Source organism: Atractosteus spatula, chromosome 17, assembly GCF_055471065.1.
Source record: "Atractosteus spatula isolate fAtrSpa1 chromosome 17, fAtrSpa1.hap1, whole genome shotgun sequence".
Taxonomy (NCBI): Eukaryota; Metazoa; Chordata; class Actinopteri; order Semionotiformes; family Lepisosteidae; genus Atractosteus; species Atractosteus spatula.
In genome coordinates, this window is record NC_142722.1 from 1,360,350 (window position 1) to 1,432,438 (window position 72,089).

The window sequence follows — 72,089 nt, forward strand, 5'->3', positions numbered from 1 at the left end:
GTCAAAACGTGTTTTCAGCAGAAATAAACACGTTTTGGCAACTTTGGTCACCCCCATGTAACTTATAGGGCAGGAACAGCACACTTTTCAAAACGTGTTTTTCAGCCTGAAATAAACGCGTTTTCTCAGCCCTTGGAATCGCAGTGTAACTGCCTGCCTCAGAAGAGCCCACTGAGTCATCCCTTAACCCCAGTGTGCAGAAATTGTCAAAACGTGTTTTCAGCAGAAATAAACACGTTTTGGCAACTTTGGTCACCCCCATGTAACTTATAGGGTATGAACAGCACAGTTTTCAAAACGTGTTTTTCAGCCTGAAATAAACGCGTTTTCTCAACCCTTGGAATCGCAGTGTAACTGCCTGCCTCAGAATAGCCCACTGAGTCAGCCCTTAACCCCAGTGTGCAGAAATTGTCAAAACGTGTTTTTCAGCAGAAATAAACACGTTTTCAAAACTTTGGTCACCCCCATGTACCTTATAGGGCAGGAACAGCACAGTTTTCAAAACGTTTTTTTCAGCACGAAATAAACGCGTTTTCTCAGCCCTTGGAATCGCAGTGTAACTACCTGGCTAAGAAGAGCCCACTGAGTCAGCCCTTAACCCCAGTGTGCAGAAATTGTCAAAACGTATTTTTCAGCAGAAATAAACACGTTTTGGCAACTTTGGTCACCCCCATGTAAATTATAGCGCAGGAACAGCACACTTTTCAAAACGTGTTTTTCAGCCCGAAATAAACGCGTTTTCTCAGCCCTTGGAATCCCAGTGTAACTGCCTGGCTCAGAAGAGGCCACTGAGTCAGCCCTTAACCCCAGTGTGCAGAAATTGTCAAAACGTGTTTTTCAGCAGAAATAAACACGTTTTGGCAACTTTGGTCACCCCCATGTAAATTATAGCGCAGGAACAGCACACTTTTCAAAACGTGTTTCTCAGCCCGAAATAAACGCGTTTTCTCAGCCCTTGGAATCGCAGTGTAACTGCCTGGCTCAGAAGAGCCCACTGAGTCAGCCCTTAACCGCAGTGTGCAGAAATTGTCAAAACGTCTTTTCAGCAGAAATAAACACGTTTTGGCAACTTTGGTCACCCCCATGTAACTTATAGGGTATGAACAGCACAGTTTTCAAAACGTGTTTTTCAGCCTGAAATAAACGCGTTTTCTCAACCCTTGGAATCGCAGTGTAACTGCCTGCCTCAGAAGAGCCCACTGAGTCAGCCCTTAACCCCAGTGTGCAGAAATTGTCAAAACGTGTTTTTCAGCAGAAATAAACACGTTTTGATAACTTTGGTCACCCCCACGTAACTTATAGGGCAGGAACAGCACAGTTTTCAAAACGTTTTTTTCAGCACGAAATAAACGCGTTTTCTCAGCCCTTGGAATCGCAGTGTAACTGCCTGGTTAAGAAGAGCCCACTGAGTCAGCCCTTAACCCCAGTGTGCAGAAATTGTCAAAACGTGTTTTTCAGCAGAAATAAACACGTTTTGGCAACTTTGGTCACCCCCATGTAAATTATAGCGCAGGAACAGCACAGTTTTCAAAACGTGTTTTTCAGCCCGAAATAAACACGTTTTCTCAGCCCTTGGAATCCCAGTGTAACTGCCTGGCTCAGAAGAGCCCACTGAGTCAGCCCTTAACCCCAGTGTGCAGAAATTGTCAAAACGTGTTTTTCAGCAGAAATAAACACGTTTTGGCAACTTTGGTCACCCCCATGTAAATTATAGGGCAGGAACAGCACAGTTTTCAAAACGTGTTTTACATCCCGAAATAAACGCGTTTTCTCACCCCTTGGAATCGCAGTGTAACTGCCTGGCTCAGAAGAGCCCACTGAGTCAGCCCTTAACCCTAGTGTGCAGAAATTGTCAAAACGTGTTTTCAGCAGAAATAAACACGTTTTGGCAACTTTGGTCACCCCCATGTAACTTATAGGGTATGAACAGCACAGTTTTCAAAACGTGTTTTTCAGCCTGAAATAAACGCGTTTTCTCAACCCTTGGAATCGCAGTGTAACTGCCTGCCTCAGAATAGCCCACTGAGTCAGCCCTTAACCCCAGTGTGCAGAAATTGTCAAAACGTGTTTTTCAGCAGAAATAAACACGTTTTCAAAACTTTGGTCACCCCCATGTACCTTATAGGGCAGGAACAGCACAGTTTTCAAAACGTTTTTTTCAGCACGAAATAAACGCGTTTTCTCAGCCCTTGGAATCGCAGTGTAACTGCCTGGCTCAGAAGAGGCCACTGAGTCAGCCCTTAACCCCAGTGTGCAGAAATTGCCAAAACGTGTTTTTCAGCAGAAATAAACACGTTTTGGCAACTTTGGTCACCCCCATGTAACTTATAGGGCAGGAACAGCACACTTTTCAAAACGTCTTTTTCAGCCCGAAATAAAGTCGTTTTCTCAGCCCTTGGAATCGCAGTGTAACTGCCTGGCTCAGAAGAGCCCACTGAGTCAGCCCTTAACCCCAGTGTGCAGAAATTGTCAAAACGTGTTTTTCAGCAGAAATAAACACGTTTTCAAAACTTTGGTCACCCCCATGTACCTTATAGGGCAGGAACAGCACAGTTTTCAAAACGTTTTTTTCAGCACGAAATAAACGCGTTTTCTCAGCCCTTGGAATCGCAGTGTAACTACCTGGCTAAGAAGAGCCCACTGAGTCAGCCCTTAACCCCAGTGTGCAGAAATTGTCAAAACGTATTTTTCAGCAGAAATAAACACGTTTTGGCAACTTTGGTCACCCCCATGTAAATTATAGCGCAGGAACAGCACACTTTTCAAAACGTGTTTTTCAGCCCGAAATAAACGCGTTTTCTCAGCCCTTGGAATCCCAGTGTAACTGCCTGGCTCAGAAGAGGCCACTGAGTCAGCCCTTAACCCCAGTGTGCAGAAATTGTCAAAACGTGTTTTTCAGCAGAAATAAACACGTTTTGGCAACTTTGGTCACCCCCATGTAAATTATAGCGCAGGAACAGCACACTTTTCAAAACGTGTTTCTCAGCCCGAAATAAACGCGTTTTCTCAGCCCTTGGAATCGCAGTGTAACTGCCTGGCTCAGAAGAGCCCACTGAGTCAGCCCTTAACCGCAGTGTGCAGAAATTGTCAAAACGTCTTTTCAGCAGAAATAAACACGTTTTGGCAACTTTGGTCACCCCCATGTAACTTATAGGGTATGAACAGCACAGTTTTCAAAACGTGTTTTTCAGCCTGAAATAAACGCGTTTTCTCAACCCTTGGAATCGCAGTGTAACTGCCTGCCTCAGAAGAGCCCACTGAGTCAGCCCTTAACCCCAGTGTGCAGAAATTGTCAAAACGTGTTTTTCAGCAGAAATAAACACGTTTTGATAACTTTGGTCACCCCCACGTAACTTATAGGGCAGGAACAGCACAGTTTTCAAAACGTTTTTTTCAGCACGAAATAAACGCGTTTTCTCAGCCCTTGGAATCGCAGTGTAACTGCCTGGTTAAGAAGAGCCCACTGAGTCAGCCCTTAACCCCAGTGTGCAGAAATTGTCAAAACGTGTTTTTCAGCAGAAATAAACACGTTTTGGCAACTTTGGTCACCCCCATGTAAATTATAGGGCAGGAACAGCACAGTTTTCAAAACGTGTTTTACATCCCGAAATAAACGCGTTTTCTCACCCCTTGGAATCGCAGTGTAACTGCCTGGCTCAGAAGAGCCCACTGAGTCAGCCCTTAACCCTAGTGTGCAGAAATTGTCAAAACGTGTTTTCAGCAGAAATAAACACGTTTTGGCAACTTTGGTCACCCCCATGTAACTTATAGGGTATGAACAGCACAGTTTTCAAAACGTGTTTTTCAGCCTGAAATAAACGCGTTTTCTCAACCCTTGGAATCGCAGTGTAACTGCCTGCCTCAGAATAGCCCACTGAGTCAGCCCTTAACCCCAGTGTGCAGAAATTGTCAAAACGTGTTTTTCAGCAGAAATAAACACGTTTTCAAAACTTTGGTCACCCCCATGTACCTTATAGGGCAGGAACAGCACAGTTTTCAAAACGTTTTTTTCAGCACGAAATAAACGCGTTTTCTCAGCCCTTGGAATCGCAGTGTAACTGCCTGGCTCAGAAGAGGCCACTGAGTCAGCCCTTAACCCCAGTGTGCAGAAATTGCCAAAACGTGTTTTTCAGCAGAAATAAACACGTTTTGGCAACTTTGGTCACCCCCATGTAACTTATAGGGCAGGAACAGCACACTTTTCAAAACGTCTTTTTCAGCCCGAAATAAAGTCGTTTTCTCAGCCCTTGGAATCGCAGTGTAACTGCCTGGCTCAGAAGAGCCCACTGAGTCAGCCCTTAACCCCAGTGTGCAGAAATTGTCAAAACGTGTTTTTCAGCAGAAATAAACACGTTTTGGCAACTTTGGTCACCCCCATGTAAATTATAGGGCAGGAACAGCACAGTTTTCAAAACGTGTTTTACATCCCGAAATAAACGCGTTTTCTCACCCCTTGGAATCGCAGTGTAACTGCCTGGCTCAGAAGAGCCCACTGAGTCAGCCCTTAACCCTAGTGTGCAGAAATTGTCAAAACCTGTTTTTCAGTAGAAATAAATACGTTTTGGCAGCTTTGGTCACCCCCATGTAAATTATAGGGCAGGAACAGCACAGTTTTCAAAACGTTTTTATCAGCCCGAAATGAACGCGTTTTCTCAGCCCTTGGAATCGCAGTGTAACTGCCTGGCTCAGAAGAGCCCACTGAGTCAGCCCTTAACCCTAGTGTGCAGAAATTGTCAAAACCTGTTTTTCAGTAGAAATAAACACGGTTTGGCAACTTTGGTCACCCCCATGTAACTGATAGGGCAGGAACAGCACACTTTTCAAAACGTGTTTTTCAGCCTGAAATAAACGCTTTTTCTCATCCCTTGGAATCGCAGTGTAACTGCCTGCCTCAGAAGAGCCCACTGAGTCAGCCCTTAACCCCAGTGTGCAGAAATTGTCAAAACGTGTTTTTCAGCAGAAATAAACACGTTTTGGCATCTTTGGTCACCCCCATGTAACTTATAGGGCAGGAACAGCACACTTTTCAAAACGTGTTATTCAGCCCGAAATAAACGTGTTTTCTCATCCCTTGGAATCGCAGTGTAACTGCCTGGCTCAGAAGAGCCCACTGAGTCAGCCCTTAACCGCAGTGTGCAGAAATTGTCAAAACGTGTTTTTCAGCAGAAATAAACACGTTTTGGCAACTTTGGTCACCCCCATGTAACTTATAGGGCAGGAACAGCACACTTTTCAAAACGTGTTTTTCAGCCTGAAATAAACGCGTTTTCTCAACCCTTGGAATCGCAGTGTAACTGCCTGCCTCAGAAGAGCCCACTGAGTCAGCCCTTAACCCCAGTGTGCAGAAATTGTCAAAACGTGTTTTCAGCAGAAATAAACACGTTTTGGCAACTTTGGTCACCCCCATGTAACTTATACGGCAGGAACAGCACAGTTTTCAAAACGTGTTTTTCAGCCTGAAATAAACGCGTTTTCTCAGCCCTTGGAATCGCAGTGTAACTGCCTGCCTCAGAAGAGCCCACTGATTCAGCCCTTAACCCCAGTGTGCAGAAATTGTCAAAACGTGTTTTCAGCAGAAATAAACACGTTTTGGCAACTTTGGTCACCCCCATGTAACTTATAGGATATGAACAGCACAGTTTTCAAAACGTGTTTTTCAGCCTGAAATAAACGCGTTTTCTCAACCCTTGGAATCGCAGTGTAACTGCCTGCCTCAGAAGAGCCCACTGAGTCAGCCCTTAACCCCAGTGTGCAGAAATTGTCAAAACGTGTTTTTCAGCAGAAATAAACACGTTTTGATAACTTTGGTCACCCCCATGTAACTTATAGGGCAGGAACAGCACAGTTTTCAAAACGTTTTTTTCAGCACGAAATAAACGCGTTTTCTCAGCCTTTGGAATCGCAGTGTAACTGCCTGGCTAAGAAGAGCCCACTGAGTCAGCCCTTAACCCCAGTGTGCAGAAATTGTCAAAACGTGTTTTTCAGCAGAAATAAACACGTTTTGGCAACTTTGGTCACCCCCATGTAAATTATAGCGCAGGAACAGCACAGTTTTCAAAACGTGTTTTTCAGCCCGAAATAAACGCGTTTTCTCAGCCCTTGGAATCCCAGTGTAACTGCCTGGCTTAGAAGAGCCCACTGAGTCAGCCCTTAACCCTAGTGTGCAGAAATTGTCAAAACCTGTTTTTCAGCAGAAATAAACACGGTTTGGAAGCTTTAGTCACCCCCATGTAAATTATAGCGCAGGAACAGCACAGTTTTCAAAACGTGTTTTTCAGCCCGGAATAAACGTGTTTTCTCAGCTCTTGGAATCGCAGTGTAACTGCCTGGCTCAGAAGAGCCCACTGAGTCAGCCCTTAACCCTAGTGTGCAGAAATTGTCAAAACCTGTTTTTCAGTAGAAATAAACACGTTTTGGCAGCTTTGGTCACCCCCATGTAAATTATACGGCAGGAACAGCACAGTTTTCAAAACGTTTTTTTCAGCCCGAAATAAACGCGTTTTCTCAGCCCTTGGAATCGCAGTGTAACTGCCTGGCTCAGAAGAGCCCACTGAGTCAGCCCTTAACCCTAGTGTGCAGAAATTGTCAAAACCTGTTTTTCAGTAGAAATAAACACGGTTTGGCAACTTTGGTCACCCCCATGTAACTTATAGGATATGAACAGCACAGTTTTCAAAACGTGTTTTTCAGCCTGAAATAAACGCGTTTTCTCAACCCTTGGAATCGCAGTGTAACTGCCTGCCTCAGAAGAGCCCACTGAGTCAGCCCTTAACCCCAGTGTGCAGAAATTGTCAAAACGTGTTTTTCAGCAGAAATAAACACGTTTTGATAACTTTGGTCACCCCCATGTAACTTATAGGGCAGGAACAGCACAGTTTTCAAAACGTTTTTTTCAGCACGAAATAAACGCGTTTTCTCAGCCTTTGGAATCGCAGTGTAACTGCCTGGCTAAGAAGAGCCCACTGAGTCAGCCCTTAACCCCAGTGTGCAGAAATTGTCAAAACGTGTTTTTCAGCAGAAATAAACACGTTTTGGCAACTTTGGTCACCCCCATGTAAATTATAGCGCAGGAACAGCACAGTTTTCAAAACGTGTTTTTCAGCCCGGAATAAACGTGTTTTCTCAGCTCTTGGAATCGCAGTGTAACTGCCTGGCTCAGAAGAGCCCACTGAGTCAGCCCTTAACCCTAGTGTGCAGAAATTGTCAAAACCTGTTTTTCAGTAGAAATAAACACGTTTTGGCAGCTTTGGTCACCCCCATGTAAATTATACGGCAGGAACAGCACACTTTTCAAAACGTGTTTTTCAGCCTGAAATAAACGCGTTTTCTCAAGCCTTGGAATCGCAGTGTAACTGCCTGCCTCAGAAGAGCCCACTGAGTCAGCCCTTAACCCCAGTGTGCAGAAATTGTCAAAACGTGTTTTTCAGCAGAAATAAACACGTTTTGGCATCTTTGGTCACCCCCATGTAACTTATAGGGCAGGAACAGCACACTTTTCAAAACGTGTTTTTCAGCCCGAAATAAACGCGTTTTCTCATCCCTTGGAATCGCAGTGTAACTGCCTGGCTCAGAAGAGCCCACTGAGTCAGCCCTTAACCCCAGTGTGCAGAAATTGTCAAAACATGTTTTTCAGCAGAAATAAACACGTTTTGGCAACTTTGGTCACCCCCATGTAAATTATAGCGCAGGAACAGCACACTTTTCAAAACGTGTTTTTCAGCCTGAAATAAACGCGTTTTCTCAGCCCTTGGAATCGCAGTGTAACTGCCTGCCTCAGAAGAGTCCACTGAGTCAGCCCTTAACCCCAGTGTGCAGAAATTGTCAAAACGTGTTTTCAGCAGAAATAAACACGTTTTGGCATCTTTGGTCACCCCCATGTAACTTATAGGGTATGAACAGCACAGTTTTCAAAACGTGTTTTTCAGACTGAAATAAACGCGTTTTCTCAACCCTTGGAATCGCAGTGTAACTGCCTGCCTCAGAAGAGCCCACTGAGTCAGCCCTTAACCCCAGTGTGCAGAAATTGTCAAAACGTGTTTTTCAGCAGAAATAAACACGTTTTGATAACTTTGGTCACCCCCATGTAACTTATAGGGCAGGAACAGCACAGTTTTCAAAACGTTTTTTTCAGCCCGAAATAAACGCGTTTTCTCAGCCCTTGGAATCGCAGTGTAACTGCCTGGCTAAGAAGAGCCCACTGAGTCAGCCTTTAACCCCAGTGTGCAGAAATTGTCAAAACGTGTTTTTCAGCAGAAATAAACACGTTTTGGCAACTTTGGTCACCCCCATGTAAATTATAGCGCAGGAACAGCACAGTTTTCAAAACGTGTTTTTCAGCCCGAAATAAACGCGTTTTCTCAGCCCTTGGAATCCCAGTGTAACTGCCTGGCTCAGAAGAGGCCACTGAGTCAGCCTTTAACCCCAGTGTGCAGAAATTGCCAAAACGTGTTTTTCAGCAGAAATAAACACGTTTTGGCAACTTTGGTCACCCCCATGTAACTTATTGGGCAGGAACAGCACAGTTTTCAAAACGTGTTTTTCAGCCCAAAATGAACGCGTTTTCTCAGCCCTTGGAATCGCAGTGTAACTGCCTGGTTCAGAAGAGCCCACTGAGTCAGCCCTTAACCCCAGTGTGCAGAAATTGTCAAAACGTGTTTTTCAGCAGAAATAAACACGTTTTGGCAACTTTGGTCACCCCCATGTAACTTATAGGGCAGGAACAGCACACTTTTCAAAACGTCTTTTTCAGCCCGAAATAAAGAAGAAGCCCGAAGAAGACCCACCTATCCCAGTGTGTTACCTGTAGTGTTATCTTAAAAAATCATTTAAAAATAAATAAAGTGGCCACAGCCACAGCAAGGTTGTATAGGGTTAGGGGGGCGGTCTGGTGTGTAAAACACTTGGTTTCAGCAGTGTGGCTGTTGTGCCTGAAATGCTATTGAGTCATGAAGAAGACCCACCTATCCCAGTGTGTTACCTGTAGTGTTATCTTAAAAAATCATAAAAAAATAAAGGTTCCACAACCCAAAACAAAGCTGGGAAATGTCAGAGGACCTGCTTAGTGTGCAAAACACTTACATGCAGCATTGTGGGTGCTGTGGTTTATATGCTATTGGTTTGTGAACAGAATACCCCTATCCCACTGCTTTGTGCCACATTAAATAAAAGCACGAGAAAAAGAGATTCAAAACACAAATCTGTGTCAGTGTTCTGTGTAAAAAGTCAGTCTGAACATCATGGGAGCTGTTTTTAATAAGCTGCTGAGTAAAGAATATTTTAATCTTCCTGCTGTCAGTAGTATTGTCAATATAGTTGACCCTTACCTGAATGAAAACAGGACGTAAAGGAAGGGTTTCAGAAATCAAACAAAGCTTTATTCCCGTGCTTATGTCTGGGTAATTGGAAACTGCGCTGTTCTGCTTCCTATGGTCATATACGGGTTTTTCGCACAAAGCTGTATTGAACAGTATTTCTCGCGTTGTGAACGTGTGAACACAGCGGTCAACCGGTTTCCAGTTAGTGCGTAATTACGCATCGATGAAAAACCGGAGGTTTAAAAAAAGATAATTAGCTCACTGATAGTTTGATGTAGAGGCTGTGGAAATATCCACAAGTCGTGGTCTTTAAAATGCATTTGGTTTGAAGGCGTTCTGTGCTTCCATTGTGAAGATATGGACAAAAGAATATTCGTGCTTGGTCAAAAAAATGTCATAAAAACGACAAAGTAAAGGCTGAGAAAGCATTCACAATGTATTTTATACACAAAGGAAGTATTCTCGCAACTCTAAGAGGTTTCGTGTAAACGCTACAGGCGTGCCAAAATCGTTTTCGAACTTCAAGCTAACTTTACCCCGGTGTCTCTCTCGGGGACCTACTAGTAGTCCGGCTGACTAGTAGAAAGTCTCTGTGCACAGAGGGTGACCGCGGGTCTGAGCAAGTCACTCTTCAGGGGGAAGAAACTTTGTGTAGCGCTGTTGCTGAATAAAAACGTATTCAACTTGTCGACATGAGTCCAAACGTACAGATGCAGCCATTCAAAACAAGCGGGCGATACCGCATTATTTTGCGGTGCGCTTGACGCGGTGTACCGCAAGTTACGGTATTAAAACTGTAAATTCTCACATAGTTCCGCATAATACCACGTGGTACCGCAAGTAAAATAATAGTATCCGGAATTTCCGCAAGGTGGAGCTAATAAAGCTCAACCTCTCATGTTTGAGCTGTCGCCATCAAAGTCTTTACCTTGAACTTGAACTTTATGAACTTGAACTTGAACTTTATTGCCATATGTAACCAGTACTGGTACAATGGAATTCTTACTTACAGAAAGTCTCTCGATTGTAAAACAAATGTAAAAAACAAAACAAAGTGCAAACAGTGCATCAAGACAATATACAAACAAACAATAGACAATGTGCAAGTAAACATGTAGACAGTTTGAATGTAATCAATACAGACATGTAAACAATGACTGGAGATGTGCAATAGATAAGAAATCATAATGAGGTAGATGGTGATGGTGTAGGTGTGGTCCGAGGGGGATGGCTAAATGTGTTCGCCAGTCTCACTGCTTGTGGATAGAAGCTATTGAAGAATCTAGTGGTAAGTGTCTGTATGCTCTTATATCTCTTGCCTGAGGGCAGTGGGGTGAAGAGCTCATGCCCAGGGTGGTGACTGTCCTCTGTGATGGCCAGAATTCTACCACGGCAGCGGTCCTCATAGAGCTGTTTAATCTCGGTGAGACCGCAGCAGATGATCTTCTGGGCCATATTGACCATTCTCTGCAGTGCCTTTCTTTCTCGCGAAGAGTTGTTGCCATACCACACGGTGATCCCGTTGGTGAGGATGCTCTCGATGGTGCAGCGGTAGAAGTTCACCAACACATGTATTGGCATCCCTAATCGCTTGAGGCACCTCAAGAAATAAAGGCGCTGCTGAGCCTTCTTCATGATAGAGTCAGTGTTCACAGTCCAGGTTAGATCTTTAGAGATGTGAATTCCCAAGAACCTAAAGCTGGTGATTGTTTCCACTTCCGTTCCATCAATACTGAGTGGGCTGTGAGCGTATGGCCTGTGTCTCCGAAAGTCCACTATTAGCTCTTTCGTTTTCTTTATGTTCAAGTCCAGGTTATTGCTATGACATCACCTAAGCAGCTGTACGACTTCATCCCTGTAAGTGGACTGGTCATCATCACTGATCAGTCCTATTATAGTGGTGTCATCTGCAAACTTAATTATGCGGTTGTTGCTGTGTCTTGCTGTGCAGTCGTGAGTAAATAGGGAGTACAACCTTGGACTCAGACAGCAGCCTTGTGGGGTTCCAGTGCTCAGGGTGAGTGGTGTTGATGTTTTATTGCCTATTCGCACCACCCGTGGTCTCTCGATAAGAAAGTCCAGCAGCCAGTTGCAGACAGAGTTGCACAGACCTAATCCCCTGAGCTTTGTCACCAGTTGACTGGGTATGATGGAATTGAATGCTGAACTGTAGTCCACAAACAGCATTCTCACGTACGAGTTCTTAGTGTCCAGGTGTTCCAAGGCTGTATGCAGAGCCAGGGAGACAGCATCATCCACTGATCTGTTGTTCTGGTAGGCGAACTGCAAGGGGTCCAGGGACTCTGTGATGGAGGAGTTGATGTGTGACAACACCAGCTTCTCCAGGCATTTCATCACCACAGATGTTAATGCTACTGGGCGGTAATCATTCAGGCATGTCACTTTTGCCTTTTTGGGGGTTGGAACAATAGTGTTTTTTTTAAAGCAGGTGGGGACCATGGACTAAGATACCGAAGATATTACTAATGGTATTTATAATTAATGACCTTGGACAAGCTGTAAACTCAAAGTATTGCCCTGGTCCACATTCTTTTTTCATTGACCGTCTTTGTAAAAGTAACACCACAGCATTTAGTTGATCCAATCACGCATTTGTTTCCAATCACGCAAGGTACAGTAATTTTTGAGAATCTCCAATTCCCCATGCCTTTCACATGCTCATAAAATATATTGATTTAGGAACATTAACATATTCCTGTATGTAACGTGTACTGTATACACTATGTATATGTATATTTAATGTCTTTACTGTGCCTGTTTAAGTATTGAATATTTTACCACTGAAGGGAAATCTTAGTAGCTGAGCATAAAAAGAATAGGAGCATAACGCGTGTGAAGGCCATAAATGATATTAATTTTGGAACATAAACATACAGTATTACAGTATGTAAACTATATATGGCTGGTCTCGGTACTTTAAAGAAAAAATACACACCAGTATTCCATTTCTCCCTAAACATTTTAAGCATCGAAGTCTTTAACAAATACGCTCGATACCGGAGTCAACAAGCATACTTTTAGAATTTGATTAATAGGGAATACAATGTGGAATCGCGTATCTAAAGAAATTAATAACGATATAATTATATTCATGTACTACAACACAAGAATAGTATATGCTGTTTCACCACTCCTTGTGTGACTGTGCTGGTAGCCTGGTGGTCTAGGTGCTGGGTTAATAACCCACTGATTGGCTGTTCAAATCAAGCCAGTGCCATGACTTTATTTTTTAACAAACATTTTCATTTCTTTGAAAAAATAGAATAGTAATATTATGGACAATTAATTGACAATAAATATAGAAAAGCACATATTAAAATTGGGAAATTTGGTTTCAAAAGTCCTCATATCAACGATGCCTATACTTTTTTCCTCTACAGTATGCTAATCTATTGTAGTGCATTCGCCCCCCTCTTAGGCTGCGCAAACAATCTTTTAGATTTTTATAGAGAAATGGAGGCTGTACAGTATGCATTACAATATAAATATTTACTGTCAAACTTTAAATCAACAATTGATTTAAAGACGATCTGTCAAAGCGCAATGAAACCTATTACTCGATTCTTATGGACGCCCGGTCCCGCCAGGGATTTAAAAAAAACATGGAATTGCGTATCTAAAGAAATAACAGTATACAGTAACTATGTTCATGCACAAACAGTAGCATGTTAAGTTATTAATTTGGGTGTCTCCTCTTGCCAGAAAGCGCTAAATTGCATTTTGAGTGCAGTTTTGGACTTTTTTTAAATTACAACCCATAAATAAGCTGATACTGTTTAGACTTTTAATTATTTTAAATTATTACAGCAGCACAATGTGCTTTTTCATGAAACCTCCTCGAGTAACGAAATGTCTTGCGTTGTACAGCTTTTCAGCTAAATACTGTATATTTATCGCTTACGCCTGACATAAGAGTTGCCCGATAAAAACCGGTTGAACAGCTCTGTTGGAGGTTTTGTGAAAAAGGAGGTTTCTCTCTAGGAGGTTTCGTGAAAAAGCTACAGGCGTGCCAATCGGAATCGTTTTTATTTTTAATCGTTCTATGCAGATGGCTGGTGGCATGTTCCATAAGAGTATGGTAATTAAAAACCATTAATACTTTCGTTGGAGTTTAAATAAAGTTGATGTTTTCTCTAGGGGCTGCTCGCCTGCGTCTGAATAGCGACTACTAAGCTGTGAAAACATGTGTCTGTCTTTCCGTGAGGGGAAGGGAATCTGATCTGATCTGCAAGGCCCTTTGGCTACAAAACTAAAAAGAAGATACACTCTCGCCCTCTCTCTCTCGGGGGGCTGGTCATGTGTCTCTGTCTGGTCGGGGCGCGGGAGAGCCAGTTGGCAGGTGGTGACGGAGAAATAAATAAAGGCAGCTTTTGACTCCGCAAGTCTGAGTTTTTGTGTCCTTCATCATTACACTATCATTCTGTCCATCGAAAACCTGTTTATATTTGACCTTTCAGAACACCTACTGTATCTGTTTTCTTCCTAGCTCAATTTATGAGCACTCTGTGATTAAATTAATTCTCATTACATTATCATTCTTACTGTGCATAACAAGGAAGATAAATAAACATAAGGTTGTTTAATGACAAACTATTGTTTATCTCATGGCTAAATAGTCAAGTCTAGCCAAAAAGAGAAAACATCGACTTTATTTAAACTCCAGCGAATGTATTAATGGTTTTTAATTACCATACTTTTATGGTACATGACTTTGCTAAAATGTATTTAAAAATAAAAACGATTACAAATGCCAGTGGAGAGAGAGAGAGCGTATTCGCAGAAAAGGTTAAAACTACCACTTTTTATACACACGTTATTTCACGTTAGTTACTGTAATACTGTATGTTTATGTTCCAAAATTAATATCGTTTATGGCCTTCACACGCGTTATGCTCCTATTCTTTTTATGCTCAGCTACTAAGATTTCCCTTCAGTGGTAAAATTCCATATAAATATTCAATACTTAAACGGGCACAGTAAAGACATTTAAATCTTTCTACGACCGACCAACGCACCACGAGGGCCCTTGTCGGTCAACCAACCTCTGACATCAAGGACTGCAATCCAGATGTTCCCAAGAATCTCACAGACAGATAAGCGCCAGGAATGACCATTGATCATGATAGCCAGGCATGGTTGGGCACATCCCCATTTGGGAGCTGCTCCTTATCGGAGAGAAAACACCTTAAATCAGAACTGCATGAATAGCTTCTCTGGCTGCATCACAGAGATGAAAATGAGAGAGAATGGGCCTCATTAAGGAAAGCACAGCAACACTTCTTTCTGTCTTTATTAATAGGCATTGCCGCTACAGGAGTATACATATATATCACTTTGTTGAAGCTGGAGATACAGGACAACTGCCAACACTACACTGATTACACTTTTCCTGCTCCTTTGACATGATCACAAATTTCTGAAATCACCTGTAGGTCTTACTGGAGATCCGCAGTCAAAACACAAGCTCTAGTAAAATACGATAAGTGTTGCAGCAGGCACACATGTGTGTCAATGGGGACAGCGCACCATCTTAGAGACCTGTAAGCAGTACTATGCTCATTGCATGGACCTTTAAGCACTAAATATACTGGAGGTAAGGTTTAGAAGCAATTCTGTGGTGCAACATGCCCGACTTACAACCCGGTCTTTGATATGCTGAGCTCTGAAGGCCTTCAGTGCACACCATACCAACATCCCATTGCTTCAGAGCTTGCATTAATGTCACTCCTGCTGCAATGCTTTGCTACAAATCTGTATATGGTTTTTGAAAGAGAAAGTGCAGTGGGTCTACCCTTGTGATCCTGTGGGTTGCTGTACTTCACAACACTATCTCTGGCCCATCTGGAACTAAATCCTGATCCTGATTATTGCCTTGGGCATGTACCAATAAATCACAGGAGCATATATATACAGTATATATGTATGTTACTGTGTTGAAGCTGGAGACACAGAATCACTGCAAACACTTCACTGAATACACTCTTCCTGCTCCTTTGACATGATCCAGAATTTGACATTTCTTAAAAGACCTGTCAGCCTGACTGCAGGTCCGCAGCAAAAATGTAAACTCTAGAAAAATATGATAATTTTGGGCAGCAAGCACAGGTTTCTCTCAGTGGGGACAGTGCTCCGTCTCTGAGACCTGTAAGCAGTACTATGCTGCTAAAGACCTGTATATGTTGGTTTTTGAAGGAGATGCAGTGCAGTGGGTCTATGCTTGCTTAGATTCCACAAGACACATTTATCCGTCTTTAGAACTGCCTCTCTGTCCCCAAGTCAGAGAACAGCAGGTGTCTGTCTCAGGATATACCCAGTCCCTCACAGACAGAGGAGATGGAGGCTGTAACATCCTGAAGTAAAAGTAAAGATGGGGTTAAAATTAAGTCCTTTCTGCTTGAAGATTAGACTTCTAAGCAACAGGAGTTTATGGCAGGAAAGGGAGAACTGATAAGGATTCCAGATGTGAGCTAGGAGAGCTAGGGAACCCCCTGGGGACTTAGTCCTTGACCATTTGGCCAAAAAGCTGTAAACTGGCCAAACACGTGACCTCCCCCCTTTACCATAATAGCAGTGATGTCAGAAGCGGAAAGGAAAGAATATATAAACCTAAAGTTTGTACCAGCACTTTGAACAATATTTTGGTTTTGTTGTTTCTTGCGGGAAACAAGACTACGGCTTTATTGTTCCTTGTATGCAATAAACTCATCTGTTTAACTTCATCTCGGGATCCAGGACCTTATTCTTTCTGTTACAACAATTTTGGCGTAGTCGGCGGATGCTCCAGAAAGCGCAGAACTTCCCATTAGCAGGAGTGCACATTACTAAGAGGTAAGGACTCCTCTTTTTAAAAAAAGTCCAGACTCTCTTGTCTGACCGATGGGGAAGTCTCTGCTTCCTGCAAGAATCGCCCGAGATGATGGAGTAAACGTGAGTTCCTGAATTCCTCTGGCCTGGGGAAGACACCGGTGTATGTAATGGGTGGTTGGCTGTAAGTCCAGAATTTGGTCTGGCAGGCGGTGATCCGTGGTATTGTGTACAGGCATTCGAAACTAGTGTTGGGTGTATGCCTTAATTGCATGTGTGAAACTAGTGTTGCGTGTATGCCTTAATTGCACGTGGAGTTTTTGAACGGGTTTGGACCTTTACCGTGAGGCTCAGGACAGGTGTGGGCCTTAATTGTGCCCAGGGTTCTGAAGCTTGAGTGGTGCTTTGAATGCACGTATAATCCAGGATTGGGTCCTGAGAGTAACTACGCCTTGATCGTGCATGGATAGGCATGGCATGATTTTGTTTTGTTTTAAAGGGAACAGGAAAGACGTAGATGATACATGTATGTTTTTCATGTTTTCCTCCGTTTAAAGGGAGCAGCAGAGACGTAGATATAGATGTATGTTTCTGGTGTATTTCTTGTTTGTGAACATATACACATGCACGACACTTACATAAACACACCTCATAATAAAAGAGCAAAGCACTAAGTAGCAGGATTTAAAGGACGTTGAGATCCGAGAATAGCCATGATTGAGCTCAGTGCTAAAGTCCACCCTGGGGCAAAAACAGAGATGCTGGCATTCTGGGAATGGTGAATTACTGATCAAGGAAGGGAGTTCTCAAGGTCTCGTTCCTTGCCTGTGAACAGTGCTGTGTAAGTCCTCTCTAAAGACTCTGAGAGGCATTTAGATCTGGCGGTAACAGACGCCCATAGTTGAATAAGTGCAGGAATGCACAGGTTTTTCAAGTAAAAGCATCCCCCTACTGTATGAGCTGTTACCTCACACACGACAAAGTAACTCTTCAAGAGACCGAACATGTGTGCTAACTGATGGTCTGAGAAAGTAGTGTAAGGGTCTGTTTATATATCGGAAAAGTGTAAGTTGACGGAAAAGAAGGAAAAATATGGGAAAAGCTGAGTTTGTCAGAGGGAGTTTGGGGCGAAGACACCTGTAAAGAAAGCATATGAGTATTGGCAAAAGCACAAGGATGTAGCTGCCACCCTGCTGCGCGGCTGGAACCAGTGGTGGCAGATACATGAGAAAAAAAGAAAGAAATTGGAATGCGATTACTAAAAAGTGTGTTAACGGGAGAAAAAAAAACGAAAGAAATAAATGAAAGAAAATATATTTTTACTCGCTACGAAAGAGTATGAACAAAAGCGAAAAGAGGCAGTGCAGGTGTATCAGAAACTAAAGAAAGAATTAGTTCCTGGTCGCACTGCACTAGTTAATGTGTTACAACTGTCAATTAAATTATATCCTGCTCTCCCATAGGGGAACAGTCAGGCAGGAAATGAAAATAACTGGGATCAATTCCCACAGTGGCCATATGGAGATGGGGGATCTGATTGGGTTGACACTTGGTGCGAGTGGGATAAAGACGGATCAGGGACTCCCCTAATAAGGGAGGGCGCCCGCAGATCTGTACTCTCACCCGAAGTGGGAAAGGACTTGATGTAGCAGGGGCTGGCGCTGTTGATGACAGCGTTACTCTTACTCTGTCGCGCACCCCGTCGAGGGGGCCCGCACTCGCACCTACCTTCCCTGATTCCCCCATACGATCAAATCCAAAACTGGAAGATATTGACCGGAGGGCTAAAGAAGTACCGCATCCGAAATTAGGAATGCAGCGAACCTGGAGTGCGCTTCAGGAATTAAAAAAATACATGTAGAAGTGAAACCAAATACAGTGCATTATAGTACGAAGAGAAAAATATATTCTTGATCTGTATGTGTGTTTTATGAATTTGTGTGTGTGTGTGTGTAAGTGTAAGTGTGTAAAAGACCACAGTGCGTAACTGAGTTTTGGTATACTAAATGACAGTGTGAGTGTGTTTGGCCAGCTGGACTGGCTAGAGATGTAACTAGAGAGACTTGACGAAAATCAACTTAAAAAAGAGATTGGAAAATATGAGAGCGTCTGAAACATACAAGTACAGTACAGGTGGACTTAAAAAGGAGTTAAGATAAACAGTTTTTGTATTTATATACAATTAGTTGTAATAGGTGAACCAAAAGTTGAATTTATTTTAATGGCTTTAAACCTGATACTGCAGAAGGCGCAAGCAGGATGAAGGAAGCAGGGACATGCCCTGTGGTTCAACTGACAGGAAACAACAGTGAAAAATATATCACCCAGCTAAGAGCTCTGTCTGGGGAGAATAAACAGTCTTGTGAGAGATCTGTTTACCTAAAGATTAGATCCTGTAAATTCCTTATAGACTCCCTAAGTCTGTCCCAGTCCAGTGCATAAAAGGAGTTAAACCTAAAATGTACTATAAATGGGGTGTCGGTTTCTCTGTTATGGGATACTGGAGCACTAGTGTCATGCTTGTCTCATTTCACAGTGTGCTATAGAGTAATGTACAGATGCAGCCATTCAAAGTGCGCGGCACAAACACGTATCGCGGGTAATTGGCTACGTCATCGCGCGTCATACCGAGGTACATGATTGGTTGACCGAGAGGGGCACTTGTTGGTTGGTCGTAGAAAGATTTAAATATCTTTACTGTGCCTGTTTTAGTATTGAATATTTATATGGAATTTTACCACTGAAGGGAAATCTTAGTAGCTGAGCATTAAAAGAATAGGAGCATAACACGTGTGAAGGCCATAAACGATATTGATTTTGTTACATAAACATACAGTATTACAGTAACTAACATGAAATAACGTGTATAAAAAGTGGTAGTTTTAAGCTTTTCTGTGAATACGCTTGATACTGGAGTCAACAAGCATACTTTTAGAATTTGATTAATAGGAAATATAATATGGAATCGCATATCTAAAGAAATTAATAACGATATAATTATATTCATGTACTGCAACACAAGAATAGTATACGCTGTACAATGTCTGTTGATACTGTTTGTGTAGGGCTGTTTCACCACTCCTCATGTGGCCTTGTGGATGGTCCTGTGGTCTAGGTGCTTGGCTATTAAGCCACAGGTTGGGTGTTCAAATCCAGCCAGCACCATGGCTTTTATTTTAACAAACATTTATTTGAAAAAATAGAATGGCAATATTATGGACAATTAATTGACAATAAATATAGAAAAGCACATATTAAATTTGGGAAATTTGGTTTCTGTCAAAATGCAAGGAAAACTTTAAATTGATTCTTATGGACGCCTGTCCCGCCAGGGATTAAAAGAAAACATGCAATTGCATATCTAAAGAAATAACAGTATAACTATGTCTGTGCACAAACAGTAGCATGTTACATTATTAGTTTGGGTGTCTCCTCTTGCCAGAAAGCTCTAAATCGCATTTTGAGTGCGGTTTTTGACTTTTTTTAAATTACAACCCATAAATACAGCTGATACTGTTTAGACTTTTAATTTTTTTAAACTGTATTACAGCAGCACAATGCACAATGCAATGTAAATCGCTACCTTTGTCTTCTGCGTAATAATGTTCAGAAATAAGAAATTAGATTGCTCATAAATCTAATCACTTATTCTACATAAACACAGCGTAATTGCTCTCTGAAAATGCTCTTTTTCTTGTTCGTTTTGGAGGCCTTGATCGAAACTGATTTGAGATGTCAGAACGGATTTATTTTCTGTGTATTTCTGTGTGCGCATTTCCTACATTGCTTCATTTGTCGAGATTTTAACTTTATCTTTATGCTCAGGATTTCAACTATAAATCGTACACTAATTACTAGCAGTAAATACTGATGTTTTGCTCCCTCTTACCACAAAAATATATATGTATTGTAGCTGGAATGAACTTTTTTTCGTACGTGTCTCTACCTGCTGCGACTCGAACAGGCAACCAGAGGTGGAGGTGCGTCTTTCCGCCTCCATAACTGAAATGCCAAACAGGAGTGGCGCAGCGCGGTTTTCATCACTTTATGCGGGAGTGCTGGCTGTGACGAATTAAACCAATTTCACAGGTATTTTCTGAGTAGAAGGGTCTAACAAAGTCATGTACCATAAAAGTATGGTAGTTAAAAACCATTAATACTTTCGCTTGGGTTTAAATAAAGTCGATGTTTTCTTTTTTGGGTAGACTTGACTATTTAGCCATGAGGTATACAACAGATTGTCATTAAACAACCTTATGTTTATTAATCTTCCTTTTTATGCACAGTGGGAATGGTAATGTAATGGGAATTAATTTAATCACAGAGATCTCTTTAGTCGGGGCGCGGGAGAGCCGGCTGGCAGGTGGTGACGGAGAAGAAAATGAAGGCAGCTTTTAGCTCCGCAAGTCTGAGTTTTTGTGTCCGTCATCGTTACACTAGCATTCTGTCCATCGAAAACCTGTTTATGTGACCTTTCAGAACACCGATCTGTTTTCTTCCTAGCACAATTTATGAGCACTCTGTGATTAAATTAATTCCCATTACATTACCATTAGCACGTAAAAAAAATTGCGTCGAAAAGCCGGGCGTAACAATTGTTTCCTTTTTCTGATCACTCACTGTTTGGATACTGGTCTCACCTCCCCTGTTCTTTGTTTTCTTGTTATTTGCTGTGTATGCCTGCTGCGATCCACTCCTGCCCTCACACCTAAAGAAGACTATTTTACATTTATTTGTGCGGTCCATAGTGCTATTAACCCTTGCTAATACGTTTGTGGCCTTTTCAAAGCCTGTGCTGTCCTTTGAAAGCGAGATGATCTCTGGTTCTTTGACAAAACAAGGCTCGCCAGATAATGTGAAAAAGACACGTCTCGAAACCTGTTTTTATAGCTTTTAAAGTCGTGCAATGTGTAAGCAGGAACACATCATTATATCTTATATATGAAAAATACATAATATAGCTCACAAACAAACGCAAATGTGTTTTTAATAAAATGTTTTTATTCATTCATAATCTCACTCGCATAACTCATATTCCCGAGTGCCCCCCTCCCGGTCTAACGATTTCAGGAAGACTAAGGAAGGACTAAAGAAGTTGTCATCTGTTGTTGAAGCTCTGTGAGCTCGGTGACTTTGAGACCACTTGTTATCCCAAGTTATTCGAATCACCACAATTCAAATAGGGAAAAAAGTGCTGACTGACAAGATTTAAGATGTGGCTGTCAATGTTAGATTAAAAAAAAACACATTGCCCGACGTTAGTTACATTGCTTGAAAAATAATTTTATTTCGAGAGTGGATAAGTAATTCAAGTGTTTTTTTTAACTTCCTGAAAAACAAGTAATAATTTAACAATATGTGCAAATGTTTTATGATATGTCGCTGTTGTGAATGTCTGTGGAGTGTATCTTATTTGCCTGTCCTGACTGGTGGAGCTCATCCAGCTGTGTCTGGATATCTTGGTCAAATATTCGGCTAGTGTTTATTGTCTGTTTAGGGTTCTGTAGCATTCCACACGGCTGGACAGCTTGTTCCCCCCTCCCGCCCCTCTCTGTGTACAGTCGAGCCTCCTGTCCAGCTCTACTGTACACAGAGAGGGGCGGGAGGGGGGAACAAGCTGCCCAGCCGTGTTGTTGAAGCTGATACTCTGGATTCTCTCCAGACACAGCTGTATGGGGTCCACCATCCAGGACAGGGGGCTCTACTGTACACAGAGAGGGGCGGGACAAGCCGATACATACTCTTAGAGTTTGATTAATAGGGAATATAATATAAAAATATAGTACTAAAAATAAGATACACTCTACAGACATTCACAACAGTGACTGTCAGAAGATAGGACACAGTGACTCAGACACCCGTTGAATGAAAAGGGGCACTTTAATGTTCTGTACGGCTAATATTAAAGCCAATACTTTAAAATTATTTTCTGTATGTTTATCAATAGTGATTACTGGCCTAATTCGGCCCTGCACCGGTTGTTAGGTGTTTTTTTCTGCACACGGAGGATGTTTCTACAGATCTCCATGTGCAGAGTTTCTGTGGGGTGTTTGTCCCATTGAGTGTACTCCTGGTCTGTGAGGGGACCCCACACTTCACTGCCGTATAGGGCAATGGGTTGGACTACACTTTTAAATATTTGGAGCCAGATTCTTGTTGGTGGATTGATGTTGAAGAGCCTCTGGTCTTGTCCAGATTGACTGTCAGCGCCCAGGTCTGACAGTGCTGCTCCAGCAGTGCCAGGTTCTGCTGCAGCACCTGTTCTGTGGGCGACAGCAGGACCAGGTCATCTGCATAGAGCAGGAACTTGATTTCTGTGTCGTGTAGTGTGAGACCAGGAGCCGCAGACTGTTCCAACATTCCTGCTAATTCGTTGATATAGATATTAAACTGTGTTGGGCTCAGGCTGCAGGCCTGCAGGCCTGGGCTCAGGCTGCAGCCCTGTCTCACCCCACGGCCCCACGGCCAGTGGTGGTGATGTAATTAATAAATCTTTAATAACCAGCGAAATCCAAGAAACACTCAATGTCCTCTTTGAACTTTGGAACGGCTCGGTCTCACCGGCGCAGGCTGGACCAGGGGTGGCGGGCTGGACCCCGCTGGTCTGGCGTCTCCTTCCTGCCACACGGCCTGAGGCGACCCAGGAAAGGGCCCCCCTTCCACTGAGTAGGTCACCGTTGGGTAGCCCTGATAAGGGCTGTGGCCACTGGAGGTGCTGAGGGGTTGTCCCGGCCCCTGGCGGCTGCTGCTTGCCCCCAAAAGGTGCTTTAGGGGGTCACTCGGCTGCTGGGGGAACCGGCGCTTCTCTGAGTCTGACATCATCGGCTGTTCACTGTCCATCCTCCCGCTTCTGACACCAATGTAATGAATTTGGGTTAGTTGAGGACGAACACAGAGACTCAAACTTGTGGAGTTAAAAACTGCGCTTTATTTCTTCTCCGTCACCACCCGCCAGCAGTACTCCCGTGCCCAGACAAGAGACAGACATAAGACAAGCCTGCCAAGAGCGCAGGCCCGAGAGAGAGAGAGAGAGACCAAGGGGTGTGGAACCAGGGAACTATTTACATGGAAAACGGCGATCTCCCCAGACTGTACGCCCGTTTCACTGTTACCTGGATACCTCTTGGGGGATATTCTCTATATCCTCTTGGGGGGAATATCCTTTTGGGGTATATTCTAACAACAAGTAATTATAAGACGATCTGTCAAAGTGCAATGAAATACAATATGCTGGACAGTATGCTTCTCAAAGTGCTTTACGGGATAAGAACAATAACAAAAACAATTTTACAAGTCCTGGGAGGAAAAATATGATCAATATTAATAACAATAATAATAATAATAAACTTTACAAAGCGCTTTACAGGATAACAACCGATGAAACAATAGTGGCAGGGGGTTGAAAATACCTGTGAAACCAGTTTGTTCACAAACAATGTACTATAGACTCAGTAGCAATAGCAATTAGCAATATTATGGACACACAATTGACTTTTAAAAAAAAAAACTTTTTTTTGACAGCTGGTTTTTGTTGACAGCTTGACACAAGTTTATCAGTGAAAAGACCACGGGCATTCTTCCTCACCCCTACATTCTCAGAGTAGAATAGAATTTATTATTAGCACAATTTCTTACAGTGCTAAATTTAATATTATTGATTACTAATAGTTTATGCTAACACCTAGCTTTCTTAACGCGAGAAGTACTACCGTAAGTACTTACTGTACTGTACTGTACTGTACTGTGTAGAAGTACTTACTGTACTGTACTTAAGTACTACTACTGTAAGCAAAAAAAAGGGGTTTTGGAGGGGGGGGGGGTGTCTTTCGCTGGAAGACTCGCCCCCTTCTACTTTGAAAATACCTGTGAAACCGGTTTAATTTGTCACAGCCAGCACTCCCGCAGAGAGTGATGAAAACCGTGCAGCACCAGGCGAATGCACATTAATATGTTGGGCTTTTGGGCTCAGGTGGATTTGCGCCCTACAGTTCAACCTGCGGTACCGCTGTGTACTGTACATACAGTACGAACATGCGTTATTTTGAAATATAAAAAATGTCAATATACTGTAGTGTCCATAATATTTGCTATTTTAGTTTTTCAAAGAAGTGTTTCTGTTAAAAGAAAACTCATAGCAATTGCTGGATTTGAACACCTGACCTCATGCTTATACAGTATTGTAAAGCAGTTGCTTAAGCTGTGACGCCACCAAGGCAAGTCATGTAACACCCACTGAAACAGCAATACAAATATTACAGTAATATTTCAGGTGGGTAGCTGCGTCAGCATGCGTAGGCTGCAAAGGAACAAGTAATAGGTTTATTCCATGCTGAAAAAAAGAAGAAAGAGAACACAACGTTTCGGCCGTGGAGCCTTCTTCAGTAATATGGTCGGAAAGTCAACCACATGTAAGACTTTGGTGCTTAAAACATTTAGGGAGAAATTGAGTATTGGTGTGTATTTTTTCTTTAAAATACCAATAACAGCAACATACAGTTTACATAATATGTTTATGTTCCTAAATTAATATCGTTTATGACCTTTATGACCTTCGTTATGCTCCTCTGCGTTTTATGCTTAGCTACTAAAATTTCCCTTTAGTGGTAAAATTCCATATAAATATTTAATACTAAGTGGATTAAAATGTGCACAGTAAAGAGATTAAATGATTAAATCTTTTCACTAACGACCAATACACCACATTATCTTCCGTGTCGCATTAACATTGGAATGTTTTTTTTACAAGTGTCAAAAGAAGCGATACACAACCTGTCTCCTCTATAACGCTTCAGTTTACAGAGAAATTCTGCCAGAGCCTCACAACATTGTCCAATAATACTCTTCTTGCGTCTAATTTTTAGTTAAGCAGGATTTGAGCTACAGACCAAAAAACAGAATCCACCTGCGATTTGGGTGTTAACAAAACGTGTTTACAAAGAAAGTGAAATACAGTAATACTACCAGCTATATAGATACATAGATTTAGATATTTAGATCCTTAAATTAATATCATTATTAATTTCTTTAGATACGTGATTACATATTATATTCTCGATTATAAAACAGATAATTCCGGTCCTGGAATCTGACTGGCTGACACCCTTCTGAAGCGGTACCATAATTTCTGGTATACGGGCACCCCAGAAATTTGACTATTTACTGTGTGATAAATTTTAAAGACTTCTACGCTACTTCTTAGCGTAGATAAAAAAAAATTTGGATTCTCATGTATCTGATACAAGTATCTTTTAATACAGTCTTTGTTGTGCTCTTGAGGATCCTTGTGATATTTTGAGCTCTGGGTGAATGATAAGTGTCGCAGTTTAAATAATTTTTGTTGTTAGAAATTATGAAACGCTCTGTTAAAAGCAAAAGAGTTTTTATGTCCGTTATAGTAAAAGAAAATGCCTGACAAAGTAGGGATTGGACAGTTTCCAAGTGCTTGTACAAATGTGCTAAAGAAATGAACAAAAAAAGTCATTTATTCCTTTATCATATTGGCTAGCTAATGTCCTGTCCTCGTTAGTTAGATCAACGAAATGCTGTGGTGTTTGACAATGAAAAAACTAAAGTCTTTTCGTTTAAAATGATGGTTAGAAAGGATGTGGACCAGCGTAATACTTTGAGTTTACAGCTTGTCCAAAGTCATTCATTATTAATACTATTAGTAATATCTTCGGTAAAGGCTTTGATGCATAAAATATTTCTGCATCATTAAAATATTTATGATAAAGGTAGGTTGTGTACTTTTGCCCAACTCAGCAATCTTGCTTTCATAAAATATACCAACTTTTTAATGACTGATGATTAACATGCTGTAATACACAGTTTAAATTTAAAAGCTCAAATGCTGTACATGAGAGGTTAAGCTTTATTGGCTTCTTCTGGCGGTTTTACAAGGTGATTCCGGATACTTTCCGGTATGACGTCAAATGAAGCGTTACACCGCGTGATACTGCGTTTTGATGCAACACGCCCACCTCGGTGTACCGCGATATACCCCACGTCTTTTGAATGGCTGCATCTGTATATGGGGAGACGGCAGGAGGCCACAGGAGTATTGGGGCAGCAAGTTTTACTTGCAGAGTACCAGATTTTAACATTGATTTTAACATTCACGTGCACTTATCACGTGAATGTGGGTGGTTTTATCACAGATCTATTGGGTTAGGATGTTATGCAGCATTACGAGGAATGACTACCCAGAACAGGGTATCATGTGGCTTCAACTGACTGTGATCACTCAGTATGTTGATGGTATTCTGAGTGCTTCCCCTAATGAGGAAACCCACAAGTCTGGGTTGCTTCAGGGTTTAGAGTGTCTAATATTAAGCAGTTATGATAAGGCCCTTTTGTGTCTAGCATTGTGTAATTTTAACAGGGCTTTGGTGCAATGTTTTTACGGGGTGAGCACAACTCTTAATAGGTCTGCTTAAGGGGGGAGCAGTCCAAGGACAAGATTCCCTTGGGTCCAGCAGCAAAAGCCGCCTGTAATAATTTGAAACAAGCTCTCTTACAGGTGCTGAGACTGGGGTTTCCTCAGATGGATCAACCATTCCTTTGTATGTAAGTGTGGAAAATGGGTTCAGGGCAGTTGTGCTGACGCAGAAGCATGGAGGTAGGCACCATCTGGTGGGATACTATTTTACCATTAGATGCTGTAGCCAAAAGGTGGGGGACCGTGAAAATTTAAGAAAATGTAATACTGTTTACTGATGGGTCCCTTCTGATGCATGAGGGAGAACAGAGAACAGGCTGAGCTGTTACAACAGAATTCGAGGTGCTACCGATCGGAAAAATGCCCCTCCACTGCCTCAGCGCAGCAAGCCAGTTTAGAGCCCTGATGGAAGATTGTAAAAAGAAAGATGTTAAAGGGTTACTGTATATGTATATAATGTAAGTATTTGTTGCATGTAGGCCACAATTCTGGATGGCTATGGAGAAATAGGATTCTCTCACAACAGCAGGGACTCCAGTTAAGAATACTGGGCTTGTCTCTGAACTGATTTGTAGTTTTGAAGCTGCCGACTGAAGTAGCTGCAGTAAGGTGTATATAACACAATAAACAAAGAATTCCAGTAACTCAAGGTGACAACCGTGCAGATGCAGATGCCAGGAGAGTGGCACTGGGAGAGCAGGAGTCTGAGACTCCTGTGAAACCTCTACTGGGGAAAATGGAGAATTCAGGTTGAGGCCTCTAATAGATGTGGTTAGAAAAAATGTGAAAAGAATGTGGGGTTGTATGATGATGGGGTGTCTGGCCGTCAGCACACCAGATGCCCTGCATGCTCTCACAGCCCAATGACATTTTGTAGCCAGAAATTCATGCTGGCGGATACCCAGGTGTATGACAAAGATGATCCCATGGTGTGGACTGCCCTGCCCCTTGGATACTGATCTAGGGGCATACTACATTGGGAAGGTGTGCCAGGTTGTAATCGCCTCACTAGGGTTAAGGTGGAAGTTACATTGCCCCTATCACCCACAGTCTGAAAAACCAACTAAGGAAATATCAACCGAAGGAACACCGTGGGCTCTACCTGCAGTCCTGTGCAGTTTGCGGGCTGGAGCAAACTGGGGCTGTGAGACTGAGCCCATTTGAGATCATCACGTTGCTGAGGTCTGCATATGGGTCCTGGGGTAGGACTTTATTTATTTGTAGGATTAGGATTGTTTTATATGTATAATTGTAACTATCACTTGTACAAAAACGCCAATCACATCTTGTTGACACCGTGGAACACACAATGTCATGGCAATGCATGCCTGTTACCTAGAAAGGAAAGATCTGCCCTGACATTGTATGTGTAAAAAATAGTCAGTCCTGACGTATGCCATATTTTATAAGGGGGGAATGAAGTAAAAGTAAAGAAGGGGTTTAAATTAAGTCCTTTCTGCTTGAAGATTAGACTTCTAAGCAACAGGAGTTTATGGCAGGAAAGGGAGAACTGATAAGGATTCCAGATGTGAGCTAGGAGAGCTAGGAAACCCTCTGGGGACTTAATCCCTGACCATTTGGCCAAAAAGCTGTAAACTGGCCAAACACGTGACCTCCCCCCTTTACCATAATAGCAGTGACTCCAGAAGCAGAAAGGAAAGGATATATAAACATAAAGTTTGTACCAGCACCTTGAACAATATTTCGGTTTTGTTGTTTCTTGCGGGAAACAAGACTCCGGCTTTATTGTTCCTTGCATGCAATAAACTCATCTGTTTAACTTCATCTCGGGATCCAGAACCTTATTCTTTCCGTTACAACAATCCTGACTCTGAATGTCTCTCTGTGGACTTGATTAACTGTCCACCTTACCATGACAATCAGCCCCATCAGTCTGTGCAGGAAGTGAAACTACTGAAACTAACCTCCAACCTGAAATTAGATTCCACAAGACACATTTATCTGTCTTTAGAGCCACAGTGAAAACAAAGCTAAAACAATAATGAGAATATTTTAATGAAGGAACAAGTAATGGGTTTATTCTATGCTGAGAAGAGAAGACAGAAAACACAATGTTTTGGCTGTGAAGCCTTCTTCAGGTGTGAGCAGGTGTGAATATTTTAATAAACCTGTGTGAGCCCAGAGCTGTGATCTACATGACACTTGGAAGAAGGTGCATAGTGACATATTACATATATGGAGAATCTCAGTCATTATATAGATCAGCTGACACACTCTTCTGAAAAAAATAAGAATATCATCTCATACATCATGCTAACAGTGACAGACTGTGCTTCAGTGTGTCTCAGCGCTTTCACTCCACCCACATTATTTCTCTTCTGAAGAAATAAGACGGAATAGGGAAGACGCTGTAAGATGTTGGTGCCACAATCATATTTTCTATAATATACTAGCTGAATACCAAGCTATATAAATAGACTAAACACAAAGAAAAGTCTTTTCTGATAACTATTACATAACGTTAAATGTACAGTACACAAAAATAATTTCATAGACTCACAACAATTTATAAATAACATATGAACAAACATCACATTTCTGACAGAGCGCCACTATGAAGCTGAAATGCATCACTTGTGGTGTTTAACCAGCTCTCACATTTTAAAGGAGTAATTAACATCTTACACATTAATCTCTAACAAACACATAAAATTACTGTTTTCTTGATATGCAAACTGTAAAATAATTTCATTCTTGCTTAATTCTGAATGTTTAATTTGTTGCCTTGCTAAAATGTAAAATGTTTTTGGTGCAAAAGTGTCTGGATTCTGCGCTTCTTATGCCGCTTCAGGTTTGTTGGAGGTTTTCAACTTTAATGTTAGCCACATTTTGTTTCTTTATATTCAGTAATATTTTACAAGAGTTTTTCTTGGTTTTCTCGTTGTATATGAAGTACTCTCAAACTCCAGAACTTTTTCTTCCAGCTGAAAGCATGGAGAACCACAAGCATTTCTTTCGTCTCCTCGCCTTTTCTTTTTTCTAATCAAGGTGCTCTATTTTGAATCTTGAATCTAATAAGCACAGTGTATACATCTCATTGTCTATCTGGGTAACAATCAATTAACACACAGTCATCATGACGTGGGGTGTGGAGAAGAATGGCTGGAAAGAACTACAGCTCAACAAGGGAGAAGAGGAGAGAGATTGGCACACGACACTGGAGATTCTCACACAGCAGTAGCCCTGAGGCACCACACAGCCCTGGGATTACTCCCAGTAGCCAGCCTGCTCCTGGCCACACAGAAAATAAATGCACAAATGGCGAACTTCATGTGATGAAATTAATTTCAGTTTGAGTTTTAGTCAAAGTGGTCATTTTGACTCATCCTAATTCGCTCAAATAAAAATGCAAAGCAATTTAGTCTTCATCATGGTCACTGTGGATTATATTCGCTAGCATTTCGTCATCGTTAACTAAAATAAAGAACAGAATAATTTTTTTATAGGTTCAACCAATGGTTTTATTGTAGAAACCATTTGCGTTAAGTTGGGGAGAAAAGTTGTATTCATTGGTTTTTCAAACACTTTGAATCTGGAGATGTCACCTAATCAAAAATGATCCTGTAAAGGGAGAAGTTGTGTGTGATTACCATGGAGAAGTCATAACAAAGACAACAGCACAGTCCTAAAGACATAGGTGGCACAGGAATTACATGAATCTCTGCACCTGTCATCCAGATAAAGACACCTTTGGAAGACAAATAAATTAAAGAGTCAACTTCTCTAATGCTGGACGAAAACGTATCCGCCACGTTCTAAGAAAAACTTGCCTCAAAAGTCCTGTCTCACTTCATTGTTTTACATCACCAAAACCACAAAACCTTTACAGAAAACCTTTTATCAATCGAAAAGTGTTCAACTAGAGCTTCACAAAACCGTTTTTGAACCAAAAAAAAAATGTACATATAATCATACATGTGCTAGCCCTGGCGTGGACGTAAGTGTCCACGGTGTAAATCAATATCTACCTTTGATTCCTGCGTCATTTTTAATCGTTTTTTACCAACAAAACCACAAAACCACAAAACCATGTTATCAATCGAAAAACGACAACCACAGCTTTATAAAAAATGTTTTTTTAAAAACCAAGACGATCAATCATAAACTCACTTTTTATCTGATGATTCACTTCCAAAATGCATCGATAAGGTCATCAATAAGCCAGCAAAACAAAACCACAAAAGCAAAAACCAGCAAAAAATATATATATATCCCATGTTTTTACCTTATTCTGAAGCACGATATACATCCACGGAGTGTAGACTAACCCTCCTCCAGACCTGGAGGCTACTGATAGGTTATCGACTATGTAGTACATATTTGAAGCAGGAGTGCCAGAAATAAGGCGATCTGATTGGTAAATAAGTGCTGTCATTCATTGTATTTTCAGCCATTTGGAGGCCTTGGGGGGTGAGACTTCCCCTGGAAGCCCCAGGCTGCATGCCACCTGCTTTCTAGCTGTCAATCATTGACTCAGAAGGGGTAATCAATCAGTTTCTTATCAGTGCTCCTTTTTTCACACCAGAAGTCAATTCTGAGGTTTTTTTTCAATGCATAACAGCAGATAAGGCTCTCTAGCAGTGTTTAAAGGTTTTTATAGCAATTGCAATGGTTTTCATTGTTATTACTTTCAATATGATTTATTTATTATATGCGAGACATTTCATTCCAGATCCAGTCTTCACAAAACTTTATGTAGAATTTTTTCTAATTGATCAATTTGTCCCAGATCATTCCCAGGACCCTGACAGGACTAGAATTGAAAATTCTGACCTCTGGAGACCAAAACAACACATATGACATATGTTTGTCTGCTGATGGACACATTAAGAAATATAAGAAATATGACTGTTCACCCTCAAAGCCAAGGGGTTAGCTTCAATTTAAGACCTGAACCAGGCTCCTGCTATGTTCTGCTGCAGAGATATAACAAAATGTTTAAGGGGAGGAAATTCGAGGCAGACATTAATAATAATTATAATAATAATTGCTTACACTTATATAGCGCTTTTCTGGACACTCCACCAAAGCGCATTACAGGTAATGGAGACTCCCCTTCACCACCACCAATGTGCAGCCCCACCTGGATGATGCGACGGCAGCCATAGTGTGCCAGAAGGCTCACCACACATCAGCTATCAGTGGGGAGGAAAGAAGAGTAATGAAGCCAATTCATTGATGGGGATTATTAGGAGGCCATGATTGGTAAGGGCAAATGGGAAATTTGGCCAGGACGCCAGGATTACATCCCTATTCTCTTCAAGAAACACCCTGGGATTTTTAATGACCAAAGAGAGTCAGGACCTTGGTTTTACATTTCATCCAAAGGACAGCCCCTGTTTACAGTATAGTGTCCCTGTCACTATACTGGGGCATTAGGACCCACACAGACCACAGGGTGAGCACCCCCTGCTGGCCCCACTAACACCACTTCCAGCAGCAACCTTAGTTTTTCCCAAGAGGTCTCCCATCTAGGTACTGACCAGGCTCACATCTGCTTAACTTCAGTGGGTTGCCAGTTGTGAGTTGCAGGGTGATGTGGCCGCTGGCCTGAAGGGTCTTCGCCACTAACAGGTTAATACCACAGATGGTACACATGGGCCAGCTGATATACAGGACACCTGGAAGAACACATGAAATACATGAGAAGAACACATGAAATACATGAGAATCTCAGTCATGGGTCATTGCTGAGGAAAACTGGGCCTGCTCTCCAGCAAGACACATGAGAGATTTCTGTGGGGATTTGGGCTTTATTGAAGGTAAAGACCTTAAAGAGCTTTGTTGATAACAAATAACCAACAGCTTGCTTTATTCCTTAGGAAAAAAAATAGATTTAAACTGAATTTTTAAATATTTTCTCATGTAATTTTATGTAAAGTCTGTGTTGTTGCTTGTACCGTGTTGCTTTACAGTTTCTCAAGTTCAACACTTATATTACCATAACAACTATTTGCATCGAGTCTGGTTTGGTCAGCTCATGCAAGCAAAAGACATCAGTACAATATACTACAGAACAAACATAAAACCAATAATAACATTCCCACATCACATACTATCCTTACATACTCCAGTTATCATGTATTCATTTCACCTACATTATACAGTATAACTGTGTTCACACATCTCACAGCCTCTGGGCAGGTGGTGATACAGAAGCTGTACTCCTTATTTTAACAGACCTAAGCACTACCAGAGAGGAGGAAGGTAAACAGAGGCTGGGCAGGGTGGAAGCAGCCCGTGAGCATCTTTAGAGCTTTGTGTTTCAGTCTAGAGATGCAGAATGAATCCACAAAGGGAAGGTGAGTTTTAGAGGTGAAATACACTGCTCTCTCTAGCTGTTCCGTGTCCTGGGCAGAAGTGTTGCCATCTCACACAGTGATGGGAAACAGCACAACACCCTCAATGACAGATCTGTCATTGAGAAAAATATAGAAAATACAGAAAAATATAAATGGCTGCCAGATAATCTGAAGTTCAGTGGTTTATAATTAAGATCTCTGATTGCGACAATCCTGGTTACTGGGACAGTACTAAGAAGTCTGACTTCAGATTTCAGATTGAAAAAACCCATGCAGAAATCCCAGCCGGGGCAATTTCCTAGTTTAAAAAGGAAGGGTCCCAGTCTTATCCAGTTTAGCTTTAAACTACTCTAGATAAATTTGAATTGACACTGACTGAGTTGTCAAAAGCTCAGAAACTCAGAAGAAGAGTAAGCTGGAGGAATATAAAAAAAGAGCAATTTGAAATGTTGGGCATAATCAGTGAAAAGAAAATGGAAAATGAACAGAAAAAGAAACTACTCAAAGAAGCGTTAGTGAAAATAGAAAATAGAAGACCCTCTGTCATGGAGGAGGCCAGAAAAGAGATACAGGTAAGCTTGCATGAACAGGAAATCAAACTGCAAAGTTCATACAACAAGACTAATGAATAACTGAACAAAGAGACATGTTTATTGAGGAACTAGACTCTGCCCTGCAAGAAATCAGAGATCTCAAGCAGGGCATGCATGTCTCAGGTAGGGGCCAAGGGTAAAAGGGCATTCAGGAAGCCTGGGCTCAGAGAGTCTCCAGGTCAGGATCAGAAAGAGCCCTATAGAGGACACTCAGGTGTATCCATCCTGTCCTTGATACATTTTGTAGGTAAGACAGCGCCTTTAACCTCCACTAATTTAGACGGCAAGCAAAAGACAAAGAAATGTTTGATCTGACAATACCTGGTTGTAATGTCAAGACCTATATTGTGGAGCTAAAGGATATGCTCCAGTTCATGCCTGAAGCTATGGAACCAAAGAAAGTTATTTTAGTGAGAAAAACTGCCAGCAAGGCAGTACATGAGTAGATGGCAAGGCAGGGACCATGGATCTGTAACAGCTTTGATGTCAAGCTATGATATAGGATATTCTAGCCACATTGATCAGATATTGGCTTTTGCTGCTTTCCAGCATACAACTGCATTCATGCTGTCAAGGGATTCCTTAACCAGAAGGTGTAATGAGCAGGCTTGAGCAATGAGAGATAATGGTCATGCATACAGTCCAACCATGTGCTCCAGATGAGCGCTCTGTGCAGGGTCAAGTAGGCCCCGCTACCACACCATCCACCAAGGGTTCACAGGGCAGATTTAAGAACAACTAGAAAAGACAGACACACTGGAAATAGAGAAGCACCCTTTCAAACACCCTATCTGGTCAAGATGCGAATACAGTGGAAGACAGGAACACAGCTTTACAATAATGCTGAGGAGACGGCAGAGGACCTGAAGAAAGAGAATATAACATCGATGAAGTTCTGAGGGGATAAAAATGAACAGATGAATTTCACCCACAGCAGATATAAACCAAGAAACAATCTAGTAAAATGTGATAATTCATGAAACATGAACAGGATACTCAAAGGGTGTCACAGTTCTCTATGTCAGACACCTGTAAGCAATACTTTCATCATGCACTGAGCAACAGGAACTAAGTATACCAGAGGTATGGTTTAAAAGCGATTCTGTGGTGCAACATGCTAGGCTTACAGCTAGGCGTTTGATATACTAGGCTCTGAAGGCCTTCAGTGGACATCATACCCTATAGATTCCACAAGCCCCGTAATGCAAGCACTTAATCAATGTCACTCCTGCTACAATGTGATTGCTTCATACCTGTATATATTGTTTTTTTAAGAAGAAACAGTGCTGTGTCTCTTTCTTGTGATCCTGTGGGTTGCTGTACTTCACATCACTATCGCTGGCCCATCTGGAGCTAAATCCTGATCCTGATTATTGCCCTGGGCAATACAGAATCACTGCAAATACTTCACTGAATACACACTCTCCTGCTCCTTTGACATGATCCAGAATTTGTCATTTCTTAAAAGACCTGTTGGCAGATCCGCAGGCAAAATGTAAGCTATAGTAAAATACAGAAATTTTTGCAACAAGCACAGGTATGTGTCAAAAAGCATAGTACTCTGTTTTAGAGGCCTGTAAGCAATACTTTGTTCATTGCATTATGCAATGATATTTTTCACATATGTTAATGAAATCAGATCTTAAGTGTTGTTTATAAAACAAAACTAATTAAAATAAATGCTTTTGTTATTATTTATCTAGTATCACAGAAGAGAAAAATCATTGTAGCTCAAGCCCACAAAGTGTTTTAATGCAATACATGAACTCAGGAAGATTATTATGGGAATGCCAGTATTGGTTTCCTCATAAAAATGTATTCCTTTCATTTCATTTGATTTTTTTAAAGAAACTTACATTACTATGATAGCTCCATTGAACTTGAAAAAAAAATCGTGCACTGCTGAATGCAGAATTCAAATCTGTAACATTAAAATCACCTATTAGAGAATTGAAATAAAAACCTGCCTCAAAGTAAGACATTACCAACAATGACCACAAGGTGGAGATATTGTCCTCCCATGTTAAGAATGATGAAGCTTTGTTAATTTGCCTTTCATTTGGTTGAGCATCTGTGTTGGGCTTCCACTTCTAAAGCTCTCCAGATGCTGTTGGTGTATTTGCAGTCCAGCTCATCTTTTGAAAATAGCGGGTCACTTGGCCTTCTGTTTGTAACTGTAGAGCGTAATGGTCTGGAATGAAAACCAGAACAGAAACCCTGAGAATTAATTCCAAATTTGTTTCTCAGTGAAAATAATAGTTTTGTAAACCTATCAATAATGTTCTGCAGTCTCATCTTCCTCTGATCTGATGTCCACCTGTTGTAACAGTGTCAGTCATGACTTCCAGTCAGTCTCAGGCGCTCTTTCTTTCTGGGAAGCTGCCCGTCTAATGACACTGGAAACTCCCATGTCAGCTCCTGGAAGGCTGTGGCATCATCCATCTTCGGATTTCCAGATCCTGCAGCTGCCACAGTTGGTGTTGATCTGATGTAAAAGAGAATATTAGTATATTATTATTATATTAGTATAGTATTATATTAATATTAGTATAGAATATTAATCTCTGTAACACGTTGGCTAAAAAGAACTGAAACTGGTGTTTTCTCTTCCAGTTACACAGCAGATGTACATCCCGCAGTTGCGATTACTCTCTTGATATTTCAAAAGCATTAAGTAATTGTTGTTTTTGACACATGAATATTTTGTCATTTATTCAGAACATGGTGACACTTACTGAGCTCCATCCTCTGCAACACCTTTAATGACTTCAATGGCTGAACAGATGTTGTCATGTGTCAGTATCCTATAGTTTTTCTCTGCAGTACCATCTGAGTGGACCAGATAATCCGCCACGATGCTCTCCTGTGCATCTGTGAGCCTCTTTGTGGCTGTCTCAAATACCCTCCTGGCAGCCTGGCTGGTGATGAGTGAGAGGTGGTATCTACAAAACAAACACATACACACAGTGTATGATTGTTCCCAAGCCACAGACAGTTCGATTAATACATTAAAACAACTTTGTGATTTGGTTTACTTCTCATGCAGTCTCCGCAGGTCATTGGAAGGACTATAAATTGGCTCCTCCACAGAAGAAATGAAAAAAATGTCAGTGTCTTTTCCACAGATGCTCTTAGCAGCAGTACAGCGTAGTTTAGTGAAGTAAAGGTGAAATATCTGAAAAAACAGACAAAATGCAGTTAATGTACTTTTCAACTATTGTTGAATAACGAAGACAGATGTTGACAATGAACTGAAGAGAGAATATCAATGTAACTTTGACTTACATGTTCTTCTTCATTCAGGGCAAAGCATGCCAGCTGCTGTGAGGAGGCTGTGTGCTTTGTCACTGCTATTATCACCAGTTTTTGGCCTCTTTGTGACACAAACGTCTTTCTCTACATCCATTCCTGGACCTGAAATCACAAGCAATTCAATAAATAATATTTCATTCAAAACTGCCAATGATCATTTTACAGTAGAAAAAGCAGCACCTAGTTATGAAGTGCATGGAAAGCGTTGAGTGTTTCAGTCAGTCTGACCCACTTGGCTGGATGCTAAGCTTCTGTAGGATGAGGCAGCTGGGATCCCAATGAGGACTCACAAGTAGGGGATGGTGTGGAAGAGAGGTGCAAAAGTTGAATGTGAAGGAGAGAAGGGGCTTACATATTACATGAGGAGGTGTCATCAAGAATCATTAGATTTAGTGCTGCTGAGGCTGTTTGAACTTGATGTTTGCCATTCACTAACTCTTGTTCCGTATGGAGTTACTGAATAGAAGTTGGGGTGGAGATCAAATTCCACTCTCACATGTCTGTTGTCCAGTGCGTTCAATCTCCCTGAGTGAACACAGAGCTGAGAGCATCTTCTCCCTCACCCCTCCCTCCAGTCCAGTCTCCCTGTTAAGGCCCTAAGTAACGGGAGCGCCACCTAAATGACAGTGATGAGCCCTGACCAGCACTGTCATTCTGTCTCTTTATAAACGTCAGATCATTGTGTCATTGTTAGAATTGGACCAAACAACTGAAATATGCAAGACTGTCATTCTTACTGTCATATTCTTTATCACCCCTAGGTGCTGCAGGTGCTTCAGCTGGAGAATGGCCTGCAGGTAATACAGCACAAGAAGCTGCTCAGACATGGTGATGTCTTCAGAGGTGTGCATCTTCTCCTGTTCCTCTCCACGTCTCTCTTTGCAGCCCTCAGCACCTACCAGCAGTCACTGGCGCTCGGCCCAGGATTCTGCAGCTGTCTGTATCTGTGGCAGAAGGAGTAGTACCATCAACGTCAATTCCCGTCATGTACTGGATCCGGAAACCAACTGGAATCAGAGTTCCAAATGGAAAATACCTTTTTCTGATGACGTCCTGTGAGACATCCTTGCTGTTTTTTTGCTGAATGTCCTTTAGGATGCTCTGGAAGATGATGATGACGTTAGCCAGCCTCCTGTGTTAAGTTGGTGGCATTCAGGATGTAGCACAGGAACTGGTTGATGTTTGTGATGTAATTAGCATGGTTTGGTGAGACAGTCCAGTCATCCTCAGTTGGTAAAAAAAATTGCGCGTTTTGGGAATGTCCTTCACAAACATCAAGGATGCTTCAGATGGTTCCATAAAAAACAGGAAACTGGAAATGTTGTCTATAAAAAAAAATGTTTTTAGGGTTTATTTTTAGGGCTGGTACAATCTCAGATAGGTGAATTCTGTGCTAAAATTAGTTAAAATTAAAATATGAGTTAAAATATGTACTTTGTGAGTCTCTGCCCAGTTTTATATACCTACCTCCTGAGAGCAGTTGACCACACCCAGGTCCTGTATAAGGTACTGTTTAAACCCAGCTAGGAGAGGAGCATCCAGAGCTTGTTTTCTGTATAGTCCAGCCCGGGTCACTCTCCTCCGGAGAGCCTGCTGATAACTCTTAACTACTGGGGTCCTGTAGGGATTTACTGAAACAGGACCCAACCCCAAGTCCTTCCAGGGCATCTTATTTTCCTGGGCGACATGCCATCTGGTATGGTTCATCATTAACATTACTCTCCATTTTGAGGTTTCGCCATGGGTACTACCTAGTGGGTTGGAGGGCCCACAGGAGGGGTAAGATAATTTAGACCTCATTTGGCCTCTACATCCTCAGGCAGAGCAATGGAGTTACCAGCGGGACCATGTGGAGGTAGAGGTCACTAAGTCTCCACTCCTTACCCAAGGGAGTTAAGAGAATTTCCACGCTTCATTGAATTTCTTCACTTTAACATTCAGAGCACTGGGCAGAAATCACATCGCGTTGACACCCGCCGTGGGCCTTCATGATGCTTTGTTTTAATTAAACAGTCGAATTCCCGTGGTCTGCACCAGTTCTAAGCCAGCTGCTAGACACTGGCCGAGGCCCCTTGCCGCCCGCCGGCCTTCCCTGGGCAGGAAGAGGTTGACCGACGCGCGCCTCAAGTGGGGAGATCCACGGGAAGGGCCCGACGCGTGTCTAGATTCGCCGCCGTGGATGATGGCTTGCCCCCCCGGCACCCCGGCCTTCCCACGAGAAGGGGAGGGTGGGCTTCGACTGGGGCGCGCGAGAGGGGCCACAGCACACGGTGCCTCGTCCAGCCGAGACGCGCACCCAGTCCGACCGATCCAGCCCTTAGAGCCAATCCTTATCCCAAAGTTATAGGATAACTTGGAGACCTGCTGCATACTACAATCTTAAATCTAAATGCATGTAAAAGCAGAGAATCAGAACTTTTATTTAATGTCTATTATCCCCAGTTTTAAACTCAGCATCATGTCTGCCTCCATAAAAATGTGTGTCCAATATTCTTTAATATTGACAAAATGGTTGGCATATTTTCATTCATATCTCCGAAACGGTGCATATTACAAGGTTTAAACCAAATGCACGTGAAAGTAGAGACTCAGATGTTTCATTTAATGTCTAATATCCCCAGTTTAAAATCTCAGCATTGTGTTTGCCTCCATAAAAATGTATTTCCAATATTTCTGAATATTGACCAAATGGATGTGTTACATTCCAATGTATGGTCCATGTGTGTTTTGTCGCTATGTTCCCCACTTCCTGACCTTGATTGTTCTTCCTCCCCCATTGGCCCATCATTACAACATTGTTTCCGTATTACGTCATCCTCGTTTAGCATCTCGGCCAATCAGAGTGCAGTTTATTCAGTACATAACTTGGAGGTTTTCAGAAGGAAGGGGCCTTTCATTTGACTTCGGTCCCGCTCAGCTTAGCTTCGGTTTCATTTCGCTTTTGGTTTTGCTTTGGCTTCTTATCGTTTCGCGTGTGTGTTTATTTCGTATAGCTTCGGCTTTGTTGGTTTGTGTTTGTCTCCTTGTACTTTCGTTTGTTTGTGTTATCCATTATTTAGCCATTACCTTGCCCAGATGTATTGTATCAACCTCGGTGTTCTTTTGTACCCTGTTACTTGTGTCCACTCTCGTTTTCCCTTTGGTATTCGTAGTTCACTTGTGTATTTGTGTGAATTCTTGTGTATTGGGTTAGTTTAGGTTGTTGGGTACATTCTGCACACATAGTTGATTTTTGTTTTAGAAACACTAGTTTAGGACGGGTGAGTGCCTTTTGTCTTGTATGGTTTTGGGTAGTCAGTGAAGGTTAGCTAGGGCATTAGAAGACGCCGAAGACAGAGTGTTTCGGGTTTTCTTCTGTAATTAGGTTAGCTTTCCCTCACTTTCTTAGCCAGCTCCATTTTTTCTTTTTTTTTCTTTTTCTTTGGCACCATTCTAGTTTCCTAACCCATTGAATTATTGTATCCTATTACGTACCAGTCACATATTCACCTTAAAATAATCACTTTTTGCACCAACCCTTGTTGTCACGCTTCCTAAGTCCCTAACCAGAACCCACCTGCATCCAAAAACTATTCTAAATGTTACACCCCTTTACCCCTAGACACTTAGGGTCGTAACAGGATGGCTTGTTTTCATTAATATCTCCAAAATGCTGCATGTTACTAGGTTTAAACCAAGTGCACGTGAAAGCAGAGACTCAGAGCTTTCATTCAATGTCTATTATCCCCAGTTTTAAACTCAGCATCATGTCTGCATCCATAAAAATGTGTGTCCAATATTTTTGAATATTGAGAAAATGGATTACATATTTTCAGTAATTTCTCCAAAACTGTGTACATTACAAGCTTAAAACCAAATGCATATGAAAGAAGAGACTCAGAGCTTTCATTTAATGTCTATTATCCCCAGTTTAAAAACTCAGCATCATGTCTGCCTCCATAAAAATGTGTCTCCAATATTTCTGAATATTGACAAAATGGATGTGTTATGTCCCAGAGACCCAAAACTTTCAGTTAATGCAAATGAACCCCACGGTTCAGGTCAGCATAAGTCCTGCCATCCTTAAAATATGTGTCCCCTATTTTTCAATATTGACAAAATGGATAGCATATTTTCATTCATATCTCCGAAACAGTCAGTACTGTGCTGCGTCCGGCTCCAGTTGACCTGCGAGCGGGGCTTTCTTTCCCTTGAGCTTTTTTCTTGCCCTTGGTGCTTTCAGATAGTGGGACCCAGGCCTCCTTGGCCTCGGCTGGCCAGGAAATGCGCCACCCCCCTGACAATTGGTGGGTCTCCTGGTCACCCACTAAGAACGGTTAGCCGTCTGGTCATCCATGGGACGTAGTCTTTTTCGTACACAGCACGGAGACTGCCACCTGGTCACCCCCTGACACTCAGTGGGACTTCTGGTCACCCACTATGAACGGTTAGCTGTATGGTCTCTCATCAGTCTCGGAGGGTCGTCTGGTCTCCCGGGTGACTTTGTGCGATTTTTGCCCTGCCCGGCCAGGCTGCCTGTTTCCTGGCCTCGGGTCACTGGGAGCAAGCGGGGCATCCGGGCCACCACCGGACCTCGCTTGGTCAGAAAGCCAACAAAAGCTTGGATCGAGGGCTGACTTTCAATAGAAAATAGTGAAGAAAGATGTGAAGACGGGGGTTTGAATTTAATCCTTTCTGTATACAGTTTAGACTTCTAAGTCACAAGCTGGGGTTTATGACAGGAAAGGGGGTTAACTAATAAGGATTGCAGATGCAAGCTAGGAACCCCCCTGGGTGTAATCTTAAACTGACCATTTGGCCAGGACATCGTAAACTGACCAAATACCATGAACCCCCCTCTTTACCATCAGACCGAGTGACGTCAGAAACGGAGAAGAAGACACTATATAACCCAAAAGTTTGTACCAGTACGGGGAACAATACTTCGGTTTTGTTGTTTCTTGCGGGAAACAAGACTTCGGCTTTATTGTTCCTTGCATGCAATAAACTCATCTGTTTTACTTCATCTCGGGATCAAGAACCTTATTCTTTCTGTTACAACAAATTTGGCGTAGTCGGCGGATGCTCCAGAAGGCACAGAACTTCCCATCGGCAGGAGAGTAAGGACTCCTCTTTTATTTAAAAGTCCCGACTCTCTCTGACCGATTGGGAAGTCTCTGCTCCCTGCGAGAATCGCCCGAGATGACGGAGTAAACGTGAGTTCCCGAATTCCTCTGGCCCGGGGAAGACACTGGTGTATGTAATGGGTTGTTTGCTGTAAGCCCAGAATTTGGTCTGGCAGGCGGTCCGCGGTATTGTGTACAGGCGTTCGAAGCTGGTGTATGCCTTAATTGCGCGTGGAGTTTTCGAATGGGTTTTGGACCTTTACCGCGAAGTTCAGGATCGGTGTGGGCCTTAATTGCGCCCGGGGTTCTGGAGCAAGTGGTGCATTAAATGCACATAGTTCAGGACTGGTGTGGGCCTTAATTGCGCCTGGAGTTCTGAAGGTCAGGACTGGTGTGGGCCTTAATTGCACCCGGAGTTCTGAGGCTCAGGATCGGTGTGGGCCTTAATTGCGCCCGGGGTTCTGGAGCTGAGTGGTGCATTAAATGCACGTATAATCCAGGATTGGTGTGGGCCTTAATTGCGCCCGGGGTCCTGAGATTAGCTACGCCTTGATCGTGCACGGATTGGCGTGGCGTGGTTTTTTGTTTTAAAGGAAACAGAAGTAGGAGGTATATATATGTATATTTTTGGTGTTTTCCTTGTTTGTGAAATACATATACACACGCACGACACTAACATAAACACACCTCATAATAAAAGAGCAAAGCATTAAGTAACAGGATTTAAAGGACGTTGAGACCCGAGAATCGCCCTGATTGAGCTCAGTGTGTAAGTCCACCCCGGGGCAAAAGCAGCGATGCTGGCATTCTGGGGATGGTGAATTACTGATCAAGAAAGGGGGTTTTCGAGGTCTCGTTCCTTACTTGTGAACAGTGCGGTGTAAGTCCTCTCTAAAGTCTCTGAGAGGCATTTAGATCTGGAGGTAACAGACGCCCTTAGCTGAATGAGCTGTTACCTCACACATGACAAAAGTAAATCTTAAAGAAACCAAACGTGTGCTAATTGGGTGTTTGAGAAAGTGGTGGAAGTATCTGATTACATATCGGAAAAGTGTAAGTTAACTGAAAGGGAAGAAAAATATAGGAAGAAGCTGAGTCTGTCAGAAGGAGTTTGGGGCGAAGATGCCTGTAAAAATGCGTATGAACATTGGAACAAAAACAAAGATTTAGCTGCAGCCCTGGTGATCGGCCGACACCTGAGGTGGCAGATTAGCATGAAGGAGAAATCAGAATGGGATAAAAAAGAGAAGGAGTTCACAGAAAAAATAAAAGCGTTAAATGAGAGGAAAGATAATGTATTCGCGGCAAAAGAGAAACTAGAAAAAAAGCTAAAAGAGGCAGTACAGGAGAATGAGAAACTAAAGAAGGAATTAGCTCCTGGTCACGCTGCACTGGCAAATGTGCTACAGCCGGCGACTAAGTTATATCCTGCTCTCCCACAGGGGAACAAACAGGCAGGAAACGAAAATAATTGGGATCAATTCCCACAGTGGCCATATGGAGATGGGGGGTCTGATTGGGATAACACTTGGTATGAGTGTGATAAAGACGGATCAGGGTCTCCCCTGTTAGAGGGAGGGCGCCCGCAGATCTGTACTCTCACTCGAAGTGGGAAAGGACTTGATGTAGCACGGGCTGGCGCCGTTGATGACAGCGCCACTCTAGCTCTGTCTCGCACCCCGCCGAGGGGGTCCGTTCTCGCACCTACCTTCCCTGAACCCCCAATACGATCAAATCCAAAACCGGAGGATATTGACCGGTGGGCTAGAGAAGTACCGCACCCAAAATTAGGGATGCAGCGAACCTGGAGTGCGCTTCAGGAATTAAAAGATACTTATGGTATCTCCCCCCTGACTGCCGCTATGATCCTCAGAAGGACAGGGGAAAAGCGTGTCGGAGAACTTAAACAATTGTGTGAGGATAACTGCAGGGGAGGGCGATGGGAATGGGTTTGGCGATGGCTTAAACAAAATTATCCACCGAAGACAGATTGGAAAAAGATATCTGCATGTCAGCAAAAAGAAAGCGAGGATGTGGCTGACTTCACTGACCGCTTCGTCACACTCTGGCTGGAATGCTCAGGATTAAGTGACGAAGATGATGTGAATAGCGACGCCTCTGCTGTGATTAAACAAATTTATTTGAGCGGTCTTAAGCCTGATATAGCCAAAGCCCTTCAGTTAAAAGAGCCCGAAATAGGGCAAGATACGAACAAACAGTTTGAGGAAATAGTTAAAATGGCACGGCAAATCGAGAGAAATATGTATGTAAAGGTGCGGGCAATACAAACAGGGTGGACACCCCCCATACTGAAGGGTGGAGCTGGCCCTGACACCCGACTAAGTCCAAAAGGCGAAATTACAAATCGGTGCCATTATTGTAAAAATTTCGGACATTGGCAAAAGAATTGCAAAAAGCGATTAGCCAGTGATACCGCGGAAGATACCGCGATCCCCCTTTCAATCCCTCGAATCGAGAGGGGCAAAAAAGCCTGTTGTCACAATTACAGGATTTGAGCGAAGCAGACAAACGCGCTATCAGGGATCTTTTAAACTAGGACTCCCCCTAGTGGCCTCCCTACGCCTATCTCAGGAGCTGAGTGAAAAAGAGCTCAAATTACAATGCACGATTAATGGGATTCAAATGTCACTTTTATGGGACACTGGGGCTCAATTATCTTGTTTATCTGAACAGTCAGCCAAACGGTGTGCTGTCATGTTCACAGGGAGGGAGCTGGAGGCCACTGGTGTAGGGGGCAATCGAATAACACTCAGAGAAACTCAAAAACTCAAGATTAGACTAGGAGATGGGGAGGTAACATTTAACGCTGTCATGTGGGTAGGACCTACCCCAGATCTGTTGGGATGGGATGCTCTGAAATACCTACAAGGGGTTACATTAACCGTACATGAGGAGAGGGTGGAGGTAAACATCTGGTCCCTCCAAAAAGACGAACTAAAAGGGCATTCAATTTGGACTATGGATAAGGACGGATGCGGGCTTCTGGATATGGAACCCGCCACATTTACTGGGAAATCCCCGCCATACACAAAGCCATATAAAATCAACAAAGAGGCGGAGGAAGGGGTTCGACCAGTAATACAAAAACTATTGGCTCAAGGCATTGTACGAAAAACACATAGTACAAGCAACAGTCCAATATGGCCTGTAAAGAAAGCCAGCGGAGCATGGCGATTCACAGTTGATTACTCAAAAGCTAATCAACCCATCAACCGTCTCACCCCCTTGGTAGCTGACCCCTTTGCTATTTTTCAACTACTGTCCCCTGAGCACCAGGTGTTTTCAGTAATTGACATGGCTAATGGGTTCTGGTCTGTTCCTCTACACCCAGAGGTACAAGATTGGTTCGCTTTTGTTGTAGATGGAGAACAATATACTTGGACCAGGTTACCACAGGGGTTTTATAACAGCCCCACCGTGTATCACATGGCACTTCGGAGGCATCTCCGGGAGTTGCCTCAAGTGTCCTCCGTCGTTATCCAATATGTGGATGATATTTTAATCGCGTCTCCTGACGAGGAAACCCACAAGAAGGACCTCCAAATTATTCTCGACCATTTAGTTAAAAAAGGACACAAGGCTAGTTATAGCAAAGCACAGTTATGCCTAGACACCGTAATTTACTTGGGACAGAAGATTAGTCAGGGAAAAAGGGAATTGACAGAAGATCGGGCCCAGGCAATCCGAACACACCCTAGTCCCAACATGGTGAGAGAGCTCCGATCATTTCTGGGTCTGTGCAATTTCAATAGAAATTGCTTTTTCTGAAAGGGCCAAACCACTTACAGACCTATTAAAGGGGGGAGGGAGGTCGCTTGATCCTATTGCTTGGAGTCCTGAAGCTGAACACGCTTTTAATGATTTAAAACAAGCTCTGGTACAGGCTCCTGCATTGGGGTTTCCTCAGACAGATCAACCATTCTACCTCTACGTAAGTGAAAAGAATGGATTTTGGACAGCTGTACTAACACAGGAACATGGGGGTAGGTACCGCCCGGTAGGGTATTACTCTGGATCCTTGGAGGAGGTAGCCAGGGGCTGGGGACCATGTCTACGAGCTGTTCAGGCCGTCTGTCTAGCAGTACAGGCAGTCAATAACATAGTGCTAGATCAACAACTGATTGTTCGATGCCCACATGCGGTACACACCCTCATGTCCCTGAATCGGGTCAGTCAGGTTAATGCAATACGATGGAGCAAGTGGCAGGTCTTGTTAGAGGCTCCAAATATTACCATTGAACGTGAAGGAGCTCTAAATCCAGCCACATTGTTACCTGACCCATCAGAAGCCTATATGTTAGAACACAGCTGTGATGTTTGGGCAATGGGAGAAGATGAGGGCATCAAAATAGCCGAGCAACCACTAAGGAATGAAGACCTCATCCTCTTCACTGATGGAACTTCATTCATAAATTCTAGTGGGGAGAGGAAAGCGGGTTGGGCTGTGACTACAGAACATGATATCCAATGTGTGGGAAGATTTGAGGTACCCACGTCAGCACAGCGAGCTGAACTGAAAGCTTTGGTGGAAGCCTGTAAATTAGCAAAAGGCAAGACCACCACAATATACACAGACTCACATTTGGAGTATGCCATGACTTTGGAAGGTTATGGAGTAATAGGGATCTTTTAACCTCTGCTGGCACTCCGGTAAAGAATGCGGATCTGGTGTCTGAGCTGCTTGCGGCTCTCCAACTCCCAAAGCAGGTAGCTGTAGTCAAATGTACGGGCCACAGCAGAGAGGACACTCCCGAGGCCAGGGGCAATAAGCTGGCAGACTGGACAGCACGTCAAGCTGCCCTGGGGCAATGGGAGGAGTGGTCTATAGAAAAACCTCTTCAGATTATTTCAGTTTGCACAGTGAACATACAGGCACTCCGGACGGAACAGCTCAGCGAGCTCCAGGCCCAGGCCCCAAGGATTGAGAAATGGACCTGGATGGAACGCAATGTGGGGCTGCAGAAGGATGGGACCTGGAGGTGCCAGCGTACAGGCAGACCCGCCTGCCCCAAGCAACTAATGCCCTACCTGGCACAGCAAATACACTCCACAGGGCACCCAGGTGTTAGCCAAATGACTCGACGCTTTGCTCAGAGCTGGGTGGGCACAGGCTTCACACCCTTCGCAGCTGATGTGGTACAACACTGTGGAGAGTGCCAAAAAGCCTCTGGAGCACCGCCGGTTCGGGCTCCTAATCTACGACGTCCTGCACCCGAGGGGCCCTTTAGACACTGGCAAATAGACTATTGTTCACTGCCACCCTGTAAAGGGAAAACAGGTCTCCTAGTGATGGTGGACCAGTTTTCTAGATGGGTGGAGGCTGTCCCTGTCAAACGAGAGACTGCGCTGACAACTGCCAAATATCTTGTGACAGAAGTAATTCCCCGATGGGGACTCCCGTGTCGCATAGACTCAGACAAGGGCACACATTTTACTGGAAAAGTGTGTCAGGTGGTGGCAGACCTACAAGGGATCAAATGGGACCTGCATTGCCCTCATCACCCGCAGTCCTCCGGCATGGTGGAACGGGTGAACCGAACTTTGAAAGCTAAATTGACAAAGTACCACCTGGGAGGGATCCCCTGGGTGGATGCATTGCCCGCCGTACTGTGCAGCATCCGGGCTGGGACAAATCGAATAGTGGGGCTGAGCCCGTTTGAGGTGATCACGGGGCGTCCCATGAGACTGAGTGACTCTCCAGGACATGACAGAGTAGGCTTGAGTATACTAACTGATTCTCTGTTACAGTATTGCAAGTTGCTGACAGAGGCCACCCAAGGAGCCCGCGAGCAGGTCCTGGAGGCGTGGGGACCACCACCTGAAGGAGGGCACGACCTCATCCCAGGAGAGTGGGTGTGGATCAGGAAATTTCCCTCACAGGTTCTCCAGCCCAGGTGGGACGGACCCTACCAGATCCTGTTGACAACCGAGTCTGCGGTTCGAGTGGAAGGAAAAGATCGCTGGATCCACGCGTCACACTGCCGACGAGCCTCATCCCCAGTTGGGTGTGTGCCGCATTACCCAAATATGTACAGGGAGGACTTCCTATGGGGGCCATTCCTTGGCGTCTCGAAGAAGTCATAGGAATGATCATTTGGAGAGATAATATAGGAGATTTTAATATGACAAACTATGGGGGTTGCCATAACACGACTTTAACTTGCACAACATTACAATATCTACAGGAGCGAGGCTTAGAGCCCACGAGTTTCACAGGCTCTTACGCTCCTAAGTATAACAGAAGCCATACACCACCATACCTGACTCTAAATAAGGAACGTGAGGGAAACATTTGTTTTCAGCACACTAATGGTCTGCACTTGGTTGGATGGAGTCGTTGCAACCTTACCATCGCTGCAGATATATCCACCTCTACCTTCCAAATTCCAGGATGGGATAGGCACACCCCACAATTCGGTATAAGCTTCTTATTTTCAGAGGCATGGGGAGCGCCAAACGGAACATATTTCATTTGTGGAAAACGAGCCTACCCATGGTTGCCAGCCCAGTGGTCTGGCTCATGTTATTTAGGATATGTGGTTCCTCATATCCGTGTTCAAACCCACAGCCCCTTCGGACCTAACCACAGACCACAAAGAAAACTGGCTGATTGGGAATATTATTTAGGTATAATATTTCCACAAGCCGGCATGAACTTTCTGAGTCGAGAGTTAATTCAAATGGCCTCGACTTTAGAGGAATTAGCAAATTCTACCTCATCTAGTCTGAAGGCTGTTAATGATGAGATGGTAGCCCTCAGAACAGTGGCCATGCAGAACCGACTAGCTTTAGATTATGTACTGGCGGCCCAAGGAGGAACTTGTGCAGTAATTGGCACTGAATGCTGCACATATATTCCTGATAATTCTGAGCACATCTCAGATCTGGCCCAACACATTTACAATGAGGGACAGAAATATCAGGACTATTATACTGAAAATTGGGGAAGTGGGTCATGGGTAAAGTCTGTGTTTGGGACCTGGGGTGGAACCTTTTTACAGTGTTTATTTGTAGGAATAGTTTTGCTTATATGTGTAATTGTAATCATCACGTGCACAAAAACATGTATCACATCTTGCTATAACCGTGGAACGTACAATGTCATGGCAATACATACCTGTTCACCTAGAAAGAAAAGATCTGCCCTGACATTGTATGTATAAAATAGGCTACACTGACGTATGCCGTATTTTATAAGGGGGGAATGAAGAAAGATGTGAAGACGGGGGTTTGAATTTAATCCTTTCTGTATACGGTTTAGACTTCTAAGTCACAAGCTGGGGTTTATGGCAGGAAAGGGGGTTAACTAATAAGGATTGCAGATGCAAGCTAGGAACCCCCCTGGGTGTAATCTTAAACTGACCATTTGGCCAGGACATCGTAAACTGGCCAAATACCATGACCCCCCTCTTTACCATCAGACCGAGTGACGTCAGAAACGGAGAAGAAGACACTATATAACCCAAAAGTTTGTACCAGTACGGGGAACAATACTTCGGTTTTGTTGTTTCTTGCGGGAAACAAGACTTCGGCTTTATTGTTCCTTGCATGCAATAAACTCATCTGTTTTACTTCATCTCGGGATCAAGAACCTTATTCTTTCTGTTACAACAATAGCGAGGTGGCTGCTCTGCTACGTACGACACCCTGACCTAGAATTAGGTTGTCTGCGAATGATTTATCTCGTACTGAACAGGATTACTATTGCAACAACACATCATCAGTAGGGTAAAACTAACCTACTATTAACTATTAGTGGGTGAACAATTCAACACTTGGTGAATTCTGCTTCACAATGATAGGAAGAGCCGACATCGAAGGATCAAAAAGTGACGTTGCCATTAACGCTTGGCCGCCGCATTCCAGTTATCCTTGTGGTAAGTTTTCTGACACCTCCTGCTTAAAACCCCAACAATCAGAAGGATTGTGAGGCCCCACTTTCACGGTCTGTATTCATACTGAAAATCAAGATCAAGCGAGCTTTTGCCCTTCTGCTCCACGGGAGGTTTCTGTCCTCCCTGAGCTCGCCTTAGGATACCTGCATTGCTGTTTGACAGGTGTACCGCCCCAGTCAAACTCCCCACCTGCTTCTGTTCCCGGAGCGGGTCGCAGCTGGCGGGTGACAGAAACAAGAGCCTGTGTGGGGCTCGCCCTCCCGCCTCACCAGGTAAGTGAGGAAAAGATAAGAGTAGTGGTATTTCACCGGCGGTGCCCCCAGGAGGGGGGGCTCCCATTTATTCTACACCTCTCATGTCTCTTCACACTGCCAGACTAGAGTGAAGCTCAACAGGGTCTGCTTTCCCCACTGATTCCGCCAAGCCCGTTCCCTTGGCTGTGGGTTCGCTAGATAGTAGGTAGGGACAGTGGGAATCTCGTTCATCCATTCATGCACGTCACTAAATAGATGACGAGGTATTTGGCTATTTATAATCACCAGATTAACTGGTTTCTTTTCTGGGTTCAGTGGCCCCTCCACTTAATCATCCAAAATGATGCTTGCAAGACGGCATCTGGGATGACACACCCACCAATGGCTTTGAGTGCTCCCATGCCGGTTGTAATCATTATGAGATCCCCAAGTCAAGGAGGGTTGTCTAGTTCAAGTTCCCACCAGTCATTTTCAGTCCCAGCTAGGGTAGGGCTGTAAAGGGCAGGACCTAGCTAGATGCCAGCAAGGGGGTTATAGCTGTGATTTTAATTCAGCAAAAGGGTTAACATTTTTCGGTTATATACAAAGGTACATAATATAACATTGAAGTACATTTTATAGTTACATTATATACATCTGAGTTAGCTTCCTACACTGGCTATGTCCCTGACCTCTACAAACGATATATTGATGACTGCGTCGGTGCCGCCACATGCTCCAACGATCAGCTTGAGTTCTTCCTGCACCATTTCACCAACTTCCACCCGTCCCTCAAATATACGATTAACATATCTTCCACTACTCTTCCGTTTCTAGACATCCACTTGTCTATCAACTACCCCCGACTGTCCACTTCAGTTTATTACAAACCCACGGATTCACACAGCTACCTCCTGTACAGCTCATTTCACCCCAACCACACTAAAAACTCTCTTCCTTTTTCACAGTTCCTTAGGTTACGACGATTATGCAGCGACGACATCGACTTCGAGAACCAAGCCCTCGAAATGTACTCATTTTTCATCAACAGAGGATACCCCAGCAGTGTGATTGACAGGGCCCTTGCCCGAGCCAAAAACACCCCCCGGACCATCAACCCGATCAGGAACTCCCGCCGTAACAACCGCATTCCTTTGGTGCTTCCTTACCACCCTAACACACTTCCTATCCCCAGGACCATTAACCACAACTTTTCCATCCTACAGGATGATCCCTCCATTGGGGCCCTCTTTTCTGATCGCCCTATCATCTCATATCGCCGACCACCTAATCTGCGTAACCTCCTTGTTCACAGCTCCCTTGACCGCCCTCAACAACCATCCACACCAGGCACTTTCCCTTGCAACAGAGCTCGCTGTATCACCTGCAAATACACAGCCACCACCACACTCATTCAAGGCCCCTCAGGACAATTCCGGATCACCCAGACAGCATCTTGTACCTCCAGCAACCTTATTTACTGTATCTCTTGCAGTAAATGCCCAGCCATCTACATTGGAGAAACAGGAAGGAGACTCGGAGACCGTTTCAGAGAACACGTCAGGGCTGTAAAGATTAAAGATCTCTCCAAGCCCATTGTTTCTCATTTCACCTCTGACGGCCACGACCACTCTAATCTCTCCGTCTGTGTTCTCAAAGACGGTTTTCCGAACTCATACATCAGAAAGACCACCGAAACTAAAATTATTCTGCAGCTAGGATCACACCTTCTCCCTTCCCTTAACGACAGACTACTGTTCTTTTAAATTTTCTCCATTCATTGGAAGTTTCATTTCACACCTCTCTGCACCCATTCTGACTTCACACCTCTTGATTGGCCTCTCTTTCTGTCCCCTGCTCCCACCTCTCACTCCTCCTCCCTCCCAACCTTTGTTCTCCCGCTACTTTACCTCTGCCTACTGCCCTGTCTCTCTCACACCTGAAGAAGGCTCCACGGCCGAAACGTTGTGTTCTCTTTCTTCTTTTTTTCAGCATGGAATAAACCTATTACTTGTTCCTTTGCAGCCTACGCATGCTGACGCAGCTACCCACCTGAACTACATCTGAGATATATACAATCATTGTTACGTTCAGTAGCTGTGTTTTTGCCGCCAAAATTGAGAGGATGTCGAGAGAGTAAAGTAGGGCTCTTAGCTGTTACTGTCTACTTTCTCTAATCTCCAGACTCTGAAGGACGTTGTAGTTTCTCTCGTGCCATTTTCCTCTCACTCCAATTGGAAAGCCGTAGAAGGTAATTTTTTCGGCTCTTGTTGTTTCTTTTATCTGGTCTTTCAGGGGCTCATAGTAAACTACTTTCTCCCTTGCTGCCTCCTTTAGTGTGTGTAGGATCTGTTCATATTGTATTGTTACATCGATTACTATTGATTCTTTGTTTTCTGTGAAAATGAGGTTGGGTTTTCTCAGTTCATTTGATCCTTCGAGTCTGAAATGTGGTTCTTTTCTGACTTCCCAATTCTGTTTTTTAGCCTCTTCGGTTAAAATGTTGCAGATCTTGTTGAGTCTTTAATCTAGCACTTTGAACGCTAGGGCATTGTCCAAGTATATGTGAGCATGTTTCGGTTTTCTCTTAGCACTTGTGACAGAGTGTTGGGTATCCCCTTTGACCTCTGTTCAAGCTTTCCCTGGTGGGATATACATTAGCCCGAAGTTGAAGTGCTGCGATATAGTGTCTTTCTTTGAAACCTTTGTGATGCGCAAGCCAGGAGTTACTGTCAGGGTCATCTTTGAAGTTTTTAATTCCTGTTCCTTGAACATGTAATTTTGTCCAGTTCTCAAATTCGTCATTACGCCAGTTACATGGAGTCTTGAATTTTGGTTTTTGGTTGGGACTGGGTTCCCATCCCACTGGAAGCAGTATATCCTCTGACTGCACTGTTAAGGTTGTTGGGTTGTTTAGTTCCGGGATTTTGCTAACATCACCTCCAACCTGGATCCAAAGTTTCTGGAGTTTTACTTGTGCTTCTTCCGATTGCATCAGAGTGCTGATGATAGGATCCGATGACATAGCCATACGCGATTCATTGAATTTCTTCACTTTGACATTCAGAGCACTGGGCAGAAATCACATCGCATCAACACCCGCTGCGGGCCTTCGCGATGCTTTGTTTTAAACAGTCTAATTCCACTGGTCTGCACCAGTTCTAAGCCAGCTGCTAGACACCTAGACACTGGTCGAGGCCGCCCGCCACCTGCAGGCAATCCCCCCGTCGCTGCAGATGATGGCTTATCCCCCCTGGCACCCTGGCCTTCCCCCGCGAGCAGGGGAGGAGGAGCTCCAACCAGGGTGCGTGAGAGGGGCTGCCGGCATGTTAGAACAATGTAGGTAAGGGAAATCAGCAAGTCAGATCCATAGCTTCGGGATAAGGATTGGCTCTAATGGCTGGGTCGGTCGGGATGGGGTGTGAAGCGGGGCTGGGCGCGAGTCTCTGCTGGACAAGGCAATATGCACCGCGGCCCTCTCGCACGCACCGGTCGGAGCCGGGTGCTGCGGATCTGCAGTCTGGCCGACGGGTCTTTTAAGAAATGATCAATTCTGGATCATATCAAATGAGTAGGAAAAGTGTATTTAGTGAAGTGTTTAGCAGTGATCCTGTGGCTCTGCCCTCAGTACTACTGTAAGTGATTGATATATTTTATGTCATGTGTGGGTGTTTGTCCCAGGTATTAATCATAGGCAGTGTCAACAGAACAGAGTTGCATACGTCAGAGTACTTCAGAGTTCCATACTGCCTAAACATAAGCAGTTCTTGCATAGTAGATTATATCATAGCACAAAGGTAACAGCGAAACCGCACTACAACATGACTGTTTCGCCTTTTCATTTAGAAAAAAAAAGTCTTCTTTAAAATTCAATGCATTTCTATTCCTTTTACCTTTTCTCAGTTTTGCCTTTTCTAACTTGTAAGGACAATATCTCCACCTTGTGGTCATTGTTAGTAATGTCTTATTTTGAGTGAACATTATTTCAATTCTCTATTTGGTGATTTTATTTTTATTGATTTGAATTATGCATTCAGTAGTGCTAGATTTTTTTAAATTGAAGACCACTACTATACATAATATGAGTTTATTTAAAAAATAAAATGAAAGGATGCATTTTTATGAGGAAACAATGTTGATATTCCCGTGATAATCTTCCTTAGATCATGTATTGCATCATTAGGACACTTTGTGGGCTTGAACTACAAAGATTTTCCTGTTCAATGGTAGAAGATAAATAAAAAAAAGCATTTATTTTAATTAGACTTGTTTTTTAAAACACATGTAATAATTTATTGAATTAACATAAGTGAAATAAAAACATTTTAAAATCATACTTTTAGCATATTTAGTCCCAAATGCACAATGCAATGAAACATTCATAGGTGTGTCTTGAAGGGCACAGTGTTCCATAATCCAGAGTGCTTCAGAGTTCCATACTGCCAAAACATAAGCAGCTCTGGCATTGTAGACCACATAATAGCACAAAGTTAACAGCAATACCACACTACAGCATAACTGTTTTGCTTTTTAATTTAGAAATAAAAGCAGTATTTTTTCAAATTCAATGCATTTCTGTTCCTTTTACCTTAACACAATTTTGCCAGTCTTTACGTGGGAGGACAATATCTCCACCTTGTGGTCATTGTTGGTAATGTCTTACTTTGAGGGCAGGTTTTTATTTCAATTCTCTAATAGGTGATTTTAATGTTATAGATTTGAATTCTGAATTCAGCAGTGCAAGATTTTTTTTTCAAGTTCAATGGAACTATCATAGTAACGTAAGTTTCTTTAAAAAAAATAAAGTGAAATGAAAGGAATACATTTTTATGAGGAAACATACTTATATTCCCATGATAATCTTTCTTAGTTCATGTATTGCATTTAAACACTTTGTGGGCTTGAAAAACAATTTTTCTGTTCTGTGATACAAGATAAATAAAAACAAAAGTATTTATTTTTATTAGTTTTTTATAATCAACACTTAAGATCTGATTTCATTAACATATGTGAAAAAATACATTGCATAATGCAATGAACAAAGTATTGCTTACAGGCCTCTGAGACAGAGTACTATGCTTCTTGACACATACCTGTGCTTGTTGCAAAAATTACCGTATTTTACTATAGCTTACATTTTGCCTGCAGATCTGCAGTCGGGCGACAGGTGTTTTAAGAAATGACAAATTCTGGATTATGTCAAAGGAGCAGGAGAAGTGTATTCAGTGAAGTGTTTGCAGTGATTCTGTATTGCCCAGGGCAATAATCAGGATAGGATTTTGCTCCAGATTGGCCAGAGATAGTGTTGTGTACAGCAACCCACAGGATCACAAGGGTAGAGCCACAGCACTGTTTCTTTTTAAAAAACCAACATATACAGGTATGAAGCAATCATATTGTAGCAGGAGTGACATTGATTAAGTGCTTGCATTACAGGACTTGTGGAATCTATAGGGTATGATGTCCACTTCAGAGCCCAGTATATCAAACGCCTAGCTGTAAGTCTGGCATGTTGCACCACAGAATCACTTTTAAACCTTACCTCTGGTATACTTAGTTCCTATTGCTCAATTCATGAAGAAAGTATTGCTTACCGGTGTCTGACATAGAGCACTGTGACACCCTTTGAGAATCCTGTGCATGTTTCATGAATTATCACATTTTACTAGAGCTTACATTTTGGCTGCAGACCTGCAGTCTGGCCGACAGGTCTTTTAAGAAATGACAAATTCTGGATCATGTCAAAGGAGCAGGAAAACTGTAATCAGTGAAGTGTTAGCAGTTGTTACGACCCCAAGTATCTAGGGGTAAAGGGGTGTAACATTTAGGATAATGTTTGGATGCAGGTGGGTTCTGGTGAGGGACTTAGGAAGCGTGACAACAAGGGTTGGTGCAGAAAGTGATTATTTAAAAGGTGAATAAGTGACTGGTGCATAATAAGACACAATAACACACAGGGGTAGGGAACTAGAGTGGTGCCAAAAAAAAAGAAAACAACAAGTAAAATGGAGTTGGCTAAGAAAGTGAGGGAAGCTGACCTAACTACAAAAGAAAACTCGAAACACACGGTCTTCGAACGCCCTAGCTAACCTTCACTGCCTTCCCAAAACCATACAAGACAAAAGGCACTCACCCGTCCTAAACTAATGTTTCTAAAACAAAAATCAACTACGTGTGCAGAATGTACCCGACAACCCAAACTAACCCTATACACAAAAGCTCACACAAATACACAGGTGAACTAGGAATACAAATAAGGGAAACGAGAGTAGACAACAGGAACGGGGTACAAAATAACACAGAGGTTGATAACACGTTAGGGCAAGGTAATGGCAAAATAAATGATAAACACAAACCAACGAAAGTACTAGGAAAACACAAACCAACAAAGGCCGCAGCTATACAAAAAAAATAGCCGAAGCCGAAGCCGAGCGTGACCAAACCAAAGGCACCTTCCTCTTGAAAACCTCCAACTAATATACTGAATTATCTGCTTTCTGACTGGCCGAGAGTTAATTGAAGATGATGTCACACAGAAACAATGATGTAATGATGGACCAATGGGGGAGGGAGAACAATCAAGGTTACATCCCACACACTGGGATGTAACACCCCCACCCATAAAAACAAACAAATAATGTTTGTGAAAGCATAGGAAAAAAGAAACAATAGGCTGAATAATACGCTTATGTGTCATACAATCAGCAATGATATGCCCTTTTCTGTGACAATAAAAACATTCGCGTGTTTCTGACAAACGTGATGCTTTAATTGTAGTCAGATTTTCTCCAGGTGGTATTCTAGTTTTAGGCAGAGTCTTTTGCGGGTGTGCAGATGTAAAAACGGTTTTGTGCATGAGCACAAACTCATCTGCCAAAACAGCTGCTTGCGATAAGGAAGTTACTTTTTGTTCGTTCAAATAGACAGCAACGCGTTGAGGCAAACAGTTCTTAAATTTTTCTAATAACATTAACTCGTGCAATGAGTTAAAGTAGCTCACTTTACTGGCTACACACCATTTATCAAAGAGAATTCCCTTGTCTCTAGTGAATTCAACAAATGTTTGGCCTGACACTTTAAGATGATTTTGAAATCGTTGTCTATTAGCTTCAGGAACTAATTCGTAAGCCCATAATATAGCAGCTTTCACAATATCATTATGCAAACTTTCTTCCAGAGAAAGTGTAGAGCAAACTTCCGGAGCCTTGCCCACTAGTTAACACTGCAAAAGCAGTGACCAGACCTCCTAGTGTTGGTGTTGAGCCATGGTTATATGATGTAATCATTTATTTTATGTTATTTTATTATTTTATTTTTGTGAACTTCCCCAAAATTAGTTCCGTTTTTATGTATATAGTTGGCTTTGCGACATACCTTGGGATTTGTTGTTGGTGGGGCGTCAATTAAGGTGCACCCTGGGCGTCATAGGTGTCACGTTTTTCTGGTGATTTCTCAGACACGTTGTAGACGCCAACCAGGTAAGACGCACGTTACTGTCTCTCTCCAACGAACTTATGTGATTTTATTTTAATCAATTTATTTTCTGTTTTAAATGATTACTAGTGTGGCGTAATATATTGGTAACCATGTGACGAAGACTGTGTCGCATTATTAGGTTGCACGTAATGTTTTATTTGATTAATTAGAAAGTTAGGATGTCTGATCTGGAGGGCCTGTTGCGATATGCTAACGTACCGTAATGGAGCATAGTGTGGTGCTAGCGACACGTGGTCATGCAGGTTAGCATGCGAGCGTTATTTTTTTAATTTATTTTTATTACATATTCATGCGGTGATATTATATATCTTATTTCTGTGAATATTACAGTTGTGTGCCAAATTAATCACGGTAGTGCATAAAGGTTATGTTTAATGTATTATACGGTGTTTAACCACATGTTATATTTTGCTAAGCAGGAGAGAGACATTTAGTGTGTGTAACGGCCATGTGTTTTATGTTCTATAAGGCATGTTGTCCATTTTGTTATCATTTTTTTCTTTCTTATTTAATATTTTAGGTGTGTCGATTTTATTAACCAAATGTTAACGTACAGTACAACACTGGAAAAGTTGCATTCTAGAATTAGATAACGGGTATTGGCTTATATTGTGGAGAGTACGTATAATGTGATGATAGATAAAACATGGGAAAAGAAAGGGGCCATTTATGCGTGTATTACAATCATTGTAATTGATTTGATATTGATGTGATATATGTGTAGTCATGTGAATGTACATAGATGGTGGGTATTGTGTTAATAATATATTATATAATTACATTTATATATGTAATCTATTATTTTTATATATCATTCTTTATATTGTTAGATCTTATATATCTTATCATTCTAGATATTATTATTATTCTTTTATTTTGTATAATATGATTATAAGGAGAGTCTTGGACGCATTGTGGATGCCAATCGGGAGAGAGAGACATTTAGCGTGTTTTATGCATGTTTTATGTTCTATAAGGAAATAAAATCGCAGACCTCTACCTGGTGTCCCTGGGTGTTCATTTGACACAATGCAGAGAAAGCCGTCCGCTAAAAAGGCGCAACTCAAATTCTACCTGGTGTGCCTGGGCTTATTCCTGCGCCTCTATTTGCAAGCAGGCCAGATGAACTTTCAGGCAAATCTCAATTTTTGACCCACTGGAGACCGGAGAGAACGGTTCAAAGGGGGGTAATGTGGCCTTGACGTCTGCCTCCGTTAAGTCTTTAGCCACCACCTGCACCTCAATGTGTTCTTCCCTTGCCATAGCAGGTTTAGCATCAGCCCCAGGAGAACCAGCGTCCTTGCTCGCTAGTGCAAAGACCTCTAATTCCACCAATTTATCAATCACAGCTCTCTTGATGTTCCTTTTAAGAGCTTGCGTTGATACCTGAATCTGGAAGTGATCAGCAATTTGGAGCAATTCGTCCTTCCTACACCTCTCCAGCTGCTCAAAGGAAGGCTCCTCCACAAATGTTCGCAAATCGAAAGTAGCCATAACTACCTTGTCAAAACACAATCCACAAATCAGAATCCTATACCAGTCCTTATTCCTAAACAAATACCCAATAACGCTAACCAGTCCCAAAATGCACAAAAGTACAAACACCAAAATACTGCAACCAAAAAAGAAATCCTTAACACTTGGATTTGATCTCTCGGACGAGCCCCGAAAAATGTTACGACCCCAAGTGTCTAGGGGTAAAGGGATGTAACATTTAGGATAATTTTTGGATGCAGGTGGGTTCTGGTGAGGGATTTAGGAAGCGTGACAAGGGTTGGTGCCAAAAGTGATTATTTTAAGGTGAATAAGTTACTGGTATGTGATAAGACACAATAACACACAGGGTAAGGGAACTATAGTAGTGCCAAAGAAAAGAAAACAACAAATAAAATGGAACTGGCTAAGAAGGTGAGGGAAAGCTAACCTAACTACTAAAGAAAATCCGAAACATACGGTCTTCGGCGTCTTCAAGCGCCCTAGCTAACCTTCACTGACTTCCCAAAACCATACAAGAAAGCGACACTCACCCGTCCTAAACTAGTGTTAATAATACAAAAATCAACTATGTGTGCAGAATGTACCTGACTAACTTACTCTATACACAAAAGTTCACACAAATACACAAGTGAACTAAGAATACAATTAAGGGAAAATGAGAGTAGACAACAGGAACAGGGTACAAAAGAACACAGAGGTTGATAACACGTTAGGGCAAGGTAATGGCAAAATAAATGATAAACACAAACAAACAAACGAAAGTACAAGGAAAACACAAACCAACAAAGGCCAAAGCAAAAACCAAAAGCGAAACAAAACCGAAGCCTAGCCAAGCAGAACCGAAGTCAAACGAACGGCCCCTTCGTTCTGAAAACCTCCAACTGATATACTGAATAATCTGCGTTCTGATTAGCTGAGAGTTAATTGACGATGATGTCAGACCGAAACAATGATGTAATGATGGACCAATAGGGTAGGGAGAACAATCAAGGTCAGGAAGTGTGGAAGATAGCAACAAAACACACATGGACCACACACTGGGACGTAACAGCAGTTGTCCTGTGTCTCCGGCTTCAACACAGTGATATATATATATGCTCCTGTGATTTATTGGTACATGCCCAGGGCAATAATCAGGATCAGGATTTAGCTCCAGACGGGCCAGAGATAGTGTTGTGAAGTACAGCAACCCACAGGATCACAAAGGTAGAGTCACTGCACTGCATCTCCTTCAAAAACCAACGTATACTATACAGTTATGTAGCGGCATAGTACTGCTTACAGGTCTCGGAGACGGTGCACTGTCCCTGTTGACAGAAACCTGTTCTTGCTGCAACAAATTATCATATTTTACTAGAGCTTACATTTTGGATCCAGATCTGCAGTCTGGCCGACAGGTCTTTTAAGAAATGACAAATTCTGGATCTTGTCAAATTAGCAGGAAAAGTGTATTTAGTGAAGTGTTTTGCGGTGATCATGTGGCTCTGCCCTCAAAACTATGTGATTGATATATTTTATGTCATGTGTGGGTATTTGTCCCAGGTATTTATCACAGGCAATGTCAACAGAACAGAGTTTCATACTCCAGAGTGCTTCAGAGTTCCATACTGCCTTAACATAAGCAGCTCATTCTTAGTAATAATAATAATAACAATTAATAATTGCTTATACTCATATAGCGCTTTTCTGGACACTCCATTAAAGCACTTTAGAGGTAACGGGGATTCCCCTCCACCACCACCAATGTGCAGCATCCACCTGGATGATGCGACGGCAGCCATAGTGCGCCAGAATGCTCACCAAACATCAGCTATCGGTGGGGAGGAGAGCAGAGTAATGAAGCCAATTCATAAAAAGGGGATTATTAGGAGGCCATGATTGGTAAGGGCCAATGGGAAATTTGGCCAGGTTGCCAGGGTTACACCCCTACTCTTTTCGAGAAACGACCTGGGAGTTTTAATGACCACAGAGAGTCAGGACCTCGGTTTTACGTCTCATCTGAAGGACGGCGCCTGTTTACAGTATAGTGTCCCAGTCACTATACTGGGGCATTAGGACCCACATGGACCGCAGGGTGAACTCCTCCAGCTGGTTCCCACTAACATCTCTTCAAGCAGCAACCTTAGTTTTTCCCAGGAGGTCTCCTGCTTAGCTAATAGCACAAAGGTAACAGTGAAACTGTAGTACAACATAACTGTTTCACTTTTTCATTTAGAAAAAAACAAACAGTATTTTTAAAAATTGAATGCATTTCTATTCCTTTTACCTTTCCTCAGTTTTGCCTTTCCTAACTTGTAAGGACAATATCTACACCTTGTGGTCATTGTTTGTAATGTCTTATTTTGAGGAAATTTTTTATTTCAATTCTCTATTTGGTGATTTTATATTTATTTATTTGAATTGTTCATTAGGCAGTACTAGATTTAGTAAAATATGACAATTTGAGGAAGCAAGCACAGGTTTCTGTCAACGGGGATAGCGCACCATCTCCGAGACCTGTAAGCGGCACTATGCTCATTGCATGGACCTTTAAGCATTAAATATAGAGGTAAGGTTTTAAAGCAATTCTGTGGTGCAACATGCCTGACTTACAACCCAGTCTTTGATATGCTGAGCTCTGAAGGCCTTCAGTGCACATCATACCAACATCCCATTAATGCAAGCTCTAATTCAATGTCACTCCTGCTGCAATGTTATTGCTACACACATGTATATGTATACACACCTGTATATGGTTTCTGAAGGAGAAACAGTGCAGTGGGTCTACCCTTGTGATCCTGTGGGTTGCTGTACTTCACAACACTATCTCTGGCCCATCTGGAGCTAAATCCTGATCCTGATTATTGCCCTGGGCATGTACCAATAAATCACAGGAGCATATATATAAATATCACTGTGTTGAAGCTGGAGATACAGGACAACTGCCAACACTTCACTGAATATACTTTTCCTGCTACTTTGACGTGATCTAGAATTTGTCATTTCTTAAAACACCTGTCAGCCAGACTGCAGATCTGCAGGCAAAATGTAAGTTATAGTAAAATATGGTAATTTCTGCAACATGCACAGGTATGTGTCAAAAAGCATAGCACTCTGTCTCAGAGGCCTGTAAGCAATACTTTGTTCATTGCATTTTGTAATGTTTTTCACGTATGTTAATGAAATCAGATCTTAAGTGTTGTTTATAAAACAAAACTAATTAAAATAAATGCTTTTGTTTTTATTTATCTTGTATCACAGAACAGAGATTTTATTGTAGCTCAAGCCCACAATGTGTTCTAATGCAATTCATGAACTAAGGAAGATTATCATGGGAATCTCAGTATTCGTTTCCTCATAAGAATGTATTCCTTTCATTTCATTTTATTTTTTGAAAGAAACTTACATTACTATGATAGTTCCATTGAACTTGGAAAAAAAACCCTTGCACTGCTGAATGCAGAATTCAAATCTATAACATTAAAATCACCTAATAGAGAATTGAAATAAAAATCTGCACTCGAATTAAGACATTACAAACAATGACCACAAGGTGGGGATATTGTACTCCCATGTTAAGAATGGCAAAGATGAGATAAGGTAAAAGCAGCAGAAATGCATTGAATTTGAAAAAATGCTGTTTTTTATTCTAAATGAAAACACAAAAAAAATGTGCTGTAGTGCGGTTTCACTGTTACCTTTGTGCTTTTATGTGGTCTACTATGCAAGAGCTGCTTATGTTTTGGCAGTGTAGAACTCTGAAGCACTCTGGAGTATGAAACTCTGTTCTGGAGCACTGTGCCCTTTGAGACACACCTGTGCATGTGCACAAATTATCATTGCATTGTGTATTAGGGACTAAATATACTAAAAGTATGATTTTAAAATGTTTTTATTTCACTTAGGTTATATAAATAAATTGTTACATGTGTTTTAAAAAACAAATCTAATTAAAATAAATGCTTTTGTTTTTATTTATCTTGGACCATAGAACAGGAAAAGTTTTGTAGTTCAGGCCCATAATGTGTCCTAATGATGCAATACATGATCTAAGGAAGATTATCACGGGAATATCAACATTGTTTTCCTGATCAAAATGCATTCCTTTCATTTTATTTTTTTAAATAAACTCACATTATGTATAGTAGTCGCCTTCAATTTAAAAAAAATCGAGCACTCCTGAATGCACAATTCAAATCAATAAAAATAAAATCACCAAATAGAGAACTGAAATAAAAATTTTCCCTCAAATAAGACATTACTAACAATGACCGCAAGGTGGACATATTGACCTTACAAGTTAGGAAAGGCAAAACTGAGAAAATGTCAAAGGATACAAATGCATTGAAATTTGAAAAAATACAATATTTTTTTCTAAATGAAAAAGCGAAACAGTTATGCTGTAGTGCGGTTTCGCTGTTACCTTTGTGCTATGATATAATCTACTATGCAAGAGCTGCTTAAGTTTAGGCAGTATGGAACTCTGAAGCACTCTGGAGTGTGGAACTCTGTTCTGTTGACATTGCCTGTTATTAATACCTGAGACAAATACCTACACATGACATAAATATATCAATCACATAGTATTGAGGGCAGAGCCACAGAATCACTGCTAAACATTTCACTAATTACACTTTTCTTTCTCATTCGACATGATCCAGAATTGATCATTTCATAAAAGACCCATTGACCTGACTGCAGATCTGCAGCACCCTATCTGACTGGTGCGTGCGAGAGGGGCCACGGCATGTGGTGCCTTGTCAAACCGAGACTCGTGCCCAGCCCCGCTTCACACCCCAGCCCGTCCGACCAAGCACTTAGAGCCAATCCTTATCCCAGAGGTATGGATCTGACTTCTGACTTCCCTTAACTACATTATTCTAACATGCCAGCAGCCCCTCTCGCGCACCCTGGTCGGAACCTTCCCTCCCCTTCTCACTGGGGAAGGCCGGGGTGCCAGTGGGGTTAAGCCATCATCGGCAGCGGGCGGCCTCGGCCAGTGTTTAGCAGCCGGCTTAGAACTGGTGCTGACCGGGGGAATTAGACTGTTTAATTAAAACAAAGCATCGCAAAGGCCCGCGGCGGGTGTTGACACGATGTGATTTCTGCCCAGTGCTCTGAATGTCAAAGTGAAGAAATTCAATGAAGCACGGCTAAAAGGAGTAACTATGACTCTCTTAACTCCCTTGGGTAAGGAGTGAAGACTTAGTGACCTCTACCTCCATGTCGTCCCGCTGGTAACTCCACTGCTCTGCTTGAGTACGTGGAGGCCAGATGAGGTCTAAATTATCTCACCCCTCCTGTGGCCTCGCCAACCCACTGGGTAGTACCCACTGGCAAAACCTCAAACTGGAGAGTAATGTTAACGATGAACCATACCGGATGGCATGTCGCCCAGGCAAATAAGGTGCCCTGGAAGGACTTAGGGTTGGGTCCTGTTCCAGTAGAGCAAATCCCCTGTCAAGAATCAAATAAGGAGAGTTAAGACTCATCTCTGTGAGTACACAGACGACATATGACAACTTGGCCCAGGTCATGCCCGATGTGAGTCTACTCATCCATTCCACCAAAATATCTTCGATCAAAATAAACCACGCATTTGTGATCTACAGATCCCAATAGAAAACCATAAAGAGGCTTGACGATACCATCGACCTCCAAAGACTCATACAAGAATACGATCCCTTCCTGATGAACATTTTGGAGGAATTTGAAAATGACACACCTGAGTATAATGACGAGAGCCTAACACCACCTCTGCAAGAGGAAGTCCGGAAGTCTGGAAGCAAATGAGTCACTCGATGAACCAAATGATGATCAAACCTGTCTTATCTGCAAAGAAAAGATTGGAAGGCTGAGGCTGGCACTGCAACACTATACCCTCAAACACAGTGAAATATCTATGGAGTTTCTATGTACCAAATGCAACAAAACAAGCAATAATCTCCACTCCATCCAGTGCCATCTCTCCAAATGCAAAGGGAGAACTGACACTAATGAAGAAAAAGGTGAATGGAATTATAACATCTGTAACATGGACTTCCAATCAAAATCTGGCTTATCGCAACACAAATGACATGCCCATCCAGACATCAGGGACAAAGAAAGAATCCAAGAATTGAATACAAAAACTCCAGCAAGATATGGACAGATGAAGAGCTAATGAAACTGAAAACACTGGAAATCAAATATAAAGGGGCAATAAACATCAATCAGCTAATTCCCTAAGAACGTGGCACAGTTCAGAAAGTCAGACAGCATTACAATACATCCTTGAAAATGCCAAAAAGACCCATAAACAAATTGCAGTGGTGTTCATTGACATCGCCAAGGCATTTGACTCTGTGGCCCATGACCAAATATTTCAAGTCCTGCAACAAAAAGAACTGGACAACCACATAATTGATCTAATCAAAAACTCTTACCATGACTGCACTACCATGATCAAAACAGAAAGTCAGTCCTCACAAGAAACCTCCATTAAAGCTGGAGTTAAACAAGGTGTCACCCATACTATTCAACATAGCCCTGGATCCTTTGATCAATGCCTTGGAAGAACACGGTTGGGGCTTCAATACGGAGGCTGGAAACATCTCAACATTGGCATTTGCAGATTACCTGGTTCTGCTGGGCAACAGCTGGGAAGGGATGGAAAAAAACATCTGCATCCTCGAAGAATTCTGTGCACAAACAGGACTGATGGTCCAAGCCAAAAAATGCCATGGGTTCCTAATTTCACCTACCAGGAATGACCAGGCTGAAGTATTTAAGCCATTCTATCCCGCTTCTGGCTGCTCAGTATTGAGTCTACTCTTTGAGAGCTCTACCTGGCGTTTATTCTGTACCTCGCATTCTTCTGGATTCTGGACTTCCCTTTTGCCTTTCGACTTTGGACCTCGCCTCTCGTTTCGGATTGTTTGCCACTATTTGTACTTCCTGTATTTCGAACCACCTTTCTCCTTTTCACCACGGACTCGCCTTACGTACCGGATTGTTCCCCTGCCTCGTCACCTACCTACTCCTGCGTCTGCACAGGATCCACATATCCCTTCATTGGGGATTCGTTACAGCAGGATAAATTAATACATTATTACTGGAGTATGTAAGGATAGTATGTAATGTGGGAATTATTATTATTGGTAGTAGTTCAGGTGGGTAGCTGTGTCAGCATGCGTAGGCTGCAAAGGAACAAGTAATAGGTTTATTCCATGCTGAAAAAAAGAAGAAAGAGAACACAACGTTTCGGCCATGGAGCCTTCTTCAGGTGTGAGAGAGACAGGGCAGTAGGCAAAGGTAAAGTAGCGGGAGAACAAAGGTTGGGAGGGAGGAGGAGTGAGAGGCGGGAGCAGGGGACAGAAAGAGAGGCCAATCAAGAGGTGTGAAGTCAGAATGGGTGCAGAGAGGTGTGAACTGAAACTTCCAATGAATGGAGAAAATTTAAAAGAACAGTAGTCTGTCGTTAAGGGAAGGGAGAAGGTGTGATCCTAGCTGCAGAATAATTTTAGTTTCGGTGGTCTTTCTGTCAATATTATTATTGGTTTTATGTTTGTACTGTCGTGTATTGTACTGATGTCTTTTGCTTGCATGAGCTGACCAAACCAGACTTTATGCAAATAGTTGTTATGGTAATAGAAGTGTTGAACTTGAGAAACTGTAGAGCAACACAGTACAAGCAACAGACTTAGCATAAAATACAAACAAAAGCCAGTTTCAGTCTATTTTTTTTCCTGAGGAATAAAGCCAGCTGTTGGTTATTTGTTATCAATGAGGATCTTTAAGGCCTTTACCTTTAATAAAGCTCAAATCCCCACAGAAATCTCTCATGTGTCTTGCTGGAGAGCAGGCCCAGTTTTCCTCAGCAATGACTCATGACTGAGATTCATGGGTTCTTCCAGGTGTCCTGTATATCATCTGGCCTATGTGTACCATCTGTGGTATTAAAATACTCCCTCTCAATTTCAGTATTTGTTTTTTTTGTTTGGTTTCTCTGTTGTTCTAAAGGCAGATAAAGGTGTCTCGTGGAATCTAATTTTCAGGTTAGAGGTTAGTTTCAGCAGTTTCACTTCCTGCACAGACTGATGGGTCTGATTCTCATGCTAAGTGGACAGTTAATCAAGTCCACAGAGAAACTTTCAGAGTCAAGATGTTACAGCCTCCCTCTCCTTTGTCTGTGAGGGTCTGGGTGTGTCCCGAGAGAGACCCCTGCTGTTCCCAGACTGGGGTACAGAGAGGCAATTAACTCTCTCTAACAAATCTCATATTTTACCGAGAAGATAAAAACAGTCATTCGCCTGCTCCAAAGTGTGTCGTTCTCCCTAAAAAAACTTCCTGGAGACACGTAATCATATTTCAGGTCTTCTCCCACAGCAATCTATTTTGGCAAGGAACAGAATTGTAATGAAGTCCTGTTCATTGACCACAAAAGCCTGCCTCACTGGTCTAAAGTTGACTCTTTCATTTATTTGTCTTCCAAAGGTGTCTTTATCTGGATGACAGGTACAGAGATTCTTGTGATTCCTGTGCCACCTATGTCTTTAGGACTGTGCTGTTGTCTTTGTTATGACTTCTCCATGGTAATCACACACAACCTCTCCCATTACAGGATCATTGTTGATTAGGAGACATCTCCAGATTCAAAGTGTTTGAAAAACCAATAAATAAAACTTTTCTCTCCAACTCTGTTTTGTAAGAGTTTTGAGAGCAGTGAGTAAAACTCCTCCCTCTGTATTTACTGTACATCCATATGGGAACCACACAATGAAAGGGCATCAGGACCAGGCAATAAGAGCACTTGTAAACAAATTGTATTTAAGAGAAATATACAAAAATATTCCTTTTCTAGTGATGTTTGCTAATATAAAAGCCTTTATTTTCCGTGACATGATCTGGTTAACCCCTTTTCACATCTTATATCTTTCTTCTTTCCCCCTTATAAAATATGGCATACTTCAGTGCTGCCTATTTTTTTTACACAAACAATGTCAGGGAAGATCTTTCCTTTTTAGATGCACAGGCATGCATTACCATGGTTACAGCAAGATGTGATTAATGTCTTAGTACAAGTGATGATTACAATCATACACATAAGCAATACTAACCCTACAAATAAATATTGTAACAAAGTTCCACCCCAGGCCCCAAACACAGACTTTAACCAAGACCCTGTTCTCCAATTTGCGGTGTAGTAGTCATGATATTTTTGTCCCTCGTTATAAATGTGTTGGGCCAGATCTGAGATGAGCTCGGAATTATCGGGAATATATGTGCAGCATTCAGTGCCTCTTATTGCACAAGTTCCTCCTTGGGCAACCAGTACATAATCTAAGGCCAATTGGTTCTGCATGGCTACTGTTCTGAGGGCTACCACCTCGTCATTAACAGTCTTCAGACTAGACGAAGTAGAATTTGTTGATTCCTCCAAAGTGGAGGCCATTTGTATTAATTCTCGACCTAGAAATCTAATGCCAGCCTGTGGAAATATTATACCTAAATAATACTCCCAATCAGCCAATTTCCTTTGTGCTCTGTGGTTAGGTCCGAAGGGGCTGTGAGATTGAACACGGATATGAGGAACCACATATCCTAAATAACATGAGCCAGACCACTGGGCTGGCAACCATGGGTAGACTCACTTTCCACAAATAAAGTATGTTCCTTTTGGCACTCCCCATGCCTCTGAAAATAAGAAGCTTATACTGAAATTTGGGGTGTGCCTGCCCCATCCTGGAATTTGAATGGTAGAGGTTGATATGTCTACAACGATGGTAAGGTTGCAACGACTCTATCCCATCAAGTGCAGGCCATCGGTGTGCTGAAAACATATGTTTCCCTCACGTTCCTTATTTAGAGTAATGTATGGTGGTGTGTGGCTTCTGTTATATTTAGAAGCGTAAGAGCCTGTGAAGCTCATGGGCTCTAAACCTCGCTCATGCAGATATTGCAATGTAGTGCAGGTTAAAGTTGTGTCATTGCAACATCCATAGTTCGCCATATTAAAATTCCCTATATCATCTCTCGAAATGATCATGCCTATGACCTCCTCGAGACGCCAAGGAATGGCCCCCATAGGAAGTCCTCCCTGTACATATTTAGGTAATGCGGTACACACCCAGCAGACACTTGGGTTCGTTTTCTTGGCTGTCAAATATGAAAGGCCGAAAAAGGAATTAACTCCATGTTCCCCTTTGTGGGTATGATGTTTATTAATCTTCGTAAGACATAGCCCTACAGAAGCCATTAACATCATCAACAGTAACTATTTCATCCTGTGTCTGACACTGGAGATGAGGCTCGTTGACAATGTGATGCATGGATCCAGCGATCTTTTCCTTCTACTTGAACTGCAGAATCGGTTGTCAACAGGATCTGGTAGGGTCCATCCCACCTTGGCTGGAGAACCTGTGAGGGAAATTTCCTGATCCACACCCACTCTCCTGGGATGAGGTCGTGTCAGTTGGTGGTCCCCATGCCTCCAGGACCTGCTCGCGGGCACCTTGGGTGGCTTCTGTCAGCAACTTGCAATACTGTAACAGAGAATCAGTTAGTACACTCAAGTCTACTCCGTCATGTCCTGGGGAGTCACTCAGTGTCACGGGGCACCCCATGATCACCTCAAACGGGCTCAGCCCCACAGTTCGATTTGTCCCCGCATGGATGCTACACAGTACGGCGGGCAATGCATCCACCCAGGGGATTCCTCCCAGGTGGTACTTTGTCAATTTGTCTTTCAAAGTTCAGTTCACCCATTCCACCATGCCGGAGGACTGAGGGTGATGACGGCAATGCAGGTCCCATTTGATCCCCAGTAGGTCTGCCACCACCTGGCACACTTTTCCAGTAAAATGTGTGCCCTGGTCTGAGTCTATGCGACATGGGAGTCCCCATTGGGGAATTACTTCAGTCACGAGATATTTGGCAGTTGTCTAAGCAGTTTCTCATTTGACAGGGACAGCCTCCACCCAACTAGAAAATAGGTCCACCATCACCAGGAGGCCTGTCTTCCCTGTATTGAACAAAAGTCTATTTGCCAGTGCATAAAGGGCCCCTTGGGTGCAGGACATCATAGGTTAGGAGCCCGAACCAACAGCGCTCCGGAGGCTTTCTGGCATTCTCCACAGCGTCGCACCACATCAGTCGTGAAGGGTGAGAAGCCTGTCCCCACCCAGCTCTGAGCAAAGCGTTGAGTCATCTGACTAATTCCTGGGTGCCCTGTGGAGTGTATTTGTTGTGCCAGACAGGGCATTAACTGCCTGGGACAGGCAGGTCTGCCTGTTCGCTGGCATCTCCTGGTCCCATCCTTCTGCAGCCCCACATTGCGTTCCATCCAAGTCCATTTCTCAGTCCTTGGGGCCTGGGCCTGGAGCTTGCTGAGCTGTTCCACAAGGAATGCTTGGATATTCATCATGCAAACTGAAATAATTTGAAGAGGTCTTTCTATAAACCACTCCCTCCATTGCCCCAGGGCGGCTTGACATGCTGTCCAGTCTGCCAACTTATTGCCCCTGGCTTTGGGAGTGTTCTCTTTGCTGTGGCCCTTACATTTTACCACAGCTACCTGCTTTGGAAGTTGGAGAGCCTCAAGGAGCTCTGACACCAAATCAGCGTTCTTTACCAGAGTGCCAGCAGAAGAAAAAAAAATCCCTATTACTCCACAACCTTCCAAAGTCATGGCATACTCCAAACGCATATCACGAGTCTGTGTATATAGTGGAGGTCTTGCCTTTTGCCAATTTACAGGCTTCCACCAAAGCCTTCAGCTCAGCTCGATGAGCTGAAGTTGGGACCCCAAATCGTCCTCCACATTGGATATCATATTCAGTAGTGACAGCCCAACCTGCTTTTCTTTCCCCATTGTAATCTACAAATGAATTTCCATCGGTGAAGAGGATGAGGTCTTCATTCCCGAGTGGTTGCTCTGCTATTTTGATGCCCTCATCCTCTCCCATTGTCCAAACATCACAGCTATGTTCTAACAGATAGGCTTATGAGGGGTCAGGTAGCAAAGTGGCTGCATTTAGAGCCCCTTCACACTCAATAGCAATATTCGGAGCCTCTAACAGGACCTGCCACTTGTTCCATCAAACAGCATTAACCTGGCTGACCCGGTCATGTCCTCAGGGACATGAGGGTGTGTTCCGCTTGTGGGCATTGAACAATTAGTTGCTGGTCTAGCACTATGTTATTAACTGCCTGTACTGCTACACAGAAGGCCTGAACGGAGTGTAGACATGGTCCCCAACCCCTGGCAACCTTGTCTAAGGGTCCCGAGTAATACCCTTCCGGGCGGTACTTACCCCTATGTTCCTGCGATAGTACAGCTGTCCAGAATCTATTCTTTTCACTTACGTAGAGGTAGAAAGGTTGATCTGTCTGAGGAAACTCCAATGCAGAAGCCTGTAACAGAGCTTGTATCAAAACATTAAAAGCATGTTCAGCTTCACAGCTCCAAGCAATCGGGTCAAGGGGTCTCCCTCCCCCCTTTAATAGGTCTGTGAGTGGTTTGGCCCTCTCAGAAAAAGCATCAACCCAATTTCTATTGAAATTGCTCAGGCCCAGGAATGACCAGAGCTCTCTCATAGTATTGGGACTAGGGTGTGAGCGGATTGCCTGAGCCCGATCCTCTGTCAATTCCCTCTTTCCCTGACTAATTTTCTGTCCCAAGTAAATAACGGTGTCTAGGCATAACTGCCTTGTCATAATTAGCCTTGTGCCCTTTTTTAACCAAATGGTTAAGAATGATTTGGAGGTCCTTCTTGTGGGTTCCCTCGTCGGGAGACGCAATTAAAATATCGTCCACATACTGGTTGACGACGGAGGACACCGGAGGCAACTCCTGGAGATGCCTCCGAAGTGCCATGTGATACACGGTGGGGCTGTTATGAAACCCCTGTGGTAACCTGGTCCAAGTATATTCTTCTCCATCTACAACAAAAGCGAACCAATCTTGTACCTCTGGATGTAGAGGAACAGACCAGAACCCATTAGCCATGTCAATTACCGAAAACACCTGGTGTTCAGGTGTCAGTAGTTGAAAAATAGCTGAGGGGTCTGCTACCAA

General features: G+C 42.7%; 1 pseudogene; it reads right to left on the reverse strand.

The window, feature by feature from the left end:
• Window positions 1–49,649: 49,649 nt before the first annotated feature.
• LOC148818816 (28S ribosomal RNA) lies at window positions 49,650–50,242 on the reverse strand (annotated as a pseudogene; the record flags this gene model as incomplete).
• Window positions 50,243–72,089: the final 21,847 nt, after the last annotated feature.